The 70,971-nt window shown below is 38.8% G+C and overlaps 1 protein-coding gene and 1 non-coding gene across 2 annotated transcripts; both read right to left on the reverse strand.

The window, feature by feature from the left end:
• Positions 1-4,710: 4,710 nt before the first annotated feature.
• LOC139192044 (beta-glucosidase 26-like) lies at positions 4,711-5,625 on the reverse strand. The gene is made up of 3 exons (XM_070813155.1): positions 5,267-5,625; positions 5,058-5,173; positions 4,711-4,959 (listed from the first exon to the last, which is right to left on the reverse strand). Exons 1-3 carry the CDS (start codon positions 5,384-5,386, stop codon positions 4,800-4,802), a joined length of 396 nt encoding a protein of 131 aa, XP_070669256.1. The 5' UTR covers positions 5,387-5,625; the 3' UTR covers positions 4,711-4,799.
• Positions 5,626-17,427: 11,802 nt separating this feature from the next.
• Positions 17,428-17,501, reverse strand: TRNAN-GUU (transfer RNA asparagine (anticodon GUU)). The gene has a single exon. It is a non-coding gene; the product is annotated as a tRNA-Asn (tRNA).
• Positions 17,502-70,971: the final 53,470 nt, after the last annotated feature.

Raw genomic sequence — 70,971 nt, forward strand, 5'->3', positions numbered from 1 at the left:
TGCCACCCCCAACAAAGGCAAATTCAGGAAAAAGCAGAAATACTCTTGAATGAGCGATTGCGCGATTTCTCGCACAACGAATCAATTGACAAGGCGCTTTGATAAGAGATGACCAACATAAACAAGTCATCTTTCAATGACAAGATCGAGCAGACGGGACTACCCCATATAGATTGCCGGATATAAAGACTTCTTCTGTTCCGACAAAACACATCAGCTCAGTCTAATGGCATGCCGGGGGCAAACGAGTACCAGAAGGACACACCAACCCAATTACCAAGAATCGAGGGCAGGCCTTGTTCTCAACACTCCAGACAATTCCTTCTGTTGTACATAACCTGGCCCAAGCCAGCCCTATCTCTGTTTTCATAACCACGCCTGCCTACTCCACGGCTCTTGGTAACCATTGATTATGCACCATGGCTCCCAGCCATGCCGACTTTGCCATGTGGCTCCTAGCCATGCCGACTTTGCCATGTGGCTCATGCCAACCAAGCCTCAAAAAGGCACATGACGAAACACCTAATGATGGCACAATATTTCTGGGAGCAGCTCACTGCACTTGCACCTTTACGCGAGGTCCACAAGCAGTTCGAAGTCTCAAGCAGATCGCCAAACATGACTTCGCAGGCTAAGGATTATTTTGGTTGTACCAGCAGTCCAGCTTTCCTCAGCTGCATTCACGACAACGACTTCCATGCTCTCCAGTGTGAGAGGATAAACTAATTGCTCTCTAGTGCGAGAGGGTAAACCAATTCTCCGACACCCGTATGGGTCTGCTCTCCAGTGCGAAGGATAAACTAATTGCTCTCTAATGCGAGAGGGTAAACTAATTATTCTCCAACGCGTAAACTAATTGCTCTCCAGTGTGAGAGGGTAAACCAATTTCCCAACACCCATATGGGTATGTTCTCCAGTGTGAGAGGATAAACTAATTGCTCTCCAGTGCGAGAGGGTAAACCAAGTCCCCGACACCCGTATGGCGAGAGGATAAACTAATTGCTCTCTAGTGCGATAGGGTAAACCAATTCCCCGACACCCGTATGGGTCTGCTCTCAAGTGCGAGAGGATAAACTAATTACTCTCCAGTGCGAGAGGGTAAACCAATTCCCCAACACCCATATGGGTTTACTCTTCAGTGCAAGAGGATAAACTAATTGCTCTCCAGTGCGAGAGGATAAACTAATTGCTCTCCAGTGTGATAGGGTAAACCAATTCTCCGACACTAATATGGGTCTACTCTCCAGTGCGAGAGGGTAAACTAATTGCTCTTCAGTGCGAAAGGGTAAACTAATTCCTTGACACCCATCTGGGTAAGCTCTCCAGTGCGAGAATACCATATAGCTTAAAAGATCAAATGCTTGAAGATCAACTAGGCAGTAAATGGTTAGGGGGCAGCAGCCATTTTGCACTTAACAATTCACTCATCCGACACTTCATCTTCAGCAGCTTCGATCTTGGCAGCTTTATCCTTGATTGCTCTATCTACGGCAACTGAGATATCAAACTCAAGCAGTTTCCTCATTTTTGGCGAAGCAACCCAGACATGGCAGCCCAATTCGTTGCCCATGCCACGCAACTTCCTCGGCCCATGCCGAGCAAATCATTGACTTCAATCAAGCCGAGCAGCACAAGCAATGGCCCCTGCCATACCACCTTCTTGGCCCATGACAAGCCGACTCCTGGCCCCTGCCAGCCGACGTGCCGCATCACCCAGATGGCTGCCCCGTGGCAACACCTCCTAAGAAGAAGACAAGGAGAATTAAGTTTTCTTTACATCGGTGCGGCGCAGAGAAGATGAAGAAAACGACGAAAGACGGTCCTTTGCATGGGTAAGTGTAGAAGATTTCTAGAGGAGGGGAAACAAATATCCTCTAAGCTTTCTCTCTCTTGTAGGGTAGAATAAATCACTCTCCAAAGTTGATTTAACAACCTACTTAAGGTGGACTTAAATAGGCTTTCAGAGAAATTTATTTCCTTTTCCTAGAAGGATTTAATTTCATATTAAAGAGGGAATCTACATCAAAATATGAAGCAGTCCTAGAGCAAGAAGATCTCTACACCTGCTTCCCTTTCCTATGAGCAGCCCAGTAGGTGTAGGGGCATTTGTGGAGTCAAAAATAATCAAGAGGCGACACGTGGATTTTTAGGTGAAGAGGACAAAATTACCCTCGAGACACACCGGGTTTCCTATACGTGAGCAGTGGAGAATCATCCATCAACCGAGTCAAAAGTGCCCAAAATAGGTAACAAGTTCAAATTTATCTCATTCATCTTTACTCCATATCTTCTACAAGGAAATCATTCCATAACCTTCAAAACCTTGCATATAAATTAAATTAATTAGGCTAATTAATGGATTAATTCCAAATTAATCCATTAATCATTAAATTAATCACCATTACACCCCCAAAAAACATCCAAGGACCGGCCATGCTCTATAAATAGGACTCCATTTTCTTTGAAAGACTAGGTCCACACTCTTGCAAAACTCCCAAAAACTCTCCAAATACTTTTCTCTCTAAATTCTAACTTTAGCATCGAAGGTTCTTCGGCCAAAGCCCCCCATTCATTGTGGGCACGTGAGACTCTTGGCCTTGACCTAAGGTGTTAATTGTTTTATAGGTGCAATTTTGTCCAAGAAGAAAAAGGCAAAAATTTGCATCCACACTCATCCATTGCTTCTTTAATGGCAGGATGCAAGTTCTTTGCAGTAAGGTGGAGCTTTACATCTTGGACCCACTTTAGGTAGTTCCTTCCAGAGACCTCGAAAGCGACGACGTCGAGTTTGTTCAAATTCGACATGTTCTTATCACAAAATAGATGGACAAGATGTGGTTAGTGTAATGGAGAAAAATCAATCAATTCACATAGGAGTAGAACATCCAGGTTCTAATAGACATGAATTGGTTTAATTTTGCATGAAAGACTTCGGGTTTTCATGGGTGATGTGTTTAAATGAAAACCTTTAGGTTTTCAAACAAGGCATGGTTATAAGAAACTTCAGTTTTCAAAATAATTGTAAACTTCATGTTCATATATTCTTGCAGGCATACACAAATATATACAAACAAATATGCAACAAGAATATGCAAAGAAATAATTTTAAGTTTATAATTATAATTCAATTTTGATTATTTGGACTTTGGGCCAAATTAAAGTGTGGGTGAAAAAATATAAAACCCATTGGGCTTAAAATAATTAGGCGAATAAAACTCGGGGCCCAAAAGAAAAAACTAAGCCACATGTGGCTTAATAAAATCGTGTCGTGCACTCCAGGCCCCAAGAATGGGTTGTATTTGAACTCAGGTGTAGGCTGCAGGCCTACGGGGAGGACGGGACAGCCGGGAGGGGGGGTGGTTGGGTTGTTGCAGGCAAGCCCAGAGAGAGAAAACATAAGGGCTGTTGCAGTGAGCCCAAAACAATTTTTTTTTTTTTTCTTTTCATCAGGCCGAGGAAACAATTTGGGCCAAGACAGGGAGGGCCTAAAAAGGGTTTTTGGGTCACTGCATGGAGCTCAAAGGAAAAATAGGCCAAGAGAAGGAGCCCAATAGGGCTCGGGTTAGGTCCAAAATGGCACCCCAGCGTGTGCGGGGTGCGTTTCACCGGAGAAGAATGCCACGGTCTAGCGTTCGTGATGACTTGGGTTGAGTCATGATGGTCGTTAACGAGGTGAATGGAGATGAAATAATCTCAACGTTATACTAACCAAACCCTAGAAAATTTAAATCAGATTTTCGACAAAATTTCGACGAGATTCAAGTGAATTTCGGTGCAATTTCCGACATTGACGACTTCGGGTCGTCGGCAATATGAACTAAAGGTTCAAGGTAGTGGCTGCAAGCCATGCCATGGTCAGGGACACCATGAAAGGTGTCGGGTTTTTGAGACTCGGAGCTTCTGGCTCCGTGGGTTTTCTGGGGAAGAGGAGAGCTGCAGGCTCTCGGATTGGCGTGAAGACCCCATTTGCAAGATGGTGGTCACGGGTTCGAAAGAACCCTAGGTTTCCCGTTTTAATTTTTCGTTTATTTTTTTCAATTCAATTATATGCATATATAATTCAATTAAAAGACAGATTCCATTTGATGCAATTCAATAGTATGCATATGCAAAAATATATTTGATTCAATTCATAGTAAATATCAAATTCACATAATTGCAACAATTATGATTATGAGGCATACACAATTTATGTAGGATCTAAAATTCATAAAACGTAAAGTTGGGTCATGCATCATGGTGAATGTTCATGCTATCAGGGCTGCAAAAATATCAAGTTAAAAGTCGTTGTTTTGAAAGAACTTGATTGCGTGATGATATGGATGAACTGGTTTGATGTAGAAAAATTCTTCAACATCAGATTCCTAAGCGCAGCGGTATGAGCGTGCTGATAATGTGTTGTGGTATATTTTATCTGACAATATTTAGGGTGGCCAGCGGCAAGGAGAAGAGAGAAAAGAGAGATGTGTTTGTGGAATTGTAGAGGAATATGTGTTGTTATCCCTCCTACATTGTGCCTTTATTTATAGCAGTAGAAGGAGAGAAGATATTCCTTTTTCCCCAAGTAATACAAGTTGTAATAGGAAAGGATAACTAGAATCAAATCTAATTTAGGATTTACACAATCACACTTAAACTAGAAATGTTTACAACACATTATAATTTATTGAGTAATCAAAATAAACCACACATTTATACTATATTGATGACCAGTGGCGGATCCAGGAAATAATGTTTGGGGGGTCAATAAACATAGCGCGCAATTTTTTTTTAACAGAAACGGCATGCATATCGTTATTTCATCGAGTCTTGGTAGGATAGCGCGACCAGCTACTCCAAAATCCTTGTTCAAAGGTCCTGACAAGAGATTTCTCTTCGGCGGAAAATGTGGGCAGCCTTTCCTTCACCAGCTCTCTCATGCTTTGTGGGTAATTTCCAAATACCAACGGTCCCATAAACCTAATGCAAATTTAACAAGAAGCTAATATTAATCAACTGCTAATGAAATTAAATTAATTAATGGACTTCTCAAAGTTATCATTAGTGGTTATACAGACCATCCTAGATAAAAATCAAACAGTCTCTTTGCTGCAGCTTGATCTTCCTGTGAATTAGAATATGGCTTAAAATACTTAGTAGCAAGGACGATTCCGATCTCTCCATTTTGCTCTACCTGCAAGATGACATTCAAAACAAACTTTATCAAGATTCCTTCAATGAGTTTTGAACTTTGAATAGAGATGAAGGTGGTTTCTATAAGTATAACCTGGTATCTCTCTTTATATAGCTTCACAGCAGTGGCGTGAGCAAGGATGATGTGATGGGCAGCAATGTAAGGCTCCGTGGACGAGTTACCACCAAAGTTACAGGGACCGACGGGCACCATACATCGAGGTGGAGATCCCAACACACAAAGTGTGTAAAGGTACTTGGAGCACCGAACCTTGAACTTGACAGCATCCTTGGTTCTTTCAGACCTTTCGTCAAACACTTGGTGTGCAGCCAAGGGGTCTCACCAGCAGCTCCAAGGGGTCGCACCAGTAGCTCTAATGGGTCTCTAAGGTTGTTTCCATGGCTTCCAAGGGGTCGTGCGACCCCATTGACCCCACTGTGGATCCGCCACTGTTGATGACTATCTTATGTGGAAAGTGGACGAGTGTCGTAAACTTCATGGTGTCCAATTGTTGCCTATAGTGATCCATAAGTAGGCCTGGCAATTCCTGACACGACACGATAACCCGACACGACACGACACGAAATTAACAGGTGTTTGGGTCGACACGATAACGAATCGGGTCGTTATCAGGTAACCCGATAAGCACCTGTTAAGATAACGGGTTGATTCGGATATACACGTGGGTAACACGATACACGATAAGCAGAATATTAATTTTATAATTTTATAACCCTAAAAAATACTATAATAATTATATATATATTAATTTAACAATTTTATACCCCTAAAAACTATAATAAATATATATATATATATTAATTATAATAATTATAATAATTATATATACTATAATAATTATACCCCCAAAATATTAACTATAATAATTATATATATATATATATATATATTAAATTTTAAATTAAATTTTATAAAAACTATAATAATTATTAATTAATAAGCATCCATTGATTCCATAATTCCATTCCATTCTTGCCGCACCCTTTGAAGAAAAAAGGAGGGAAAATGAAAATTATAAGAAAAGCTGAAAAGGAAACAAAAAAAGAGAGGGAAAGATGGGTAGGCTGTTGCCCTCTAAAGAAAAAGAAAGGAGGGAAAAATGAAAATTATAAGAAAAGCTGAAAAGGAAACAAAGAAGAGAGGGAAAAATTAAAATTAATAAAAGTGGTGAGAATTTTTTTTTTTTTTAAAGTTATTAACTTTTTATCACACATATGACATATCCCACTATTTTTATAATGACACGTGATGTACTACTCCGTGTACCGGTCAATTATACGTACAAAATAAATATATTTAAATCTACTTAATAAATATAAATATATATATATATATATACCATTTAACTTGATGGGATACAAATTCTACAAAACTAATTTCAACGATCCAACCGTCAAACTTGTTTGTATATGCTTCGAGATCGTATCAGCGAAAAATTGCAAAAAACAAACATTCATAGATCAAGTAACCGACCAAAACTTTTCGATGGTTATAAAATGAAAAATCACGATTTAACGGTTATTTTAACTCTGATTTTGATTATTTTTTATAGCTACACTCCTTGACCCTATATGAATACAATGAATGAATTCGATCTTTAATTTAAAATATTTACACTAGTGGATACCACAAAATCTTATGTTATTCTTAATGAAAGTATGAATAAACTCTTAAGTATTAGTGAATCTATTGTTTTGATGGGATACTCATTCTACGAAACTAGTTGCACTGATCCAACCGTCAAACATGTTTGTATATACTTCGAGATCGCATACGCCAAAAATTACAAAAAACAAACATTCAGAGATAAAGTAACGGGACAAAACATTTCGACGGTTATAAACGAAAAATCACGATTTAACGGTTATTTTAACTCCGCTTTTGATGATTTTTTACAGCTACACTCCTTAACCCTATATGAATACAATGAATGAATTCGATCTTCAATTTAAAATATTTACACTAGTGGATACCACAAAATCTTATGTTATTCTTAATGAAAGTATGAATAAACTCTTAAGTATTAGTGAATCTATTGTTTTGATGGGATACTCATTCTACGAAACTAATTTCAATGATCCAACCGTCAAACATGTTTGTATATACTTCAAGATCGCATATGCCAAAAATTGCAAAAAAAATAAAATTCAGAGATAAAGTAATGAGATAAAACTTTTCGACGGTTATAAACGAAAAATCACGATTTAATGGTTATTTTAACTCTGATTTTGATGATTTTTTACAGCTACACTCCTTGACCCTATATGAATACAATGAATGAATTCGATCTTCAATTTAAAATATTTACATTTGTAGATACCACAAAATCTTATGTTATACTTGATGAAAGTATGAATAAACTCTTAAGTATTAGTGAATCTATTGTTTTGATGGGATACTCATTCTACTAAACTAGTTTCAATGATCCAACCGTCAAACATATTTGTATATTCGAGATCGCATACGCCAAAAATTGCAAAAAACAAACATTCAGAGATAAAGTAACGGGACAAAACATTTCGACGGTTATAAACGAAAAATCACGATTTAACAGTTATTTTAACTCCGATTTTGATGATTTTTTACAGCTACACTCCTTGACCCTATATGAATACAATGAATTAATTCGATCTTCAATTTAAAATATTTACACTAGTGGATACCACAAAATCTTACGTTATACTTAATGAAAGTATGAATAAACTCTTAGGTATTAGTGAATCTATTGTTTTGATGGGATACTCATTCTACGAAACTAGTTTCAATGATCCAACCGTCAAACATGTTTGTATGTACTTCGAGATCGTATACGCCAAAAATTACAAAAAGCAAACATTCAGAGATAAAGTAACGGGAGATCGTATACGCCAAAAATTACAAAAAGCAAACATTCAGAGATAAAGTAACGGGACAAAACATTTCGACGGTTATAAACGAAAAATCACGATTTAACAGTTATTTTAACTCCGATTTTGATGATTTTTTACAGCTACACTCCTTGACCCTATATGAATACAATGAATTAATTCGATCTTCAATTTAAAATATTTACACTAGTGGATACCACAAAATCTTACGTTATACTTAATGAAAGTATGAATAAACTCTTAGGTATTAGTGAATCTATTGTTTTGATGGGATACTCATTCTACGAAACTAGTTTCAATGATCCAACCGTCAAACATGTTTGTATGTACTTCGAGATCGTATACGCCAAAAATTACAAAAAGCAAACATTCAGAGATAAAGTAACGGGACAAAACATTTCGACGGTTATAAACGAAAAATCACGATTTAACGGTTATTTAAACTCCAATTTTGATGATTTTTTACAGCTACACTCCTTGACCCTACATGAATACAATAAATGAATTCGATCTTCAATTTAAAATATTTACCCTAGTGGATACCACAAAATCTTATGTTATACTTGATGAAAGTATGAATAAACTCTTAAGTATTAGTGAATCTATTGTTTTAATGGGATACTCATTCTACGAAACTAGTTTCAATGATCCAACCATCAAACATGTTTATATATACTTCGAGATCGCATACGCCAAAAATTGCAAAAAACAAACATTCAGAGATCAAGGAACGGGATAAAACTTTTCGACGGTTATAAAAAGAAAAATCACGATTTAACGGTCATTTTAACTCCGATTTTGATGATTTTTTGCAGCTATACTCCCTGACCCTATATGAATACAATGATTGAATTCGATCTTCAATTTAAAATATTTACACTAGTGGATAAACTTATGTTATACTTAATGAAAGTATGAATAAACTTTTAAGTGTTAGTGAATATATTGTTTTGATGAGATACACGGATTCTACGAAACTAGTTTCAACGATCCAATTGTCAAACATGTTTGTATATACGTCGAGATCGCATACGCCAAAAATTGCAAAAAACAAACATTCAGAGATAAAGTAATGAGACAAAACTTTTCGACGGTTATAAAACGAAAAATCACGATTTAACGGTTATTTTAACTCCGATTTTGATGATTTTTTACAACTACACTCCTTGACCCTATATGAATACAAAGAATGAATTCGATCTTCAATTTAAAATATTTACACTAGTTAATAAAAGTCTGAATAAACTATAATAATTATATATATTTATTTAACAATTTTATACCCCTAAAAACTATAATAATTATATATATATTAAATTAAATTTAAAAAATTGATGACCATTGGATCGGCTGAGATCAAGCTAAAGTTCCAATACAATTTCATGATGATCGATGTAAATTGATGATTTTGTAAATTGAGGTTTAAACTTTTGAGAAAGACTTCACAACCTTGAAAACAAAAGCTTTTTCATTTTGCATATCCTTGCACATTTAATATTTGTAATAGATTAGTAGTGTATGTATTATTTTTTTATTAGGCACTTATTTTCGAGTGTAGATGTAGTACTTAAACAACAATGTGTTTTAATGTTTTGAAGTAATATTTATGTGGCAATGTGTGGTATGTGCAAATTTAAGAAAAAATAATAATTTTCTTAACGGGTCATAACGGGCGGGTGTGACACGACACGACCCGTTAAGATAACAGGTGTTACACGAAAACGATACGAACACGACATACACGACCCGTTTGCCAGGCTTATCCATAAGGTTGGGGTTGGTTAAGTTTTACTCCTAGGATGAAGATGAAGGGCTACAAACCCTGGTGGTGGAGTTAGTCGCCACTTTGAGGATTCAACAGAAAAAGAAGGGTCATCTACTGGTACAAAATAGTGATCTTCCTAGCATTTTTCAAAAAATTGAGGTTTCGTCTTATAAAACTTGTATTCACATAATAATAATTGTCAATAATCCTAAAATGCAATACTTTTACATATAAAAATTTAAGAAGCAATAAAATATTTCTCGAATAAGCACTTGCTTTAAAATTCAATTTCAGCTCTTGAAAATTGACATGCTCCACTACTAATATTTTTCTATGTGTTAACTCATAGTCCTTTACAACCTCTAGAAACGATGTAGGCCTAATAAAAGGCCCAACTAAGGCCCAGGGAGAAAAGGTAACTCCAAGGCCCAAAGGAAAAAGGGAAGACCAAGACCTCATGAGTTAAGAGGAGACAACTCTTTGGCACATGATAGACTATCTCTGATGTGCTAAGCATCCAGGCAAAGTGTTAGGTATGCAGTGATAGACGAAGTGCTAGGCATCCAGTGCTAGGCGGAGTGCTAGGTATGCAGTGCTAGGCGGACCATGATGCTTTACTAAGACCACAAGACAAGGGCGATTTAATTAGAACACCATACTAGGGTGCTTTAATTAGAATACCAAAGAAAGATGCTCTAGTGAGACCACAAGAGAAGAGTACTCTAATTAGACCACCAGACCAGGGTGCTCTAGTTAGACCACTATACCAGGATGCTTTAACAAGACCACCCGAGAAAGGTGCTCTAATTAGACCACCAGACTAGGCATGCAATCACCTTCTTGAGTGCTTTACAGACAACCACTACATAAAGGCACATTGACCAAGAACATTTGTTGGGTTGATAGAAAGATGTCACTTCACCTCTATTTGAGACCACTCATTTGACCTTTCTTAGGAAAGCGGGGTTTTTGCCTATATAATGAAAGAGAGAGCGAAGAAGAAATAAAGGCTAGTTGGGGTAGAGGGGGCATACTGCCCTTCGGCTTCACCATGCCAATTGAGGGCTTTGGGCCACTGGTCATAATTCTGTTTGTAGATGAACCACTATATATCCCTATGTTTATCTTACTATTGTTGTTTATTATATCCTTTAAGTTAACCTTACGATATGTGAGCGTCAACTCACACTCGTTTGAGTTGACCCGTAAATTTTAAACGTCTTCATAGGCCTGGCAATTCTTAACACGACCCGATAACCCGACACGATATAATACGAAATTAATAGGTGTTCGGGTCGACACGATAACGAATCGGTTCGTTATCAGGTAACCCGATAAGCACCTGTTAAGATAACGGGTTGGTTCGGGTATACACGTGGGTAACACGATACATGATAAGCAAAATATTAATTTTATAATCTTATAACCCTAAAAAAATACTATAATAATTATATATATTAATTTAACAATTGTATACCCTTACAAACTATAATAATTATATATATATATATATATATTATATTAAATATTAAAAATTGGTGACCATTGGATTGCCTTAAATATACATACCATTTAATTTCTTAAGTGTTATATGTACTGTTTGTACCATACTTAGGGCCTCCGTATTTAGATCTCGTACAAATACTCGGGGGACTTAAATGTAATTATGTAATAAATGAATGGGCAAATATGTAATAAGTGAGGAGCCCTTATTCTATAAAAGAACTCCTCACCCTCACAATTGGAAGAGGCCAATTCCTAGGCCTTGAAGCCTCCTCACATCCCATCTCACAATCCTCTCAGAAATACAATATCAGTGTGGACGTAGCCCAAACCTTGGGGTGAACCACGATACATCTTGTGTTATTTACATTTCTTGTAGATTCACGGTCGGATTTACGTTGTTCCAAGACTTCCGGTTTTGTACATCAACATTTGGCGCCGTCTGTGGGAAACGACACAAGAAATCATGTCGGTTCTCTTTCATTTTTTTCATCTCACCACCGTGAAACATCACCATAACATCCACCATGAATCTGCAGAAACCCAAAAACCAAACACCTGCACAGTTACTGCAAAACCCATGCCTTCCGCTCCAGCTCTCCGTCACTGCAACAGTTACGAACAAGCTTCATAATTCTCAGATCTTTCTTTCTCTCTCTCTCTCTCTCTCTCTCAGCAATGGGAGTTTCAAAGACCAAAACTTTACCACATTTTCCATCATTTCGCTTCATTTTTCACTTTTTCCCACACTCTCCAGCACTGTCCTTCCAGCCCATTTCTCCTCAGCTCAGCAACCCATAATGAACCAACAACTGAAGGAGAGAAAAAGATCATGGGCAAAGTTGCACCATGTTGACTTTCTCAATTTGGAGGCCGGAAGGTATCCATGAATGGAAGGCACGACTCACAGGCGGCAGAATGAAATCAGGGAGAGACTTGACGGGGTCGGAGCTTTCGATGGTGGAGAGGGGCTCGAGCCGAAGGTGACCACTATGACCGGAGAACCCGACCCAGAATGAAAGCCCGTTCGTGGCTTTTACGGGATCCATTTTTGGGGCTCTAGGGTTGGAACGTTTCAAGGGTTCAGAAACCTTTCGAACACCCTGGGTTTTTTATTCCGATTCCGAGTGTTTGATCTTCGCGGGTTTTGTTAGATGGTTCGGAAGTTCAAGCTTGGAAAGAAATGGTGGTGATCATGCAGTGACAACAGGCTTGACTCCATTGATATACTGAGATGAAAGTTGAAAAGAGAAACAGAAGGAGGAGAAAGAGAAAGAGAGAGAAAGAGAGAGAAAGAGAGAGAGAGAAATGAAGTGAGGTGTGTGTTAGATTCCGCACTTTTCCATAAACTTGAGGATGCAGAAAAAGAGATCAAAGAGTTGAAAAGATTGAGAATTTGAGGCTGTATTGCAAGGGTTTGTTGAGCAAGGAGATGGTTAGGGATGTCAAATCCGTGGTTGCCGGGGTGGGTGTCGCGATCTGTGACCCAATGGACAATCTGATATTCGAAGTGAGGAAGAATCTGGAGGCGGTGGTTGACGGCGTCGTGCTGAGCAATGAGGCGGCGGAGCTCGAGGCCATCATTGAAGGGCTTAACAATGCTCTCACTCTTGACTTGGAAGCTGTGACCTTTTTTTGTGATGACTACATGATTTACCAATATGACTACCTCCACTCCGGAGACGCCGTCATCCTCCTCCACGTCCGTCCCACCAGCGTCATCTATGGCGCCGACTGAGGCACCACTGACGTCTCTATCCCCGAGGACCAGAAGTCCCAGTAGAAGCTCGAGGACGATAAAAGAAAAAGAGGGACATTTGTGCAGGTGAAAAAGAGAAAGTGCAAAAAGAGAAAAAGAAAAGAGCAAAGCAGAAAGTAAACAAAAGCAAAAGTAGATAATATTAATGGGGTGCATAGTGGGGTGGTGCAGTCCACAACCATGATTATGATGGGCCAACAAGCCAGCTCATTCCAATTCAGATTTGACAGCAGCTGTTACTCCCAATATCTCAAAAACCATCCAAGCCAACGAACGTTACTAACAGAAGCAACCCAGTACGCAGTAGGCGCAGTACGCACCAACGATCTGTAACTATCGAAACCCTTATTTTTGAATGATGTAATTTATTTTCCTTATCTTTCGAAGACATCTGTATAAACCCCATCAGAAGGTGAAAAAAATAAATAAATAAATAAAGGGCAAAGCCCAAAATAAATTGGCTGGAATGTTATGTGGAGGGCGAAGACCCATAAGCCCAAAATAGCACCAACCAGGTGATCAAAAGTATGCCCAGTACTCTAAAATTATTCGGCAACTTGCCACTATTACCACCAACCGGGTGATCAAAAGTACGCCCAGTACTTCAAATTATACATGAGCATTACTCATGTCAATCATACATAAACATTCATAAGCATCACTCATTCAATCATACATAAACATTCATGAGAATAACTCATGTCAACATTCATGAGCATCACTCATGTCAATCAACATAAACATTCATGAGCATCACTCATGTCAACCAGCTTCAAAAGCTTCATTTACAAAAGCTCTAGCTTTAAAAGCTTCATTTACAGAGTTCCAGCTTCAAAAGCTTCATTTATGAAAGCTTTAGCTTTAAAAGTTTCATTTATAGAGCTCTAGCTTCAAAAAGCTTCATTTACAAAAGCTCTAGCTTCAAAAGCTTCATTTACAGAGCTCTAGCTTCAAAAGCTTCATTTACAAAAGCTCTAGCTTCAAAAAGCTTCATTTACAGAGCTCCAACTTCAAGGCTTCACTTGCAAAGCTTCACCTACAAAGCTTCAGTGTAGGGTATACAAATACCGCCTCTGAACAACCGCCACTTCGGCCCATACATAGATTCAATTTGAAGTCTCCAGCCAACAGACTCTATTGACCGAAGACTTGGGGGACTACACTATACACCATATATTGGGCCTCAACTGGGCCTCATGAAAAATACTTAGGGGACTCTAACCCATCATCATGTATTGAGGAGCGAGCCCTTATTCTATAAAAGGGACTCCCTCACCATCATTAGAGAGCATCGCCGCCTACTGAGCAATCACCTCGCCGCGAGAACCAACTCTAGCCCATATTTATGTATTGAGGAGCGATCCCTTATTCTATAAAAGGGACTCCCTCACCTTTAAACACCACAAGCCGAGCCAACCAAGGCAACATAAGGCACAAACAGAGCAGCCTCGCAACATATGCTATTTCTAGTTAAGCATCATTTCAGATTGGGCACCGCCTCATATCGAGTTTTAGTTCTAGACAACATTTAGTTACTTCGGCCCACACATGGACTGAATTTCATGTCTTCAGCCAAAAGACTCTCTTGACTGAAGACTTGGAAGACTACTGTTTGTACCATACTTAGGGCCTCCGTATTTAGATCTCGTACAAATACTCAGGGGACTTAAATGTAATTATGTAGTAAAGGAAGGGGCAAATATGTAATAAGTGAGGAGCCCTTATTCTATAAAATGACTCCTCACCCTTACAATTGGAAGAGGCCAATTCCTAGGCCATCAGAGACCTCACTCTCTCCCTCAAAAGCTCTGAATCTTTCTCCCTCACCCCCCTCACATCTTAGATAAATACATAATCAGTGTGGACGTAGCCTAAACCTTGGGGTGAACCACGATACATCTTGTGTTATTTACATTTCATGCATATTCACGGTCGGATTTACGTTGTTCCAAGACCTCCGGTTTTGTGCATCAACATGTACAAAATAAATAAATTTAAATCTATATAATATATATATATATATATATATACCATTGAACTTGATGGGATACAAATTCTATGAAACTAATTTCAACGATCCAACCGTCAAAGTTGTTTGTATATGCTTCGAGATCGCGTCATCAAAAAACAAACATTGAGAGATCAAGTAACAGGACAACTTTTTGACGGTTATCAACGCAAAATCACGATTTAACGGTTATTTTAACTCCGATTTTGATGATTTTTTACACTACACTCCTTGACCCTATATGAATACAATGAATGAACTCGATCTTCAATTTAAAGTATTTACACTAGTGGATACCACAAAATCTTATGTTATACTTAATGAAAGTTTGAATAAACTCTTAAATATTAGTTAATCTATTGTTTTGATGGGATACGCATTCTACGAAACTAGTTTCAACGATCCAACCGTCAAACATGTTTGTATATACTTTGAGATCGCATACGCCAAAAATTGCAAAACATAAACACTCAGAGATCAAGTAACAGGACACAACTTTTCGACGGTTATAAACAAAAAATCATAATTTAACGGTTATTTTAACTCCGATTTTCATGATGTTTTACAACTACACTCCTTGACCCTATATGAATACAATGAATGAATTCGATCTTCAATTTAAAATATTGATACTAGTGGATACCACAAAATCTTATATTATATTTAATGAAAGTATAAATAAACTCTAAATATTAGTGAATCTATCGTTTTGATGAGATATGCATTCTACGAAACTAAGTTCAAGGATCCAACCGTCACACTTGTTTGTGTATGCTTAAGATCTCATACGCTAAAAATTGCAAAAAATAAACATTCAGAGATCAAGTAACAAGACAAAATATTTCGACGATTATCAACGAAAAATCATGATTTAACAGTTATTTTAACTCTGATTTTGATGATTTTTAACAGCTACACTTCTTGACCCTATACGAATACAATGAATGAACTTGATCTTCAATTTAAAATATTTACACTAGTGGATACCACAAAATCTTATGTTATACTTAATAAAAGTATGAATAAACTCTTAAGTGTTAGTGAATCTATTGTTTTGATGGGATGCGCATTCTACAAAACTAGTTTCAACGATCCAACCGTCAAACATGTTTGTATATACTTCGAGATCGCATACGCCAAAAATTGCAGAAAACAAACATTCAGAGATCAAGTAACGGGACAAAACTTTTCGACGGTTATCAACGAAAAATCATGATTTAACAGTTATTTTAACTCCGATTTTGATGATTTTTTTACAGCTACACTCCTTGACCCTATATGAATACAATGAATGAATTCGATCTTCAATTTAAATTATTGACACTAGTGGATACCACAAAATCTTATATTATATTTAATGAAAGTATGAATAAAGTCTAAAGTGTAGTGAATCTATTGTTTTGATGGGATACACATTCTACGAAACTAGTTTCAACGATCCAACCGTGAAACATGTTTGTATATACTTCAAGATCGCATACGCCAAAAATGGCAAAAAACAAACATTCAGAGATCAAGTAACGGGTCAAACCTTTTTTACAGTTATGAACTAAAAATCACGATTTAACGGTTATTTTAACTCCGATTTTGATGATTTTTTACAGCTACACTCCTTGACTCTATATGAATACAATGAATGAATTTGATCTTCAATTTAAAATATTTACACTAATGGAGACCACAAAATCTATGTCATGATGATTGATGAAAATTGAGGATTTTGTAAAAGGAATAACATGCAAGCTTTGAGTTCCATTGGCAAGGTTTAATTAAACTTTTGAGAAAGGCTTCACAACCTTGAAAGCAAAAACTCTTTCATTTTGCATATTTTGCACATTTAATATTTTGTAATAGACTAGTAGTGTATGCATGTTTGTTTATTAAGCTCTTATTTTCGAGTGTAGATGTATTATTTAAACGACAAATGTGTTTTAATGTTTTGAAGTAATATTTATGTGGCAATGTTTGGTATGTGCAAATTTAAGAAGAAAAAAAAAATTTCTTAACGGATCATAATGGGTCGGGTCACTTTACCCAAGTGACCCGACCTGTTAATGACCCGTTAAGATAACGAGTGTGACACGACACGACTCGTTAAGATAATCGGTGTTACACGAAAACGACATGAACACTACAGACACGACTCGTTTGCCAAGCCTACGTCAACACTACATATTCTTACAACTTTCACTGATGATAATCAAGTCAATTTTATTTATTTATTTTTAACTAAATCTCCACAGGAGAGAATTTGTGGTGAACGTGATGCGGGCTTGGGCTTGACACTTGGTCCAAAACAAGAGAATAAAAGGTTAAGAAACAACAAAAAACCGCTAGAAGGAGGGTTCGAACCTCCGACCTTGTGGTTAACAGCCACACGCTCTAACCAGCTGAGCTATTCCAGCTTGTTAGCATCAACATCCATCTCTTATTTATATTACTGTACAGTTAACTTTACAAATTCTCTGCTAATGAAACAATTGCTATTAGATTCAACCTGTGCATGGGCAACACTGCATGCATTATCGATACTTGTCTGGGTCGTTCTTAACAAGCATGTGCATTTTAGATCTTGGTACAGAATATTTAATTTATTGGCACATAATATTTGATCTTTGACCATTTAGAGTACTTTTAGTAATACTTTTCTTTCAATGTAGATGTCTTAATTTTGGAGTATTCATATATATATATATATATGGTTGATAAGAACTCAAACCTAAGTAATTGTAGTTTTCTGTATGTTACATAAGAAAGGTGGTGATCAAAACCATGATATATAATTCCCACTCAAACTAGTTTTAGTGAGAGAACATAGTCCAAGTTTACATTATGCATGTTTCATAGTTTACACAACCAACGAAATCTTATTTCTGAATAGCTATTTAATAAGTACTTGGGACTGCATTACAATTCACATTGCCTAAGTTTTACAACCTTTTTTTAACCGTACATAAAATTGATAGTACAGAAAATGAATAACTAAGATTGATATAAAAGACCTAATAATTGTAAAAATCACATATATCAATTAAAACATCAGCACAACTCAGATCCTCGTAACCTCAAAACCAAAGCTCAAGTTTTAAGAATAAAAAGGTCGTCGAAGGAGGGAGGGGTTAATTTTTGCGTGGATTCTTTGTGAGAGGGGGTGAGACCAAATGTGAGGCGAGTAAATGTGAAAAAAAAAATCACGAGGGGAGGTGTAGAAGATAAAAGCTGGGACACTGAATCCGAGAGACTGTAGGGTTTGAATATACATATGACATTGTCCTTCGCTAGCTCAGTTTTTATGAGTTTATCTCTTCCCTCACCATCACAGATTAGAGAAACACGACAATTACCAAGTCCCCACAAGGTATTGGCAGCGTGTTGGGTGTGTTTGGCTGGATTGATGTGTGGTTGCACCGAAATCACATGCTTTTATCGAGCAACCAATTTGTTACCTTTTTTATCTTGGAAAAGTCATATACTCATTATATTTGTTATCGTTTTAAATCTCGTTCATTGAGTTTTCATTTTGTCTACCAAATAATCTATTTGTTTGTTTGTGTTTCATTTTGTGTACCTTATGGTTTGACACAATTTTCAAGCTAATATTATAATATATTATACAAAAAAATATATGAGATAACAGAGAATTTGTAAAGAGTCTCATTCTGAAAGAATTTCCTTAACATTTAACTATTTGAAAAGATGTAATTGGTTGACTTTTTTCTTGTAATGTTGTAAACATTTTTCTTATCAATGGGTAATCGCTAATTGTTTCAGGTAAATTTTTTTTATAAAAAGAAACAATATGTGTCAAGTTTTATGGCAATATATATAAGATATGTCGAAGTTATTCGTTTTCCCATATATCTAGGGACGGGCAACGGTTATGGAGGGTAGGTAACCGTGATTATTTACCCATAACCATTTATGCTCATACTTGCATAACCGTTTACCCATTGGGTAATTGCCTAAACGGTTATACTCATACCCATAACCGTTTATAAACGGTTAACCATACCCATAACCGCATACCCATTTAACCGTAACCGTTTAATACCAGTTTACCTATTTACCCTTTTTAACCCGTTTATCTTTTTTTTTACCATTACCCCTTTTTCACCCATCTACATGTTTTTTAACAACTTGAAAATAAAATAAAATTGTCATAATTTTCTATTTTTGACAATTAAACACCGTTATAGGTACATTCATCATACATTTTCGTATTTTAATTTTTTAAGTTCTTATATCATTCCAATAATTGACATAATATACGGACGATATTTTTAACTGTTACCAATGAAGGTAAATATAATATTTGCTAAGTATTATTGGGTTACAAAAATTGTTTAGAAGACATTTATGTCAAAGCATTTCTGTCAATTTCACGGTTACTCGCAAAGAATTTAAATTAATTTGGCAAATTCCTTGATGATGAGAATTATCATTCCTGTAGCAGTGTTATTGAGAGAATGACCGATGAATTCCTTGCTAATTTATTGGGTGCTAAGTATTATTGGATCAAGAACATGGTTTGTGTTAGTTTTACATATATAAAATAAATGGGTACACGGTTACCCATTTATAACCGCGGTTAATACCCATAACCGCCCATTTAAATTTCGCGGGTAAATGGTTATACCCATAACCGTAACCGTTTAATTTAAATGGACGGGTAACCGTGGTTACCCATAACCAATAGGTATTTGCTCATCCCTACGTATATCCAATAAATAAGGATTGTTTCTTTCGGCAAGGTATATACTCAAGTGAATTCAAGTGAATTTTGTTGTTGTTAATAATCCTCAATTTCTGGTAATTGATTAACTGAAAATTAAATTTTCTTGTGATTGAGCATTTATGGTGTAATACACTTTCCTTTCCAATTTTTTAAAGGATGTTTTAGATTTTGGCCCTTACAACTCATGATTCCTAGATAAAAACTCATCTACATATAAACATTCAATAAAAGCCAAAATTTAAAATATGCAGCCACATTGGAACACTATTGACCTATTAATACAATTTATTTACACTCATGCCACTTTCCCAAATCCCTAAATTTATTCCAATTTTAAAGTTGTAGAAAAAATGAAATAAAATATATAAATTGTTGTATTGCATTAATTGTATCCATATCATACCAAAAATTTACCTTTTTGTGATATATATGTTTTGCATTAATTGGGAACTAAATTAATTTGTTCCAATTATTAAAAAAAAAATTATACTAAATTCATATTATATATTTTGAATCAAATAACACTTCTCTAACTTGTAGGTAAATTATTTTTCATGTATTGTTACATATATTAGGCACATTTTATTGTTGTATAAATATAGGTATGACATAATATTTTTCAATATAATATATCAAATTACATTTCTTCTTGTTATGGGTAAATTATTCTCCATGTATTAGTGAAAAAAAAATAATATTATACTACACACCGGGTATAATTTTTTGTAGGTAAATTATTGAAAATTAATTTGTAGGTAGGTAGGTAAATTAATTTGTTCCAATTATATAAAAAATATATATACTATATCTAGATATTATATGTCACATCCTGGCCCGGGTCCACCACATCCCAGGCCGATTCCATCACCGTAGCACGATATTGTTCGCTTTGGACTTACCATTCCCTCACGGTTTTGTTTTTAGGAACTCATGAGCAACTTCCCAGTGAGTCACCCATCTTGGGAGTGCTCTGGCCTTCTTCTCGCTTAACTTCAGAATTCATACAAAACCCAAAGCCAGTGAGCTCCCAAAAGGCCTCGTGCTAAGTAGGGATGAGAATATACATTTAAGGATCACTCCCCTGGGCGATGTGGGATGTCACAATCCACCCCTCTTAGGGGCCCGAAGTCCTCGTCGGCACACTTTCAACCAGGGATTGGCTCTGATACCATTTGTCACATCCCGGCCCGGGTCTACCACATCCCAGGCCAGTTCCACCACTATAGCACGATATTGTCCGCTTTGGGCTTACCATTCCCTCACGGTTTTGTTTTTAGGAACTCACGAGCAACTTCCCAGTGGGTCACCCATCCTGGGAGTGCTCTGGCCTCCTTCTCGCTTAACTTCAGAATTCTTACGGAACCCGAAGCTAGTGAGCTCCCAAAAGGCCTCGTGCTAGGTAGGGATGAGAATATAAATTTAAGGATCACTCCCTGGATGATGTGGGATGTCACATTATATATATATATATATATATTTTTTTTTTTTGTTTGAGAAAACCTAGATTATGTATTTTGAATCAAATAACATTTTTGTACACATGGTAGGTAAATTATTTCATGTATTATTACATATATTAGCCTATTAGGGACGTACTTTTTGGTAAGAATATATAAAGTAATATGTATATGATTGTTTGTAGGTAAAACAATAAAATCAAAAGCATGATCCAATTCCTAAGTTTATAATATTTTGTTGTTCGTATACACTATTTTGCATCATTGGAAATGAACATTTCAAATAGTAGGTAGGTAAATTAATATGGTCTAATGATATAAATACACACACACACATTTTGAATCAAATAATATTTTTGTACATGGTAGGTAAATCACTTTTTTATTATATGTATTATTACATATATTAGGTTTTTTTTAATATATATATATATGTTTGTACCATACTTGACCAATCATGAAACTACTGAGCACCGGTCAACGTTATACCGTCAAGGACCCAGAAGAGTTTCCCTCCAACCAGGAGGCCAATCACAGCGCGACAAGTGTCGACATCAGAAGCCAATCATAGTGCGACACATGTCAACATCAGAAGCCAATCACAACATGACACGTGTCAATGTCAAAATGAAACTAGAAACTCTCTTCTATAAATAGAGATCATTCTCTCACAATATTTCCTAATGTCATTTGTACTAAATCATTTACTTGTACTCACTAAAGGAGAGCTTGAACCTATGTACTTGTGTAAACCTTTCACAATTAATGAAAACTCCTCTACTCCGTGGACGTAGCCAATCTAGGTGAACCACATACATCTTATGTTTGCTTCCCTATCTCTATCAATTTACATACTTATCCATACTAGTGACCGGAGCAATCTAGCGAAGGTCACAAACTTAACACTTTCTGTTGTACCAAAGTCCTTACCGATTTTGTGCATCAACATTTGGCGCCGTATGTGGGAACAACACTTATTCCCACTCTCTTCAGCTTTATCAAGCTGGTTTCCACCATTCGTAAACTCTCTTTTGACCAGGCATCCCTCTCCAACATGGGGAGCGAAGGAAACCATAACACATAGAATGACACCCGTCTTGCACCTAGTGCGAAGCAACGAAAGAAGGAAGGAAAGAGGGTTGCTCTTCAAGCTAAAGTCGATGAGCTAGAAGCTTAAAACAACAAGATAGCAATGAAGAATGAGGTCCTCCAGGAGCAGTATGAGAAGCTTTTTGAGACGCTCCACGAAACTATGCGTACTCAAACACGCGATCTTGTTGCCCCTGTGGACATCAACCATCATCTAGGTGCCCTCCAACATGGAGGGTCACCTTCTTTCGACATGGGTATCCCTGATAAGGAGCGAGCTAATCATCCAAACATTGATCAACATGAGACTTCTCTCAACCCAGCTGCTTCGACCCGAAGCAGGAGAAGTGGAGGAAGACACCTTCTTGCAGAAGGGTTGGAAGGATCGAAAGCTATTTATCGTGACTGCCAATACTTCCTAAAGCAACGTCGAGATAATCCCCTCCACATATGCTCGAAGATCAATGACCCAAAAGTTTCTGAAAGATTCGGTCCCCTCCCACGACCCAGGCCAGTTGCCAATCTAGGGAATGAACGACATGTCTTAGAGGAACATGAAGGTACAGGGGACTCTGAGGTATTCCGACAGACTCGCCCTAGAAGTCAGTACGGCGAGTCCAAGGAAAAATCACACGCCCTTGCTCAAACTTTCCTACTTCCAAGAGGCGATGGAGACTTACAAAAGAAAATCCCAGTGGTACATGACTCCACTCAAGACCTCCTTGTCCAACAGCTCCTTGAGGAAGAAAACAAGTTGAAGGCCGAACGTCAGGCCGAGATACTTAACTGGAACCAACCCAGGCCTGGCTCTCTCACAAGGAGGATCCTTGACACTCATCTTCAAGCAAAGACAAAACAAAAGCTTGGTTTACAACTCTATACTGGAACGGATGATCCAATTGAACACCTTAACCTCTTTGAGTCCACCATGGTATACCGACGAAGAGCGATGTCTCCTCTTCCCCTCCACCCTCTCTGGCGGAGCTCTAAACTGATATTGCCATCTTCCACCTAAGACAGTAGACTCATTTGAGGAACTGAGGAAACTGTTTGTCTCTCAGCACATCTTCCAAACCGATTGCTTGCATTTTGCAGATGACTTGTACACTATTCGCCAGAAGCCGGACGAGTCACTACGAGAGGATGCTGGTCGTTTCAACCATGAGTATTTTCGCTGCATGAGGCAGATGACAAGACCGCCCTTAAGGCCTTCGCGGCAGGCCTACGTGATTGTTTCTTCAAGTACATGATCAATGCCAACACTTGGAAGACTTACTCTGAGGTGATGGCACAAGCTTACAACCATGCCTCGCCGAGGCAAGGACATATCAAGGGAAACCCCCCACAACCACCCCTTATCAGCAAGTAGGGAGTGGAAGCCAGATCCAACCAAATCAGAAGACCTCGACCTTCCAAACGGCAATGGTGTCTCCCCCTGCCTTACTTAATACTTTGCCAAGTCAACATACATATCAATCTTAGGGCAAAAGGAAAGATTTCCATCCTCACCAGTCTTATTTTAGTAAAAGAAGTAAGGGACACTACTGCGATAACCAAAGGTATCGCCATGATAATCCCCAACCCCAGGTAGTCAACACAGTGGGTCAAGCACGTGTTAGGAGGTATGAGGCATACACACCTTTGAACACCACATGCGTGGCCATTTACCCCAGCATAGCACACTTGATACCGAAGCCAAAGCCGAGGCACCCGAATTACAAGCCCACGAAGAACATGGGCACGTTTTACTGCTACCACGAGCATAACGACCATGACGGCGAGAAGTGTATCACCCTTCGTAATCATATTGAAGCTTTGGCACGTGAAGGGAAAATTGATCAATTCCTCATTCATCCTCCAAGGGGTAACCGTAACCAACGCCAGGTAAATGTGATATATTCCATAAGTGGTGGCACACCCATATCTAAATCTTCCAACAGGGCCATGAAAAATAGTGAACGAGCTTTAAGGTCTGGCCACCAAGTGTTTCATGTGGAAGATATCAGGGGAGGTAAGTATTAAAAGCCTAACTGGGATCTAATATGTTTCTACCCTGAAAAAGAAAGAGGTATCATCTACCCTCACAACGACCCACTGATCGTGGAAGCTCACATAGCCAACTTTGAAGTACGACGAATCCTGGTAGACATGGGGGCTTCAGTCAATATCATGTTTATTGAAGCTTTCAGGGCACTTAATGTAGTTGAACGCTTGCTCGACCACTCGATTTCCCCTCTGATAAGCTTCTCCGGTGATATCGTGCAACCTTTGAGGAGCATACACTTACCTTTCACCATTGGTATGGGCCCTTACACAGCTACCATTACCACTAACTTCCTGGTGATTGATTGCCCAACGACATACAATGTCATCTTCGGACGCACATGCATCAATGATCTCAAGGCCATGGTATCTACACATATGTTGTTGATGAAATTTCCAACCCCCTATGGCAATGGTTACATCAGAGGAGATCAACTTTGTACACGATCATGTTACAATACTTCAGTTAAGCAACAACACCTGCCTGTGCCCAAGGAAACCCTTTCTATACATGACCAAGTCATAAAGACTAGCCCAGACGAAGCCAACTTGGATCTTCACGGTGGCAACAGTTAACCCGACGATCCTCGAGATGACTCTTTCACCTAGCAAGTACAACCCGCTGAAGAGTTGAGGAAGGTCTCTATCTCAAAAGATTATCCGGATCGCATGGTAAAGATTGGTACCACTTTGTCACCACCCATTCGGTTGGCATTGATCTCTTTTTTGCAAGAGAACACTGACGTCTTCGCGTGGTCATACGAGGACATGCCAGGCATCTCTCCCGATATAATCTGTCATTACTTAAGTATTAACCCCAAGACCAAGCCAGTGAGACAATGAAGGCAATGAAGGCAAAAGTTGAAAAACTCAAAGGCATAGGCTTCGTCCGCAAAGTCAATTATCCAATGTGGGTAGTAAATGTTGTCATTGTTAAGAAGAATCCAACCAAGGAAAGTCTCTTGCTCCAAAAGGTCTTGTAGAGAATGTGTGTCGATTACACCGACCTAAACAAAGGATGCCCGGATGATAGCTTTCCTCTTCCTCTCATAGACAGACTTATAGACTCTATAGCAGGGTGTGAACTCCTGAGCTTCATGGATGCTTACTCAGGATACAACCAAATCCTCATGAACCATTCGGACCAAGAACACACAGCCTTCACTACTGACAGGGGATTATATTGCTATAAAGTCATGCCCTTCGACCTAAAGAATGCAGGAGCGACTTATCAGAGACTGGTCAATTCAATGTTCGCCGAACAGATTGGGAAGAGCATGGAAGTTGACGTTGATGATATGCTAGTCAAGAGCAAACATGTTGACCAACACATCACCAACCTAACTGAAACTTTCACCATTCTGAAGAGGTATCGAATGAGGTTGAACCCCAACAAATGTGCCTTCGGCGTAGGCTCTAGCAAATTCTTAGGCTTCATGATAAGCCAACGAGGCATTGAGGCTAATCCTGAGAAGATCAAAGCAATCCTCGACATGAATGAACCGGTAACTTCAAAAAACATCTAGAGCCTTACTGGCAAGGTGGCAGCCTTAACTAGGTTCATCTCTAAGGCCACCGACATATGTGCTCTTTTCTTCAAAGCACTTAAGAGAAGTAAGAAGTACATTACATGGACTGATGAATGTGCTGAGGCATTCAAGAACCTTAAAGACTACATGAGTAAAGCCTCTTTGCTCTCCAAACCTGAGGTTGGTGACACTCTCATTATCTATCTGTCGACATCGGCTTCAGCAATAAGTTCCGTTCTCATTCGAAAGGATGGTAATGTCGAACGGCCTGTCTACTACGCTAGTAAGGCCTTACAAGATGCGGAGACACGATACTCCAACATTGAGAAATTGGCTCTAGCATTGGACATGTCTGCTCGAAAACTTCGCCCTTACTTCCAAGCACACTCCATCATCGTGCTTACCAATCATCCTCTTCGACAGATACTCCAAAGTCCTGACACTTCCAAGCGAATGATTAAATGGGCGATAGCATTGGGTGAGTTTAACATCTTTTACCAACTAAAGCCAGCTGAGAAGGGCCAAGCTGAAGGAAAAATTTTGTCCTAGCTAAGAACATGTAAGAACATTTGAATACATATGCAAACTATTAACACTTTAAAGTAGGCATGCATTCAAAAACAATTAAAAAACCCATGACTTTCAAAGCCTAGTATATGGTGAACCAATAAACTCTTTAACAACATTAAAGAGAAGTAAAGATTTAAAGTTTCTTTACCCTTGAAGCTCATCCTTGTTTACACAAGGGATTCACCCAAGTGGAGGGCCTTCAAGTCACCTCTAAGCTCCTTGGATATTGCTTGTGATTTCCTTCTCCTTTTGTGCTCCTTTGGTCCTTGAGGATGTAAGGAAAGGATCTCCAAAAACACCAAAGATTTGGTGTCTCTAAGTCTCCACACCAAGGGTTAAGTGTGAAGATGAAATGGATGACTTAGAGAAGAAAAGATTGCTAGATTAATCTCTCTAAGTGGCCGGCCTCTTTGGAGAAAATGAGAGAAAGTGTTTCACCTCATTTCACCAAGAAAAACCCTAATTAGAAAATAAAGCTATAAAGTTGATTTTATACTTCATTTCAAGTGAGTGGCAAACTTGTAATTAATCCAAGTTTGCTACCCTCACCCTTATGGCCGGCCTTACCTTTGTTATTGGGCTAATTGCCCATTTTGTTTTAGTTGTCATACAACTTAAACATAATGGGCCTTGTGGACCAAAACGCTTTTGAGCCCCGAAGCCCAAAACCAACTTAAAAGCCCAATACGAACCTTTCGTAAAATTAATTAACTAATTAATTAATCTTGACCATTCTCAATTAAACCATTTAATTGCTTATCCATCTCATTTATATTTCTTCACTTTCACCCTTACTCGGTGTACGATCCATTAGGTTCCAATTAGCGAGGCAGTGGGCGATTGTTACTCTTAACGATCGATTGTGAATTGAAACCACATTTCAATTCTCCCTTTGATTAGTGTTGGCTAATCTTCAAGGCTTCCACAAACCATGAGTGACACCTAGCAGTATGTCATGGTTACCCAAGCTAAGTAGAAGTGGTTGGAGAACTTATCCAGTTACAACTACAATGCAATACGGTCCTTCTCTAATACAATACTCTTAATCACATTGTTTAAGTGATAGTTGGTTTCATGTCTACTATCCAATGTGATACTTATCTATATGATTCCCTTGAATATGATTTGGAACAAACTTCCTAAGTCATATTCATATGCTTTGGCCAAAGACTTTAGAATCATATCTTAGAGTATTCTCCTTCCACCATGGAAGGTTAGAGATCCCTTGTTGTGCATTCATATGCCTACACGACTAGATAGCTTGACCCCAACAATGCCGTGGACACTCCGATGGAATGCCGTTGACATGATCAAAGATCAAGGACCTAACCATTAGACATTTATGATGCCTCAGGTCAAATGACTACTTTGCATATTGCAACTTTCGAGTTCTTACATGACATGTATGTTCGAACTCTCTTTTGATCGTTGTTCAGTGTACTCGATTACTCTTTCGAGCACCTATGTGTTTGTCTTAGTGTCCAACACCAAATGACCTGAGACTAGTCATACTCAAGCTTGAGTTGACATAACACATACTAACCTTAGCGGATTGTTAATACCCAATTGGCAATCCTATGGCTAGGAACGTTTTAGGAATGAACATAAGAGAATGGTCTCATTAATCTAACTCACTTAGATCACTTGTCTCTTAGATCAAATACATCCCTAGGATTCCCTTATTGCTTAAACACATGATACAATAAATAGTGATTAACAATAAGCTTTGCCCTTCATTAAACATATAAAAGTTTAATACATTAAGTATTCCAAAAAGCTATTACATCAAATGAGTGGCTTTGTGGGCATACTTCCAACAATCTCCCACTTGCACTCAAAGCCATCCTCCCATGTATCTAATACCCATCTTTTCCATATGACGGTCAAGCTAGATTTGAGACATTGGCTTTGTCAGTGGATCTGCTACGTTATCGGCTGAGGCAACTTTGAGGATGTTGACTTTCCCCTCGGCAGCATATCTTCTAATGATATTAAAGTGCCTGTCAAAATGCTTGTTCTTTTAATGAGCCCTGGGTTCCTTGGCTTAAGCTATCGCCCCACTATTATCACAGTACAAAGTTACTGGTGATGTAATGGTTGGAACCACTCCAAGTTCAGTGATGAACTTCTTCATCCAGAACGCTTCTTTGCCAGCTTCAACTGCAGCGACATATTCAGCCTCTGTTGTGGAATCAGCAATTACACTTTGTTTCTTGCTCTTCCAACTGACAGCCTCACCATTCAGAGTGAATACATATCCGGAGTTGGAACTTCTATCATCGACGTCAAATTGGAAATCTGCGTCTGTATAGGCTTCCACTCGCAACTCTGCCGCTCCTCCATATATGAGGAACATGTCCTTAGTTCTTTTTAAGTACTTAAGGACCGTCTTGACAGCTGCCCAGTGTTCTGGTCCTGGGTAGTAATGCTCACAGCATATGCGATATTAGGCCTTGTGCATATCATGGCATACATGAGACTCCCTATGGTAGAAGCATAAGGAATAATATTCATTTGCCGTATCTCTTCAGGAGTCTTAGGTTCCATGGACTTAGAAAGGTGAATTCCATGTCTAACAGGAAGAAAACCTTTCTTAGATTGTTCCATCTGGAACCTACTTAGCACCTTATCAATGTACATAGATTGGGATAATCCAATTAATTTTCTGGATCTATCACGATAGAGCTTTATCCCAAGTACATAAGATGCATCTCCTAAATCTTTCATGTGGAAGGTTTTGGACAACCACACTTTTACAGAAGAAAGTATTGCAGTGTCATTCCCGAATAGTAATATGTCATCTACATATAACACTAGGAATACTACTGCTTCCCCAACGACCTTTTGATAAACACAATTGTCGTCTTTGTTTTGAGTAAAACCAAATGTTTTGATTTCAGTGTCGAAACGAATGTTCCAGCTCCTGGAGGCTTGCTTAAGTCCATAAATGGACCTTTGAAGCTTGCATACCTTAGTCTTTTCAGACTTGGACACGAAACCTTTGGGTTGAGTCATATAGAGCTCTTCCTCTAAGTAGCCGTTCAGAAAGGCCGTCTTCACGTCCATTTGCCAGATTTCATAATCATGGTACGCAGCTATAGCAAGCAAAATCCGAATGGACTTAATCATGGCTACAGGAGAGAAAGTTTCTTCATAGTCAATCCCTTCTCTTTGCCTGTAACCCTTGGCTACTAGTCTAGCCTTATAAGTCTCCACGTTCCCATCAACGCCTATCTTCCTCTTGAAGACCCATTTGTTTCCAACAGGTACAATACCTTCTAGAGGGTCTACAAGAGTCCAGACCTGATTTTGATACATGGAATCCATCTCGGATTTCATGGCCTCTTGCCATCTCTTTGAATCAATGTCGGACATTGCTTCAATGTAGTCCCTAGGGTCCTCCTTTGTGTCATTGTCACCTAGAAGGTGCAATTCCGCAAAGTCATTGTCTAAGCCATACCTTTTAGGTGGCTTACTAACCCGTTCAGATCTACGTGGAGCTAGGGGTTCAGGAACAGGGTTGTCAACTTGTCGAGTGCTTGTTTGCGGTTCATTATTAATCTCATTAATTTCCATCTCTTTGCTTATAGTTCCTTTGAGAACAAATTCATCCTCTAGAAACTTAGCAGTTCTGGCGACAAAGACTTTCTGGTCGTCTGGATGGTAGAACTCATATCCCATAGTTTCTCTAGGATATCCCACAAAATAGCATCTTACTGATCTCGCTTCGAGCTTAGTAGCTTCAAGCTTCTTGACATATGCTTCACAACCCCAAATCTTAACATGATTAAGACTTGGCTTTCTTCCATGCCATATCTCATAGGGCGTTTGTGAAACTGACTTGGAAGGTACTCTATTAAGCAAGTAAGCTGTTGTATATAGAGCGTATCCCCATAATGTTACTGGTAGATCAGCGGAACTCATCATAGAACGAACCATGTTCATCAAGGTTCGATTTCTCCTTTCAAAAACTCCATTAAGTTGTGGAGTTCCCGGTGGAGTCCACTGTGATATTATTCCACACTCTTTGAGATAATCTAGGAATTCATTACTCAGATATTCACCCCCTCGATCCGATCTTAGGATCTTTATCTGTTTCCCAGTTTGCTTCTCAACTTCATTCTTGAATTCTTTGAACCTTTCAAAGGATTCTGACTTGTACTTCATAAGATACATATAGCCAAACCGAGAGTGATCGTCGGTGAATGTGATATAGTAGGAGAAGCCTCCTCTCGACGTAGTAGACATAGGTCCACATACGTCAGTGTGGATTAACCCTAGAATTTCAGTGGCACGCTCTCATTTTCCAGTAAATGGAGATTTGGTCATTTTCCCTTTCAAGCAACATTCACAAGTACCCATCTGGTCATTACCTAATGGGCGGATATATCCGTCTTTCGACATCTTGTGAATCTTATCAAGGTTCACATGTCCAAGTTTAAGATGCCACATCTTTTCTTGGTTAACTTCTTCTCTAGCCTTTTTGGGTTTTGAGGTATTCCCGCCTGCAATACAGTGCATCCCACTATTCGTCTCTAGGTGAAAAAGTCCCTCTATCATATTACCATGAGAGATAATACGACCGTTCAAGTATAAAGTGCAACTCATTTTGTCAAACAATACTGAGTGCCCATCTCGTAAAAGCTTAGAGATGGAAATCAAATTCTTTATACATGAAGGAAAATATAAACAATTTTTAAGTTCCAGGACTTCCCCAGAGGGTAGGTTAAGCATGTAGGTGCCTATTGCTTTTGCAGAGATTTTAGTGTCGTTCCCAACTTGCACAACCATCTCGCCATTGCACAGTGACTTGCTCCCCGCTAGTCCCTGCATCGTATTACAGATATGTTGACTAGCGCCTGAATCAAATATCTAGGAATTGGAGCTCACTGTAAAAGCACTCTCTATGACAGAAATAGTCTCTTCAAAAGTTCGTGTCATAAGGCTCGCAATGCGCACCCTGTATTTCTTCTTCCAACGTTCATCATTTCCACAATGAAAGCATGTTCCTTTGGATTTCTTTGCCTTCTTCTTATGCAACATTTTCCTTGTATTTGCATTCTCACTCCCACTATCCATTTTGAAACCTTTTTCAAATTTACAGCACATGTCAATCATCTCGTTTAAAGAATGTTCGAATCTATTCACTTTATAGTTTACAATAAACTTAGTGAAATCATCCGAGAGAGATGCAAGGAAAAAGTCTTGGGCCATTTTCCCATCGATGGAAGTTCCTAAACTTTTAAGATCTTTAAATATCTTTTCCATCTTTTGTCTATGTTTATGGACCGATGTCCCCTTTGCCATTTTGGCATTCATTAGACTACAAACATTTGAGAATCGTACATTACTAGTCTCAATGTCATGCATCTTATGCAAACTTTCAACCATGGCACAAGAAGTATCCATGTGCTTATGTAGCTTCATAAGCTCCTCACTAAGTGAAGTGAGGATTAAGCATTTGGCTTGTAGGTCATCCTCATAGTGTCTAACATATTTTTGACACTCCTCATTTGAAGCTAGTTTCGTAGGACGTAAATGAGAAGGGGATTGCTTAAGCACATACAGTATGTCTTTCACCTTTGAGACATTCTCAATGTGGCGATACCAAGCAAGGAAACGTTGGCCCTTAAGGCTCTTTTTGTCAAGTATAATGGTGGGTATAATTTTAGGCATGTCGTTAACTACATAACATAACAGAAATCGTATTAGATTGTTTGTTTTAAAACTATTTGATTGGGTCTTTGAATCAAATAGTACCACCCACTATTTTTGGCAAATTCCACATCCCTCAATAGAATTCGAGAGTTATATTGAACTCTTAGCGGGGTATGGGAGACTCACCATTACCAAGCCCACCTCACGATGATACGATGTTGGTTAGCAAAAATAATGATGAGAGAATAACGCATTATTCATTTACAACCTTTTGTAATTACCCATCCGTTTGGCCTCTAGAGAATGTTGCCTCACGATGATACGATGTCGGCTCCATTGCACTTAGTTTAAGTTATTCCCACCATGCTTAGTTTGTGAAGGGGTTCAAGAATAGCCTCACGATGATACAATGTCGGCTATCCTCGTTGCCTACACTCACCTCATCATATGTTTATGGACTCCTCCTGGATGTAATCACATACTTTGAACTCCCCCATGATAGGGTGAAGCCGGTGCATGAGTCACAAACGATTGGAGCCCACCACGGTGGAAGGCCTACGAAGAGATGTTCAAAACATCTCTCGCTTATCAACTTAATATTCGTTTGTTGAGGGAGTAGTTTTGGGCTACATCAAAATCATTTTAATCTTATTAAAAGAACATGGGCCTATCACAACTATTGGTCCAATTTAATATGAATTTAGTAGTTTATAATACTCCCACTATTTCGAAGAAATAAGTGAGACTATATGGAACTACTAACGAATGCATTGCATCCTCATATGGACTATATAGTCATATTAGGTTTTAGGATGATTATGAACCGTTTGATTTGATCCAACATGAGCCTTGTGTTGGACCTTGGGTTTAAGGTAGATAGTTGTTGATTTTAGTTACGCGTTTAATCCAATTAAACCATTATTTCCTATTGGGCGTTGGACCCAACTATTCCATTTTGCATACATATAAACAAAAGGAATACATGAAATAATAAGAAGGGCTTATGCCCTTTTACAACACAAATGATGGACTTATGTCCATTTACAACAAATTGAATTAATCAAATTACATTCAAATCTACACTACCAAACCCAAACATTCATAATGTAAAGCGGCCAATCACATAGCTCAATTATCGAGGCCTTTGGTTCATAATCACCATTTTCTTAATTAATCACATTAACTAAGAAAGCAACTTAAACAATTGGTTTTTGGATCCATAGAATTGATTTAAATGGAACTAAATGAAATGAAAATCCAATTCTCATTAAAGAGACAAAACAATTTTGTTCTCATTTTATTTGGGCCAAAAGGAAACTATGACCACAACAATTGGGCCACAATGCAAATACACAAACTTTTGGGGTCACTTTGAAAAAACACAAAAGTCCACAACTTCATGTAATTTCAACTAGAACCCAAAATTTTAATAATGTAAAAACATCATTAAAGGATCAAAACAATTCGTCCTTTAGAGTTTTTGGACCTTAACGTAAAAACGTAAACTTTTGGGTCAAAGTGCAAATACACAAAAGTATCAAAACTTTATGTAATTGCATAAAAGGCCCCAAAAGTACCCCCACTAGGGGTGGCCGGTTTTTGGAGTGTGAAAGAGTGTGAAAGGGATTTTATGCAACTTGATTTTGGTGGGTGAGGTAAAGGTGAAATTGATGGTTTGTAAGAAAATGTTTTGTAAAACATTAATGAGTTTTGTCAAACATTAAAGCCAATATTAATGCTTCACCAATAACTATCACCCATCAAAATTAAACCAAAACTTTATGAAAAAACATAAAACTTTTGAATCAAAACTTCAAACCTTTTTGTTCTTGGCAAGAACTTCAAGAACATTGAAGAACACCATGAAAACTCATAATAGCTCCATGAATGTTTTCACTCACCAAAAGTCAATTTTTCACCACTCAAAAGAGGGCTAATATCCTAGGGTACTTAGGGGTTCCAAAAGTCACCTTAAAACCATTTTAACAAGACAAACATGAACCCAAAAAATCACCCTTTGGATTTGGCCGAATTTCCCAAAATACATGGCACCAAATTTTAGTTCCAATATTCATGCTTAAATGAAATACATCTACAACATTTGAGATGCTAAATTTTCTAGCAAAATTTATATATTCAAAAGCAAGAACAAAGCTTGTAACATTTACAACATTTAAATCATAAATCATGAAAATCACAAAACCCAAAAGGATTCACCATAAACTAGGCCTAGGCTCTGATACCACTTGAAGGAAAAATTTTGTCCTAGCTAAGAACAAGTAAGAACATTTGAATACATATGCAAACTATTAACACTTTAAAGTAGGCATGCATTAAAAAACAATTCAAAAACCCATGACTTTCAAAGCCTAGTATATGGTGAACCAATAAACTCTTTAACAACATTAAAGAGAAGTAAAGATTTAGAGTTTCTTTACCCTTGAAGCTCATCCTTGTTTACACAAGGGATTCACCCAAGTGGAGGGCCTTCAAGTCACCTCCAAGCTCCTTGGATATTGCTTGTGATTTCCTTCTCCTTTTGTGCTCCTTTGGTCCTTGAGGATGTAAGGAAAGGATCTCCAAAAACACCAAAGATTTGGTGTCTCTAAGTCTCCACACTAAGGGTTAAGTGTGAAGATGAAATGGATGACTTAGAGAAGAAAAGATTGCTAGATTAATCTCTCTAAGTGGCCGGCCTCTTTGGAGAAAATGAGAGAAAGTGTTTCACCTCATTTCACCAAGAAAAACCCTAATTAGAAAATAAAGCTATAAAGTTGATTTTATACTTCATTTCAAGTGAGTGGCAAACTTGTAATTAATCCAAGTTTGCTACCCTCACCCTTATGGCCGGCCTTACCTTTGTTATTGGGCTAATTGCCCATTTTGTTTTAGTTGTCATACAACTTAAACATAATGGGCCTTGTGGACCAAAACGCTTTTGAGCCCCGAAGCCCAAAACCAACTTAAAAGCCCAATACGAACCTTTCGTAAAATTAATTAACTAATTAATTAATCTTGACCATTCTCAATTAAACCATTTAATTGCTTATCCATCTCATTTATATTTCTTCACTTTCACCCTTACTCGGTGTACGATCCATTAGGTTCCAATTAGCGAGGCAGTGGGCGATTGTTACTCTTAACGATCGATTGTGAATTGAAACCACATTTCAATTCTCCCTTTGATTAGTGTTGGCTAATCTTCAAGGCTTCCACAAACCATGAGTGACACCTAGCAGTATGTCATGGTTACCCAAGCTAAGTAGAAGTGGTTGGAGAACCTATCCAGTTACAACTACAATGCAATACGGTCATTCTCTAATACAATACTCTTAATCACATTGTTTAAGTGATAGTTTGTTTCATGTCTACTATCCAATGTGATACTTATCTATATGATTCCCTTGAATATGATTTGGAACAAACTTCCTAAGTCATATTCATATGCTTTGGCCAAAGACTTTAGAATCATATCTTAGAGTATTCTCCTTCCACCATGGAAGGTTAGAGATCCCTTGTTGTGCATTCATATGCCTACACGACTAGATAGCTTGACCCCAACAATGCCGTGGACACTCCGATGGAATGCCGTTGACATGATCAAAGATCAAGGACCTAACCATTAGACATCTATGATGCCTCAGGTCAAAGGACTACTTTGCATATTGCAACTTTCGAGTTCTTACATGACATGTATGTTCGAACTCTCTTTTGATCGTTGTTCAGTGTACTCGATTACTCTTTCGAGCACCTATGTGTTTGTCTTAGTGTCCAACACCAAATGACTTGAGACTAGTCATACTCAAGCTTGAGTTGACATACTAACCTTAGCGGATTGTCAATACCCAATTGGCAATCCTATGGCTAGGAACGTTTTAGGAATGAACATAAGAGAATGGTCTCGTTAATCTAACTCACTTAGATCACTTGTCTCTTAGATCAAATACATCCCTAGGATTCCCTTATTGCTTAAACACATGATACAATAAATAGTGATTAACAATAAGCTTTGCCCTTCATTAAACATATAAAAGTTTAATACATTAAGTATTCCAAAAAGCTATTACATCAAATGAGTGGCTTTGTGGGCATACTTCCAACACAAGCAGTGGCAAACTTCATCGTCGACTTCACATATCCTGTTGACATTGTTTCTACGCCTAAAGAAGTGGTTTAATTACCCTCGGAAGCTCAGAAAATAGAACCAACAGCCCCAACATAGAGTCTATATGTTGATGGTTCATCCAACGAACAGGGTTGTGGAGCAGGACTAGTCCTTACGACCCTTGACAAAGGGGCGATGGAGTACACTCTTCGTTTCAAATTCAAGGCGTCAAACAATGAGGCTGAATATGAAGCCCTCCTAGCAGGCTTACGTTTGGCCAAACACCTTGGGGTTAAACGAATTGATATCTTTAGTGACTCCCAATCAAGGAAGAAAATATCGGTAATATCGGAAATATCGGTAGTCCGAAAACACGGAAATATCGATGGAAATATCGGGATAATATCGATATCGATAAAAATTACATGCAAACCACGGAAATTGTAAGAAAAACTTGGAAATTTTTAATGAAACTTTGTAGGATGTTTATTTAGTCAATTATCTATTAGTTTATCACAAAAAATTGGAAGGAAATGCATTGCATGATGGATTTAACTGATTTAAGTTGATTATATAGCGAGCTGGCAAACATTGTGAGTGTAGAAAATATGTAGTAATTAATGAAAGAAGTTTAAACACACCATAATCATTTATATATAATTAATTAGTACAATATTTGGAGGTTTTATTTAGGATATTAAAAAAAAAAAGGGAGTGAATAAAATGATGAAGAATAATGTGCCGAATTTGACAATTTAAATTTCTTACACATAAGCATGCGTCTAGGCGTTGAAGTTCCAAATTATAGTATATCAATTAACAATTGAAAATCAATACATTGAATAAGACTAAACTTTAATTTGGATGCCGATTATGTTTTTTCAAGTTGATATAAAGTAAAAGTATTGAATTTTGGAAGCCAGGAGTGTGTCAATTGAATTTTAGGCGGCGTGCAAGGTATCAATCTCTTCGTCTCTTCGAGGGCTACAACTTTCCTTTTTGTTTCACTCAATTTCGTTGCGTATTGAAAAAGTTATACTCATTTGAATCTTACCCAGTTTCCGGCGACCTCAGTAGCTTTCGAGGAAATTTCCGGCCAAACCACAATGAGTCAGATGTCGTGTGAGGTACCATTCTCTTCGTCTCTTCGAGGGCTACAACTTTCCTTTTTGTTTCACTCAATTTCGTTGCGTATTGAAAAAGGTATACTCATTTGAATCTTACCCAGTTTCCGGCGACCTCAGTAGCTTTCGAGGCAATTTCCGGCCAAACCACTGCGAGTTGGCCGGTGTTCAAGGTATCAATCTCTTCGTCTCGTCGAGTAGTACAACTTTCTTTTTTGTTTCACTCAATTTCGTTGAGTATTGAAAAAGTTATACTCATTTGAATCTTACCCAGTTTCCGGCGACCTCAGTGACTTTCGAGGAATTTTCCGGCCAAACCACGACGATTCAGACGTATTGTGAGGTACCATTCTCTTCGTCTCTTCGAGGGCTACAACTTTCGTTTTTGTCTTGCTTGATTTCGTTGAGTTTTGACAAAGTTATGACCGTTTAAAGTGGGTGTAAAATTTCGGCCGAAATTTTGATTTTTTCTCCCATTGGGCGAGTCCCACATCGCCCATGCAAGGAAGTGAGCAAGCCATTTTTCCTATAAAAGCCACACTCCCCTGTTGAGATATCCAAAGCTTGTTTGGTCTTTGGGCCATGATCAAGTGAAGTATGTGTTGAGTTTACTTAACATATTTAAGTATTTTTTTAATAAAATATTGCGATATTATCGATAATTTTGAAAATATCGTGATATTTTCGATATTATCGATAATATCGTGATATTTTAACGAAAATAGGTTGGATAGTTAAAAAAATTTCGGAATTCCAAAAAAACGATAATATCGGCGATATTTTGCCGATATTATCGATTTTTTCTTCCTTGCTCCCAATTAGTGGTTAACCAGGTCACCAACAACTTTGATGCTAAGGATAGCTCAATGGTAGCATATCTGGCACAAACACAATTGTTGCTCAAACACTTCCACTACCAAATCACCCAAATTCCTCGAGCAGCAAATAGTCATGCAGATGCTTTGGCTCGCCTCACCTCAGCGGTGGAAGACAAGATTGGGAGAAAAATTTAGGTCGAATTGTTGGCAGCACCAAGCACCATGGTTGCGAAAGTGTGCAACTTACAACAATGAGATAATTGGATTACCCTGATTTATAGATTCCTTGCTCATGGCACCTTTCCAAATGACAATGTCCAAGCTAAGCAGATTCGATACAAGACTACCCGTTACTTGATCATTAATGACCAACTCTACAAGCGGGGTTTGAACCTACCATACCTAAGATGCCTTATGCCCGCAGAGGCGGAAACTGTCATTCAAGAAATACATGAAGGAGTCTGCGGAGATCATGCTGGATCTCGATCCCTAGCACACAAGGCTTTTCGCCAAGGATATTACTGGCCAACACTCCACCAAGATGCCATCAGAATATACCGCTCATTTGATAAGTGTCAACGCTACGTAACTATTCCTCACTCCCCTCTCGAGTCGCTCACTCCTATGATCAGCCCTTGGCCCTTCGCCCAATGGGGACTTGATTTGATCGGCCCAATACCTGCAGGGAAGGGCAAGGTTCACTATGCAATCGTTACAGTTGACTACTTCACCAAGTGGGCCGAAGTAGAACCCTTGGCAACCATTACTGAGGTAAAAATAGAAGACTTCGTATGGAAGAACATCCTTTGCAGATTCGGCATTCCCAATGCGATAGTCACTGACAACGGGCGACAGTTCGACAACAATAAGTTCAAGATGTTATGCTTTAAGTTCAACATCAACTTATGTTTTGCCTCCCAAGCTCATCCCCAGTTTAATGGACAAGTTGAAGCCATCAACAAAATAATCAAGCGAACTTTGAAAATCAGCTTGGACAAAGCTACAGGTTGTTGGCCAGAATTTGTACCCCAAGTTCTTTGGTCATACCGCACTTCGTATCGGACATCAACAGGAGAAACCCCATTCTCACTTGCCTTTGGTACAGAGACAATTGTCCCTGTTAAGCTTGAGCAAGCAACGTTCCGAGTCTAGAACTATGTGCAAAGTAAAAATGACAAACAACTTACCCTCAACTTAGATCTAGTCGAGGAACACAGAAACCAGGCTCACTTGAGGAATGTCGCCTACAAGCAGCGCATCTCCAACTACTATGACTCAAGGGTCAAACCTCGTTCTTTCAAAGTGGGGGACTGGGTATTGAAGAAAAGATTACTTTGCGATAGAGTCCCGATTGAAGGAACACTTAGTCCAAACTGGGATGGACCGTTTGAAGTTGTTGGCATCAATCGCCCTGGCTCCTACAAGCTTAAAAGCTCCGATGGCAAGACCTTTGGCCATCCATGGAACGCTGATCACTTGAAGTACTATTATAAGTAAACTCACATTGTACAAGTGTTAAGCTTCAGCCGTTCGACATCCTATGTAACGAAGACTATTTGGCATGAATTCAATAAAGAGGTGATTTAGACAACTCAATCCTAATCCTCTTACATTCCTAGTAATGAAACACTCGGGTTCAAAGCTTCAACATGAATGCTTCCAACATGAAACAAAGTCTAAGTATATGTCAGCAAGACTATACAAATAAACGAACAGCTTCATAGTATATTTGTTCAATCATACATTCCAACACATTCATACATAAGCGAACTGTGCTTTGAAAGGGTTCAACATATTTTATGTCATTCGACACTTGCTACAATGTGCCTAGACACCTTGCCCTTATTCTCACCAACCAGGTGATGAAATGTACAACCCGTACTCTCCTTCATGCCACCAACCAGGTGATGAAATGTACAACTTGTACTCTAATATCATTTGGCAACTTGCCACTCATGCCATCAACCAGGTGAAGAAGGAACTCATCTTCATGCCACCAACCAGGTGATGAAATGTACAACCCGTACTCTCCTTCATGCCACCAACCAAGTGATGAAATGTACAACCCGTACTCTAATATCATTTGGCAACTTGCCATTCATGCCATCAACCAGGTGATGAAATGTACAACTCGTACTCTCCTTCATGCCACCAACCAGATGATGAAATGTACAACCCATACTCTAATATCATTTGGCAACTTACCACTCATGCCACCAACCAGGTGAAGAAGGAACTCATCTTTATGCCACCAACCAGGTGATAAAATGTACAACCCGTACTCTCCTTCACCAACCAGGTGATGAAATGTACAACCCGTACTCTCCTTCATGCCACCAACCAGGTGATGAAATGTACAACCCGTACTCTAATATCATTTGGCAACTTGCCACTCATGCCACCAACCAGGTGATGAAATGTATAACCTGTACTCTCCTTCATGTCACCAACCAGGTGATGAAATGTACAACCCGTACTCTAATATCATTTGGCAACTTGCCATTCATGCCACCAATTAGGGGAAGAAGGAACTCACTTTTGTACCACCAACCAAGTGATGAAAGCAACTCATCATTCATTCCACTTACCAGAAGACGAGTGGTACAACTTGTACATGTGAACTCCTAGCATTCACAAATAATCAAAAACCCTCAAGCTTGACAACTCAACTAAGGGAGCACTTATGCCAACAAAGTCTTATTGCAAGCCAACAACAACTTCAATGCATGGCATATGAAGATCAAGCTATTCAACCCTTTTGTATCTGCTTCAAACATTTCCCCTCTGTAACAATGCAAACACTACAACTCGTAAAAAGCTTCACACACTCTTGATCAAGACAGTGTGAAGCAAAACCAATTTATAGTGCCAACAAGAGCTTCATCAATAGAGGGCAACCACAATTCTCAAAAGCTTCACACACTCTTGATCAAGACAGTGTGAAGCAAAATGAATCTATGGTGCCAACAAAAGCTTCACCAAAGGAGTTCAACCATAATTCTCAAAAGCTTCACACACTCTTGATCAAGACAGTGTGAAGCAAAACAAATTTATGGTGCTAACAAAAGCTTCATCAATGTAGGGCAACTACAATTCTTAGACCTTCGAAGCAAATTCAATTTATATGGTTCATCCAAACCTTCGACTACTATAAGGTGTGGCTTGCATCACAATCTCTTGCTCAACAGTGTGGAAGCAAAATTTGTATATGTTGTCTTTCCCACATTTTCAAATTTCTAGTTTCCCAAAAAAAAAAAAAAAAAAAGGAAATTTAACAAAGCTTCATCAATGGAGGGCAACTACAAATTCTCAAAAGCTTCACACTATCTTGATCAAGATAGTGTGAAGCAAAATCAATTCATGGTACCCCACAAAAGCTTCACCTACAAAAGCTTGACCTACAAATGCTTGACCCACAAAAGCTTGACCTACAAAAGCTTGACCCACAAAAGCTTGACCCACAAAAGCTTCATCTACAAAGCTTCAACACAAAAGCTTCACCTACAAAAGCTTCACACTATCTTGATCAAGATACTGTGAAGCAAAATCAATTCATGGTGCCCAACAAAGCTTCAACCTTAAAGCTTCACCTACAAAGTTTCAACACCAAAGCTTCACCTACAAAGCTTAAAATATATATATATATATATGCATTTTTTTTTCGGAAATCCAAAAATTCAAAAAAAAAAAAAAAATTGAAAATTCGAAAATTCGAAGAAAAAAAAAATTGCCTAGGCCTCCTCTTCTTTGGGCCTAACAACTTTCATAACAAATATATATGAAGGAGGAGTTTTGGGCTACCACTTAGAAAGGAAATGCCTCATTCGTCAACTCCCTCGACTGGAGACTTGGGGGACTCCTACCATATGCTACTGCACCTTGATACTGAGAAGTCTCACAACCACTCAATGACTTGGATTTTTCAAGTCTCCAACCAAGAAGCTTTCCTCACTCGGGAAATTAAGGGAGCATTACCTCAACATACATGCTTCACTGTTAAAGCTTCAACATACAAGCTTCAACAAAAGAAAAAATTCAAAGAACTTAATGAATAAGGCCTTGGTGTATTTAACACAATACGTTGAAATGAAGCAAAGCTTGTTTATTGATATCTCTGATAAGTTACAAATATGTACATATACATGAATCAAAATAAACCAACAAGAGGGAGCCTTCATAAAGGTTGCTCAAGAGAAGTCTCAACAGTCGGCAGAGCCCCAGAAAGAGTAGGCACCAGAGGGTGATCATTCGGAGCCTCAGTACTGGGCAGAACCCCAGAAGGAAGAGGCACCGAAGGTTGATCATTTGGAGCTTCATTACGCTGTACGGCCCCAGAAAACGAAGGCAATAAATGCCTTTGGAACAAACCCACAAGCCTCTGATGATCAAACAAAATCTGACCATCAGATTCTTGCAACTGGTCAAGCTTCCTCTTCATGTTTGTAGCATAGTCATATGGAAGCCTATGCAACTATTTATTCTCATGCTTGAGCCCTCTGATCTCCTGTTTGAGACTTATCACTTCAGCCGCCAATGATTCAACTTGGCGGGTTCGAGCAAATAGACGTTGGGCCATATTAGACACAGAACTTGCACACTGAACACTGAGAGCTATAGAATCCTTAACAGCCAACTCATCAGACCGTTTGGAAAGTAGTCTGTTATCTTTGGGAGTGAGAAGGTTCCTAGCCACCACCGCAACTATCATATCATTCTTCATCACAGAGTCCCCAACGGTAAGAGAACCAGTAGGGGATAAGAAGGATGGGCGCCATATGTTGTCTTGAGAAGGCATAGCTGCCTCTTCACCAAAGTTCAAGTCAAAACGACAGTCGGATGGGCCAGACATTCTCAAAAATGATGAAGGAGAAATGAGGTGCAATAAATCTCTGAAGTAAGGGGAAAATTCCTACAAGCAATAACTCTTTGAATGTACTTCTTGCACATAATTGGTGCCCTTATAAAAGAAAGGGCAACATGGCCATTGGTTCAAGAATCGAAGAGGCACCACTTTCCGGATTCCGAAGAGGCACCACTTTCCACACGCAACATCAGCTCATCGGGTACCACAGATAACTTTGCCAAAGATCTCTGACAAAGTTTAGACACATAAATTTTGAAGATCCAGCTACCCTACTATTACTCACAAGGGTAAAGGAACATCACCACTGCTTGATAACTAGAAAGTCCCAATGTGTGTCAACCTCCGTGCTCCATGGCAAGGCAGATTGGCAAAAATGCCCAACCTTTACTCACATTCGAGAAAACACTCCGAACAAGATTGCTTGCTCAAAAATCGAAAAGGCATCACTCTCCGAATCTCGAGAGCCAAACTCCCAACAGGATTACTTTCTCAAAAATTGAAGACACACTGCTCTCCGAATCTCAAGAGTTAGACTCCCAACAGGATTGCTTTCTCAAAAATTGAAGAGGCACCGTTCTCTGAATCTCGAGAGTCAGATCCCTAATAGGATTGCTTGTTCGAAAACCGAAGAGGCACCACTCTTCAACCTTCGAGAGCTAGATTTCCATGGATAAAGCTTGTTTGCAATCTTCATACGCAACATCAGCTTTCCAGATACCACAAACCACTTTTTCAAAGTGCTGTGACAAAGTTAAAACATGTGAAGCTTGCAGCGCCCACTACATTGCTATGACCAAGAAGGGTAAAAGAATAACATTATTACTTGCTCAAAAATCGAAGAGGCATCGCCCTCCGAATCTCGAGAACCAGACTTCCAACAGGATTACTTTCTCAAAAATCGAAGAGGCATCGCTCTTCGAATCTCAAGAGCCAAACTCTTAACAGGATTGTTTTCTCAAAAATCAAAGAGGCACCGTTCTCTGAATCTCAAAAGCCAGATCCCCGACAGGATTGCTTGTTCGAAAATTGAAGAGGTATCACTCTCCGAACTTCGAAAATCAGATTTCCTTAGATAAAGCTCGTCTGTAATCTTCGCATGCAACATCAGCTTTCCAGATACCGCATACCACTTTTTCAAAGTGCTCTGACAAAGTTAAAACACGTGAAGCTTACAGTTCCCACTACATTGCTACGACCAAGAAGGGTAAAGGAATATCATTACTATTTGTTGTTAGAGAGACTCCTATATATGCCGACCTCCATCCTCCACGGACAGGCAGATCTGCAAAAATGCTCAACCCTTCCTCATATCTGAAAGGGCACTCTCGAATTGCTTAATTGAATGAATGGAATTATATTTATGCATGTGACCAATTCAGTCAATTTATTTCTAGGTATGTCTAGTGAGGAAGTTAGTTGTCTGACTAATAGTGCTACCATGCACACCATCTTGCAGGAGCGACACTATTTTACTAACTTAATACCCAAGAAAGCACCTTTGACAACTCTCTCAGGCCCATCCAACCTGATTGAAGGATACGGAAAGGCCCGTATCATGTTGTCTAATGGTACAGTCTTAACCATTAAAAAGACCCTCTATTCTCCACGTTTCGGAAGAATATGGCCAGAAGCATATTCACGAGAAGTTGAAAGGTCTCCCGAGTGGGTTGTACATAACAACCATTCGCAGCATAGAAGCCCATAATGTGGCCGACTCTATGCCTGAGTTCCAAAGCACTTTGCTGTTTTGGCATGACCATTTGGGACATCCCGGACGTGACATGATGTGCCATATTCTCAAATCATCACATGGGCATTGGTTACCTCTCTATGTTGGATTCTCACCATGCAAAGCGTGTTCTTTTAGTTAGTTGAATACTCAACCCTCGATTACAAAGATCATTCACAACCCCCCTAAGTTTCTTCAAAGAATTCAAGGGGATATTTATGGACCTATCCAACCAACATGCATTCAATTTATATACTTTATGATGTTGGTTAATGCATCGACATGATGGTCACATGTTTGCGTATTGTCCACACGCAATACTGCATTTGCGAAACTTCTAACACAAATAATTAAACTAAGGGCTCACCATCCTGATTATCCGATTAAGTTGATTCGACTGGCTAACGCTGGAGAGTTTACGTCACAGACCTTTCACGATTATTGCATGTCAGTAGGGATTGATGTGGAACATCATGTACCCCATGTTCACACCTAAAACGGCCTGACAGAAGATTTCATAAAGGGCTTTCAATTTATAGCTTGGATTTTGGTTATGAGAACCAAATTGCCGGTATCTGCCTGGGGCTATGTAATATTGCACGCAGCTATGCTGGTCCGCCTGAGGCCCATCATTACCCAACCTCATTCACCGTTACAGTTGGTTACTAGATACGAGCTTGACATCTCACATTTACATGTGTTTGGGTGCGCAATTTAGTGCCAATAGCGCCGCCACTACATACCAAAATGGGTCCTCAGAGAAAAATGGGAATCTATGTCGGCTACGATTTGCCATCAATTGTTCACTATTTAGAACCTTTGACATGAGATCTTTTTACCGCATATTTTGCAGATTATCACTTTGATGAGACAGTCTTCCTGTCGTTAGCTGGAGATGAGCATGTTAACGTTCCTGGAAAATGCCGCGAATTGTTGTGGTATGCTCCCACTATGTCTCATTTAGATCCCCACACTGCCCAGTCTGAAACTGAAGTGTGACGAATTATAGATTTTTAGAGCATTGCTCAGAGCATGACATATGCTTTTAATAATCTATCAAAGGTGACAATATCACATACACTCGCTGCAAATGAACCTGCAAGGATAGATGTATCCCACGTACGTCAACATCCCGTCTAGAAAGGTCAGATCATCCCCAAAGGTAGGGAGGCCGCACCTGTTAGTCATCTTACAACTATCAAAGTTAATAGAATCATGGTGGACAACAGCAGCTCAGTCAACATCCGACAACTGTCAATCATTCAAAAGATGGGCCTGGAGAGCACGATCCAACGAAAAACAGAGGTCTTGACCGGATTCAATAGACTCACCTCAACTGCTATTGGCACTATCACACTCAACGTAACTAGCCCCCTGATTGTCTCATCGCAAACCTTCATGATCGTTAGCGACCTATCTCCTCATAACGGGATATTGGGTCGACCTTAGCTAGTAAATATTGGAGCTGTGACCTCGATCAAGTACCAGAAAATCCAATTTCACATCCTAGGAGGAGCAGTCAAAGAGATCAAAGGTGACCAGGCCATGTCCAGGCAATCCACTATACAAGTTCTTAAGGAGGCGAAGAAGAATTTTTTTGGCCTAACAGTAACAGCTGAAGTGCAGAAAGATGATTCTATCTGCATCGAATAACAATCATAGTAGGCAGGTCAGGAAGATAGCGTCAAGGACGACAATGACCTGATAGATGAATTAAGATGAAAACTCGAAAAAGACTATGAGCACATCTTCTTTAACCCTAAGCAGCGATCAGACCACGCCAAATGCGCATCCAAAGAAGATCTAAGCGATCCTGGATATGAAGTCCCCCACCACTCTGAAGAAGATCCAAGGTCTTGACCTGACTAGCAGCTGCACTTAACCGATTCTTCTCGCGACCTACCAGCCAATGCAAGTTTTTTCCAAGATAAAAAGATGTATAGCTAGACAAAGGGAACGACGAAGTGTGAGAAAACATTACAGGACTTGAAGAAGTACATGACATCACCTCCCCTACTATCCAAGCCGAAGGTAACGGATGATCTATGCATCTATATGGCAGTATCTCTAGCAGCAATAAGCTCTACCCTCATACGAGAAGAGCTAGGGGCCACCTGTATTCCACAGTTCAAAAGCTCTCCTCGATGCGGAAGTCAGATACCTAAAAATCAAAACTTTGATTTTGATGCTAATTGTTGCCAACTAAAAGCTCAAGCTGTACCTTTAGACGTACGCAATCATTGTTATGATGCGATATTCTGCACAGCCCAGACGCATGACTTTAAAGGCGTGAAAATTGGCAAACATTCTGACAAGCGCAATAACTCAGCCCAAAAATGCCTCTAGAGGTAGCTAAGCACACCGTAGTCGCACCAGCCATGCCTGCAGGAGATTTTCGATGCTTGCACGTCGACGTATCATCCAACTACCAAGGATCAGCAGTAAGCCTAGTTCTCACTACCCCAGACGATTCAATGCTCGAGTAGACGATCACTCTAAGCTTTAAGACATCAAACATTGAAGCAGAGTACGAAGCCCTACTAGCGGGTCTTCGATTGGGGAAAGACCTAACGGTGAAGAAGCTCACAATCGATTTTGATTCCCAACTGATCACGAACCAAACTTTAGATGAGTACGCAGCAAAGCAACCAAGGATGACCCGATACCTCGATAAGGTACAAAAGCAGCTAAAATGCCCAAGCAGACACACTAGCAAGCCTAGGCTCTGTGTTAGACCATCAGCTCAAGTGCTTCATCCCGGTCGAGGACTTGGAAAAGCCAAGCATAGATAAGGAACCAACAGTAGAGCTGGTGCAAGTCAGCACAACCCGGAGTTGGCAGGATCCCATCATCGACTACATAGTCAATGGAACATTTCCCGCAGACATACTAAAGTCCATGAAACTCTAGATGAAGGCAGCACGCTACTATATGTGGAACGACATGCTCGTTCAAAGATCCTTTTAAGGACCATACCTTCACTGCATATCATTTCCTAACAAACTAAAGATCCTTAGCTCAATCCACAAAGGCGTCTGTGGAAACCACTCAGGAGACCGCTCTCTGGTGCAAAAAGCTTTTAACGCTGGCTATTATTGGCCAACCATGCATCAAGATACCAAAGAGTATGTACAAAGGTGCGATAGCTGCCAGTGCTTCAAGCCCTGCCTGTACTACCTGCCAGCAAACTTCATCCATAGACGAGCCCTTGGCCATTCATGTAGTGGGCAATTGACCTGGTTGGACCAATGTCATTTACTACTGGGGGCAGATGCATGATGATCGTAGTGACTGACTACTTCATAAAATGGGTCGAAGCCAAACCTATGACAATAACTACCTAGATGGACATAGAGCGCTTTATATGGAAGAACATTATTTGCTGCTTCGGTATCCCACAGTCCATTATCACCAACAATAGTCCACAGTTTATGGGCAAGGACTTGGCGAGTTTTTCGAAAAATATAGCATCAAGAGCACATGTCCACACCCCGGTATCTGCAGGGCAATAGGCAGGCCGAGGTGTCCAATAAGACCATCATCGACTGCCTTAAGAAGACCCTCTCAGACAAGAAGGGCAAGTGGCCAGAAGAGCTTCCTGGTGTTCTATCGGCATATCGCACCACCAAAAGATGAGCAACCAACGAAACTCTATTCTCTCTGGTGTATAGTTTTGAGGTGATCATCCCTCTCAATGTCATGGTGCTAAGCATCAGCACTGTACAACTGAATTTTGAGCAAAAAAAAAAGGAGATGACCATCAAATTAAACCTGGCAGAAGAAGAGCGCGAGAAGGTTATCACCCGAATTGCAGCCTATCAACAGCAGCTCTTCTCCAGCTACAACAAGAGGGCAAAAATCTGGCAGTTCCAGCCAAGAGACTTAGTCCTTAGAAAAGCCTTCATCATTGCCTGACAAGAAGGCTCAAAAAAAAAATGGCTCACATCAATGAAAGTGCGTACAAAATCAACTGAGTAAGCGAAAGGGGCAGCTACACCCTCACCACTCTGAACGACAAAGAAATTGACAAGCAACGGAATGCTTACAACCTAAAAAAGTACTACATGTGACCTCCTACCATTCCTTGGACCCCGTTCAAGACGAAAAAGTTTGAAGACTCAAGTAGCTCGATGAATAAGACCTTGCATGCCAAGAATTATCAGTTGTTATGCCATTACTGCCTACGAACAAAGTTAATAAAAGCCTCTATTTTCAATAAAGATTGAAGGAATTATTCACAAGCCTGGGCTAAATGCATAAACAAACTGACCAACCTGATAGGAGCATATTTATGCGACTTAGTTAGCTTGTTCTTGTGCATTTATGTTGTTATTTCTTAGTTGATTTAGTATTTGAAGCCATTTTCATGTGGTTGTAGGTACAAAGGGTTAAAGAGGCAAAGAAGTGCATTTTGGTGCCTTTTGGAGCAGTTTTGGGCATGGAATGGATATCACATGCATGGAGCAAAGTGGTTGGATGAAATTAAAGATCTAAAGAAGCTAGGAATGTGCCAAGGAAAGGAAGAAAATAAATTGAGGACCAAGGAAGACAAGGAAACCATTAAGAATGAGGAAAGACTAGTCAAACTTGCCTAATCCTAAATTACCAAAGATTTAGTCACACGAAGGGTTCCTAAATACTTTGGGACATTTCATCACATATTCTACAAGTCCTAAACCTGCCCTAAAAGTCCAAGCCATACCATCCTTCACCATTTCTCTTCCTTGCAGTGCAAGGGAGCCATTCCTTTCCTATTTTCTGCCATAAATCACTCCATGCCGTGTACATTCATCCATGTTCTCTCCTTGCACTCATTTGCTGCACCATTCCACTTCCTTTCTTTTGTCTACTATGTGCACAATATCCTTTCACCTCAACGGGATTTCAGAGATCGAAGAGGCGAGCTCAGAGATCGAAGAGGCCAATTCAAAAATCGAAGAGGCATGATAGGAGCATATTTATGCGACTTAGTTAACATGTTTTCTTGCATTTACTTAGTTAGTTATTGCTTATAAGAGTGTTTTAAGCTATTTTCGTGTGTTTGTAGGTCCTAATAACAAAGTTGGAAAGAAAGTGCATTTTGGTGCAATTTGGAGCAATTTTGGGCCAAAATGGATTGCATGCATATAGAGCAAGTGGGATGGACGTTTTTGGTGTTTTAAAAAGGGTTTCAACACATGCAAAAATCTGAATAATGAAGTTGAAGTGTGGAAGTGTGCAGATACATACACTTAAGGAACAATTTGAAAGGAAAAGAAGTGAAAGATGCCATTTGTTGGATTGCTTTACAAGATGTATTCACATTTTCAGTAACTACAAACATAATTGCAAGCTGAAATGATGCATAGCATGTGTGTAGAGGTGTAAAGTGGCCGAAAGTTGATGTTTGTAAGATGAAATGATGTAAAACATGTGTGTGAAAGTTGTCTAATAGCTAGTACATGTGGAAAAGGGATGGAATACAAGGAAAATGCATCAGAAATTGAAGAATGAAGGCACATGGACAGCTACAAAGGAGTTGAATTAGCAAAAGAGGAATGATTGCCTTTTGTTAAAGGCAAGACACAATGATAAAAGAGCATGTAAGCTAGCTGTTTTTGCATCATTTTGGTCTTTGTTTGTATTGTTTATTGAAGCCACTTGAGTGATTCTTTGCTTTGGAGCTTCTATAAATAGGGAGTGAAGGGAAGAACACTAGACATTACACTACATCAAAAACACAATCAACCACACCACCCATTCTCCATCCATTCTTTTAGCCAAACCCATCTACACATTCATACACTACGTCACAAACATATTTTTAGCCATCTTTCTCTCTTTTGCCACACCCCCCCCCCATCCATCCTAAACACCACCATACCATCTCCCATCCATTCCTCCATACAAATACCATCCAAACATGTCCCCAAAACCTTGTGCCGCAGCAAAGAGGAAGGAGGAGAAGCCTTGGACGTGCATGCCATTTAAGTTAGGATCGTTGGAGCGTTTAGGTGTTTTCTTTCTTTTAATTTCAATGTTTAAATTCTATACTCTTTGTTTTGTACGTATGAGGAACTAAACCCCCCCTTGGCTAGGGGGTTTCGAAACCATGTTTATGCATGCTATATGATTTGATTACTTTCAATTGCGTTTCATAAGTTGTGAATTCAATTTACTTATCTACATGAATTAAAACTGATTTGTGTGTGTTGGTTGAGAGTGCACGCTTAATTTTCATGCATAAGTTTGATGCTAGGATATAAGGGAATTTCACCTAATCGTTATGAACTTATATTCAAAAGTAGTAAGGGTTGTTGATCACAATCGTGTTAAGTAAATTCTTGGCAGAAGTTTCATGCAATTCATAGTAACGAGTGCCTCGCCAATGCTTATGATTTTCATAAAACTTAATGATCTTTGCTTGTATCTTTGTTATGCAATTCATGCAGGGAACTTGTGAGGAATGCTTTGGGTTGTCGTATGCAATTCATCCAATTCGATAACTTTAGGAAAATCTGAGGGTTAATTAGTGCAATTCACGGTTAATTTGGGGCGTTGGGAATTCATGGTTTATTGAGAAGCAATTGGAAATCGTTTTGTATGCAAATGTGACATGTGTGGAGAAGAACCCCTTAGCTAGCTTTCCATCCATTCACTTTTATCAAATTCGTTTTAGAATCTGTTCAATTTACAAAGTTTGTTCTTGTTTTCAATTTTCGTCAAAACTCAATCCCATTTATTTTGAAGTGTTAGATTAGTTAGAAATCAATTTAGTTTGTGTTTTTAAGTGTCTTGAGTCAACTCATAACCCAATTTCGTCCAATTTAGTGTTAGGTGTTCAAAACTGCCCAGAAAGTGTTTTTAAGGCAGTTTTGAGTGTTTATTTGCTGTTTTTAGTCTTTTGGTTTGTTTTGGTGTTTTATAGTTTAGTTTTGCATTCTTTGAGTCTAGTTTAGTGTTTTAAACTTTGTTTTTACGTTTTGAGTCAGTTTCAAGTGATTTGGCAATCCCTCCTAATCCCCGGCCTAGAACGATCCCTACTTACATACTTTGCTACAATTGATAAAAAGAGGGTTTAATTTGTGTGCTTATATATTTCGCATCAAGGCACTACCTTTCTCAAAAGCTGGGCTTGCTCAGAAACCACAGGCCATCCTCTTTTCTAGATTTGTCCGCACTTGTCACACACAACCTCTGCACTCGACAGAGCTTAAAAATCGAAGAGGCAAGCTCAGAAATCAGAGAGGCATTTGCTTTTCCAGATGTGTCAACATCTGTCACATGCATACTCAGCTTTGCAGAAATCACGGGCAATTTGTCGAAGCGCCGATTTCAGATATCAAAGAGGCACCTGCTTTTCCAGACTTGTCAGCACCTATCACATGCACACTCAGTCTTGCGAAAATTATGGGCAATCTATTGAAGATTTCTGGTGACGTAGAAAGCACATGAAGATTACTGTTCAATCATCCAACGGTTGCCGACAAGAGTGAAAGAATAGTACCAGTTATTAATTTATATAAATGTCGACCTTCACCCTCCATTGCAAGGGAGAATGCCTTCCCAACAAAGCCTCTCGAGTCACTTAGTGTTCCTTATTCCCTGGGATACCTCTGCAAACAACCCATCAAAAGCAAAAGTATTTCATATCATGAAGGTTGAAAGCAAGAGTATCTCATATCATGCTTTCTCCCTGTCCTTCTCCTTGTCGTTGTTTTCACCTGCAGGATAAGAAGAAAGAGAGCAATCAGCCAGCACTTAGTATCAATCTTCCGATCTGGAATCGACTGCCTGGAACCCCTTCCTGATTGGTTACCTAGCCTTGCTTTCGAGTACTCATTTTCAACATCTTATGCTTCCTCAAAAGCTACCACATCTGCCTGGAGAACAGATAAGGGAAGTGAAAATGATACCTCAAATCATGTGGAGACAATGTGCTAATTCATCCTCAGCTAGGGACAAGGAGAAAGAAAGCAAATGGTCGGCACTTGGAAAGATTGAAAAAAGGAAACAGACCATCACCTCTACCTTGTGCCTGCCTGCCGTGCAGAAGAAACAAGTAGAGAAGAATGCAGACTGCACAACCAAGGAACTCTAATATTCCTCGCTCAGAATTCCAAACCAGTTCGAGATCAAAGCTGTGGAAAGTCAACAAGATCATCTACCTTTAAAACCAGATTTACGTTCTTAAACTCTACTCTGTCTGGTTTTTACTTTGCTATACTTGTCATGTTTATTCGTTGTTTGTTTGTTTGCTTGTTTTGTGTGAGTTTATGCTTGAAACATTAAGGACAATGTTTGATTTAAGTGTTGGGGGGGAGGGTAACCAAGTTGTTTTGCATAAAATTCGTAGGAGTTTATCACCCATTACTTTTAGTGTTGTTCCTTGCTGTTTTTAAGTGTTTTAAGCTGTTTTTGGAGTGTTTTAGTGTGTTTTGACATAAAAATCCGAAAATCTCAGAAAAATTTGAAAAATTGTTTTGAAAAACCAAAAAAGAGTTGTTTTTGTGTGTTTATTTGTGTCTTAGGGTGCCTTCCAACACAATGATGAGGATTTGGTTTTTAATTACATGACTGTTAAAAAGAGTTATAAACATGGATGAAAATTTGATTTACTCTTTGGTGTATGCTTGGTTGTGATTATAATTTATGAATTCACATGCAATCATAAAGGAAAAATCAGTTTTTGTAACATGCTTGAAGGAAGGAACTCAAATGAACACTATAACCTTGTGAGACTTGAGCCTAAACGTTTATTTGGAGAGTTAATAATCTGTGCATCATTGTTTTCTAAAGTCGTTGCATGATCTCATTATTCTTTGCTTGGTTGCTACTTAGAAGGCGTTCCATCATTTAGTTCCAAATGCTAGAACTCATGTCTATTTTATTCAAAGCATGCTATTGATTTGCATAACACATATTCAAGATGAAGTTGTGTAGTGACCACCAAAGCGAAATTACCATGCCCCTATTTCATTAAGTGTTTAAGTTTAACCCCGTTGAGCCTTGTTAAGCCTATGTTCTTTGTTAATCCACACTATCCTTACCTAGCCTAGTTTTAGGACCATCCATACCCTTGTTCTTGAAGCATAGTAAAGCATGACTTAAAATGAACTCCTTTTTTATCAATGTATTGTAGAAAGCAAGTGTGGGGGAAGTGATTCTTGTGTGTGTCTGTGTGTGCCAAAGTCCTTAATAAGGCACGGGTAAAAAAGAAAAAAAAAAGAGTGAAAAGAAAAAAAGAATTGAAAAGAGTATGAAAAAGAGCTCTAAAGTGTTGTTTGTTAAAAAAGGGTCCAAAACATTGAATTCGGCCCTAAGTGTTGCATGAATCTTCCCTTTGTATTTAAAAGTTGATTCTGCATTCTAAAGTGAATTCCAAGTGTCTATTTCATTGCTTTGCTTGCTATCGCTTTAAGAACATTTGTGATTCCAACCCTTTCTTTATTAGCCATTACCCCCAAGCCCTGTTACAACCCTTGACTTCAATCTTGAGTGTTGTGTGTTTCAATTTGTGGAGTTCGAAATTGGTATGAGCATATGGTGTCACTGGTTCTCGCATCTAAGTAGTAGCATTCCATTCATGAGATCATATCTAAATATGCTTAATAACTCCAGGAAATTGCTTTCTTTGTTATAACATATGTGAGTCCTAGTCTTTCGTGTTTACATTAATCTTCTCACATATACTAGTGTAGGGTGTGTAGTAAAAAAATGTGTGTGAAAATAGAGAGTATCTTGTAAGAAATTGAGCAAATTCTCTAAGGCATGTTACTACATTCAAAACATCGTTTTAATTGGTTAATTGTGAACTAGTAAGTGGTGACTATGATTAAGTATGTGCTCAAGGGTAAAGATGACCAAAATCTGTGGGAATGATGATTTTTAACATGTCATGTTTCATTAAAAATCCCTGAGGCAAATGTTGGAAGGTCTAGGTTTTGTTTTATTTGTTTTGTTTTGTTTCTTTTGCTTTGCTCGAGGACTAGCAAAAGCTAAGTGTGGGGGAATTTGATAGGAGCATATTTATGCGACTTAGTTAGCTTGTTTTTGTGCATTTATGTTGTTATTTCTTAGTTAATTTAGTATTTCAAGCCATTTTCGTGTGGTTGTAGGTACAAAGGGTTAAAGAGGCAAAGAAGTGCATTTTGGTGCCTTTTGGAGCAGTTTTGGGCATGGAATGGATATCACATGCATGGAGCAAATTGTTTGATCGAAATTAAAGATCTAAAGAAGCTAGGAATGTGCCAAGGAAAGGAAGAAAATAAATTGAGGACCAAGGAAGACAAGGAAACCATTAAGAATGAGGAAAGATTAGTCAAACTTGCCTTATCTTGTCGTTACCTTTCCTAATCCTAAATTACCAAAGATTTAGTCACACGAAGGGTTCCTAAATACTTTGGGACATTTCATCACATATTCTACAAGTCCTAAACCTGCCCTAAAAGTCCAAGCCATACCATCATTCACCATTTCTCTTTCTTGCCGTACAAGGGAGCCATTCCTTTCTTATTTTCTGCCATAAATCACTCCATGCCGTGCGCATTCATCCATGTTCCCTCCTTGCACTCATTTGCTGCACAATTCCACTTCCTTTCCTTTGTCTACCATGTGCACAATATCCTTTCACCTCCTTGCACTCATTGATTCACCACTTACTCGCCTTTTCACCCATGCCATGCATAATCACCCTTGTCCCCTTCATGCACCAGATTTCTTGCACTCATTTCATGCACCATTACACTCATTATCCACCCATGCCGTGCACCACCCTTGTCTCCTTCATTATTTCTGATTTCATGCATAAAAACATTGAATCATTGCACTCAATTGCTGCACATTTCTTGTCCCCTTCACCCATCAGATTTCATACAAATTTTACCTCCACTACATGCACTCATTGATGCACCATCCACAACATTTGGAATCCCATGCCGTGCATCATGAGTCTTGCTGCACCTTTGACTCATTTCTGCACCATTCCACCTCCCTTTCCTTTCTTTACCATGTGCATAATCATTCATGTTCCCTAGCTGCAACACCACTCCATTTTACCCCCCATGCTTTGCATCATTACTTCATTTTCACCCTTGAATCATTGCACACACCACCAATTTCCCTCCATTGCCGTGCACTTCCTCTATAAAAGGAAGTGTGTGTGGCAACCATATAGTTAGTTTTTGCTTGATCATTCATCCCTATTTCAATACAACCTTCATCCAAACACATCCATTCATCTTCACATCCATTCCTGCATACAAACAAACCTTCAAACACTCATCAACACCTTGTGCCGTAACAAAGGAAGGGAAGGAAAGTGCTTGGACGTGCTTGCTGTCCAACTTGGATCGTTGGAGCGTTAAGGTGTTTTCTTTCTTTTGTTTCTAAAGTTTAAATTCATTTCCTTTTGTTTTGTTGTAAATATGAGTGGCTAAACCCGTCTTGGCTAGGGGTGATTTTAAAGCCATGACTATGTGTGCAATATAATTTGATAAATTCCAATTATGAACTCTTGAATCATGAATGCAATTGGCTTAACGATTTAATTGATAACTTATTTGTATTTGTTGATTAAGGGTCGACATTTAATTGGCATGCATAAATCCGATGCTAGAATATAAGAAAGTTTCACATAATCGTAACAAACTTGTATTCATAAGTAGTGGAGGTCGCTTATAAACGATCGCGTTAAGTTCAATTCCTAGCATAAGTGACATGATGTCATAGTTGCAAGTGCTTTGTCAATGCTTATGATTTTCATTAAACATAATGATCTTTGATTGTATCTCTATTATGATGTCATGTAGGGAACTTTTAAAGAATGTTTTGGGTTGTCGAATGATGTCATCCAATCCAATAAAACAAGGAAAATCTAAGAGTTAACTACTGATGTCACGGTTAATTTGGAGCATTGTCATTCATAATTCAATGAAGTAGTAACTGGAAATCGAGTTATTTGCATACATGTCATGTGTGGAGAAAAAGCCTCTAGCTATCCCATCCATCATCTTATTTCTCACATTCATTTTACAATCTGTCTAGTTTTTCATACTTGTTTGTTTGTTACAACTTCATCCAAATCAAAACCCCCCTTTTAGTTTCTTGTTTCAAAGTGTTTCAAATCTATTTTAGTTTGTGTTTTTAAGTGTTTTGATTCAAGTAAAAGCCAATTTTCGTCCAAAGTCATTCCTAGTGTCTAGTTTAAGTTTATTTAGTTGTTTTAAGCTATTTTGAGTATTTTAAGTTTGCTTTGAGTCTTGTGAGTCTTGTTAAGTGTTTTTAAGATTGGTTTTATGTTTTTGAGTCAGTTTAGAGGTTATTAGCAAGCCCTCATAATCCCCAGTCCAGAACGCCCTACTTATACTTATATTACAATTGTCAAAAGAGGGTTAAATTTGTGTGTTAAGTTAATTTTCGCATCACAACCCTATGACAAGCAGCAGACATCTGCTGCCCTGCAGACATAGCGTAAACTCTCCAGCGATAGAGGATAAACTAATCACCCATGTGACAAGCAGAAGATGCCTTTGCCCTGTAGACATGGTGTACTTTTATGACAAGCAGAAGATGACATTTGCCCTGCAGACATGGTGTACCCATGTGATAAGCAGAAGACGCCATCTACCCATTCAAACATGGCGTGTACTCTCCAATACAAGAGGGTAAACTAATTCGGAATATCCAGACATGGATATGTGGTACGACTGCTCAGTTTCCCCTAAATATAGCGTTACTTGAGCCTAACAAGTCCCAAAACTGGCCACGATAATCCTTCTCCTGGAATAGACTTAGCCAACTGAAGGATTCAATTATGCGAGATCCCAGGTGTCTAACCGGAAGAGACGCTAAGTGTAAAACCCCTTCCCATGAAAGAATTCGCGTGACAAGATGGTTTACCCTCGACATGCAAATCTTCATGAAGTGACTTGGTTTTAAAGTGTTACAATACTAGTTAAGCAACCTGCGGAATCAAAGTTATGACTCGGAAAGATATGGCCTCTGAGGCGCGATTTCACCTAAACCTTATGCCTAAAACGCCTCTGAGAGCCAGGGACGATGCCTAAAGTGGTTATGTGGGTCGTCTGCTTTTGTAAGTAAGACGCCCAACCGACTACCCAACTGCTGGCAGCCTAAGGCAATCCATAAGCCAAGACTTACGCCTGTTATGACTATGCAGACTCGCCTTTATACGAAAAGCAAACGTCTGGCAGATGACTCTATAAGTTAAAAATCTCGCAACATGCCCCGGAAAGGTCGAAGCTCAAGAAACCACTTGAAAGTCAGAATACAACCATAGTGGCCACGCGAACTCCTCTGCTTTCTACGCAAAGTACGTGTTCGATTGTTGACCTTATAGGTTAAAAATTTCGCAATACACCTTGGGAAGCTCACGAAGCTATCCAAAGCCGTGATTCACAACTATAGTAGCTACGCGAACTCGCCTGCTTCCTTTGGAGGTAATGAGTTCGGCCGCCAGCTCTATAAGTTAGAAATCTCGCATTTATCCTCTTGTAGGTAAAACTCTATGAGCATCAAAGCCAAAATTGAAGCCTAAAGTGACCACTCGAGTCAACTGCTCCATCAAAGTAGCCAACACGACCGCCCGTCCTGTGGCAAAGTTTTGAAAGTCGCCTTAATCAGGCGAGGCTCATAAAGCCCTGAAGACAAAGCTAAAACCTAAGTGACGATGTGGGATCGGCTGCTTCATTAATGCAGCTCACCCAGCCGATCGTCCTATGATAAAGTTTTGAAAGAAATATGGTGAAATAGAAGGATGAAGCAAAACAAGGAAAGTTGTTTATTAAATTTCTAGCAAATTGATAAACTGGCTCAAAAGCCAACAAGGTTCAAAAAAAGCAAAACAAAAAGGAAAAGAAGAAAATTCCTAAGTTTAAGCAAAACGACTATTTCTTGGCAGCCTGCGTAACCACTGATTCCTCACACCTTCAATAGTCATACCGCTCCCAGCAGCCAAAGCTTCCATCCGCTTATCCTCAGCCACCCTTGCTTAGACTGCCTGATCTCAGCTGCTCCACCAAAGGCAGCCTCAAACAAGAAATCAAGAAGATCATTTGGAGAAATGGAAAAAGTCTCAAAGTCCTTCTCGAAAAACTCATAATCCGACGGCCTGTCCTGAAGATGGTTTACATAGCCAAGCTTGTAGAAATCTGCCTGACAAGAAGCAAGTGCCACTTCGTGACTAGCTCTCTCATTTTTTAGCTGCATATTCTCCTCAACAAGCCAATGTGAGCACCATACAGCTCATCCAATTCCTTTTTCAGGTTCTCGCTAATAGACAGCATACCGTGCAGATCCACTTTCTTGGACTCAAGCTTACTGGCAACCTCCTTAAGACGAGACACTTCAGAATGCATGAAGATAAGCTCATCATCCTTGGCAAAGTAAGTATATCGTAACTTCGAATTGACACGCTCAAGGTCATCGACCAACGGAGAAACACAACTGACTTATTCTCTGTAGCTTCCAACATCGCCTAAGTCGGACTAAGCCTAACATTTAAATGGGTGACCTCCTGATGAGCGATCTCCAACTACAAAGAAGTGGGGGTAGAGACATCAGACCCCTTCAAAACAACGAGTTCAGATTCAAGCTTCTTGATCATTTTAGCAGCCGAGCAAAGCTAAGCCACCAATGCCACTTAGGCCTCCTTAGCATACTTGACAACATCCTGATTAAAGTGCATAGACTCAGCTTCCAGGATCAAAGTCCTATGCATTGTGGCAATCAGGGAAGACCTCATCAAGTAGGCATGACGTTTTGCAAATGAGTCTAAACGGATGACAACTTTCCCAACACTATCAACAAACTTGGCTCATGCATCGACGTTCTTAAGCAGGTCATCCTTCAACAGTGCATAAACTTAAGGAAACTTTTCAGCCTCAGACTCGATGGATCTCTCAAAACTGCCCATGCGAGCAGATTTCCCCTTCTCAGCAGACGAGTCAGTCACGGTAGAATAAGGAACAGGCCTAGACACCACCTTAGCAGTAGAATCCACCTTTCCGCTATTCATAGCAGCGATCCTCTCAGAAGCCAATCCAGACTTAGCTCCCAACGAACACTTCTATACAAACCCAGATACCGAAGGTGTCATTGAACCCTTCCGTTGGGCATGTCTCTCAGCAATGGATGCAGTCACCTTTAGAGCAGTAGGTTTCATAGGCTCAGACTCAATGGTTTTCTTTGCCCCCTTGAGGGAAGTTAATTCAATGACAAGCTTTTCGGCAGCAGACGAGCCATTCATGGTACTCAGCAGGAATGCCTAATGCGACGTGCACTTTCTTCATATCTGCCGAGGTTCTTAGAGTTGAGCCAAAATTCGAATCTACACAAAGTAAGAAAGGAAATCAATAAATTGAAGTCATGGAGCAGCTCAACAACAATTCAAGTAGGGCAAGAATGAAGCAGCTCACTTACCACTAATAAAGGTAGTCGGGACACGCAGCTCAGGAGAAAAGTCAAACTCCCACTCTCAGCTCACCTCCAAGGTATCTCTTGCCCATTTATGGTCACCTTTGCTAGAAGCATCGAGCAGCCTATGGGAAGGCCTCAGCTGAGCCACACCTTCCTTGTGGTCAATCTCAACTAGAACTCATTTATGGTAAACCAAGATCAAAGAACCTGCTCAAGTTTAAGAATCCCACCATTGCATGTACTGCATTTGGGGAACATTGAGCATGCGCGCATTTCATGGAGCAGATCACCTCCTGGAAAAAACGCGGTATGGGAAAAGTAAATCCCAACACAAAATAGTACGAATGGAATTTAATGGCTCTCTTTTTAGTAGTGGTGCCCTCGCCGTATAGTTCATGGCTGTTGTCGTCTTTCACCCGCTTGACACGAACCCCTGACAGAATCGCATGCTTGTGCGTCTCAAGAAAATCCTAAAACAGCTCGTCAAAATTAATCTTGACATGCGCAGCTTTGAAATAGCCCACCTTGTCAAAAAAAACTACCTTGACGGTACAAGGGTGGAAGATATTCGTCACTTTTATGATCGGAGGAAGACATCTCAAAGTCTCTGTGAAAATTACAAGGAAAAATATTTAGAAGGCAGCTAGCGAGAAGATAATAAAAGAAAAGGAAAAAATGAGGACCGCAAGCTCAGTGCCCTCGTGCCAGGCTTCATGGCCCTTATGCTCTCTTTCGCGCCGTGCCTTACACGCGGCCCAAATCGCTAGACCCAACTCGAGATGAGGCCCGAGCCTCCCTCCCATCTCCTTCAAGGGCCAAGAAGCGTAAGCAGGCCTCATGGCCCAGATCAACAAAGAAGGGCGAGTGCCCCGTGCCTCTTTCCTTTTTCCTCCACTCACCAGCGAGGCCCAAGGCCTTTTGGCCCGTATTGTCAACTAAAGAGACCTGGCCTAAGCCAGTCTTTCTCTTTCCCTCACCTTACGCCTACACAGGCCCATGCCCAGCGGCCCCAAGGGCCCAGCCTGTGCCAACCCTTTCGCGCCCCAGCGCTCGTCAACCTAGCACATGCCAGCCTACCCTCGCACCGTACCACTGTGTTGCCCATTCGTGCACAGCAGCCCACGGCTTCCATGCCGTGTGTCACCAACCTTTTTGGCATCCATCGAGTCAATTTCTCAAGTCTCTAGACTCGCAAAAAATTCAAGAAGAAGAAAATTCAATTTTTCTTACCTTGGTGTAGCACGGAGAAGAATAATTACAACGAGAGACGACTCTTTGCAAGGGCAAGAAAAGAAGAACGCTAGGGGAGGGGGAATAAAAATTTCCTCTGGCTTCTCTTCCTTGTTGGAATAATGATTGTTCTCCAAATTTATTTAATCCCCTGCTTAAGGTAGAATTAAATAGGTATTTTGGGCAATTATTTTCCTTTTCCTAGAAGAAGTCTATCTCCAAATCAAGAAAGAAGATCAAGATAAAATTGGGAAGCAAGTCTACAAGCTTAAGCAGCTTGGGATTCCTACACCTACTATCTTTTTCCTACGTGCAACACAGTAGATGTGGGGGCATTTGTGGAGCCTAAAATAATCTAAAAAATTCTAGAGGTGACACGTGGACTTTTATTCAAAGAAGACAAGATTGCCCTCAATAAATGGGTAGGCTTCTTAGATGCTCCCACGCACAGCTTACACCCTTGGAGGTCTCAGCAGCTGAATACGACTGCCCACAACTCACCTGCCCTTGGCAAGGAATTAAAGATAAGGATTAATTACCCAAATCCTATCTTTAATACATTCCCAATTAAAGATTGATTCCAATCAAGTAACTAATCCTAATTTAAATCAATTAGGGATAATTACTCCATTATCTCAAGATATTATTTCCTATTAAATACCTAGGGAATATTTAAAGAATATCTCCCCATTAAACACTATATGGCCAGCCCTAGCCCTATAAATACCCCATATTCTACCAAATTTAGAGTGTTTTTTGCAACCCTAAAAAAGCCCTAAACACTTCACTCTCTAAGAGAAACTAACTTAGGCATCAGAGATCCGTTGACCTAACCCTCCCACCTCGTGGGCGCGTGAGACTGAGGTCTCTGATCAAAGGTGTTGATTGTTTTGCAGGTGCATTTTCATCAAGATTGAAGATGGTGGAAATTTGCATCGACAACAGTGATATCTTAGACTAGACAAACCAACTTCCCGAGAATCGTGTGATTTCGGTCTACTACGCAGTATTGGATGAGGTTTGGAATTGAAATGAGATGATCATCGACGATGCATTTGTGTACACAGTAGCTACTGACATCATGCTTAGCAATGACATTGAACCATGTTCCATAAATGAATGTCAACGTAGAACAGATTGGTCAAACTGGAAACAAACAATCCAGGTCGAACCCGATTCACTTGCGAAATGTAAAGTGTTTGGACCTATTATTCCTACACTACCACGTGTGAAGCCAGTGGGCTACAAATGGGTTTTTATGAGGAAGCGTAATGAGAAGAATGAAACAGTGCGGTACAAAGCATGCCTTGTAGCGCAAGGCTTCTCTCAGCGCCTTGTGATTGATTACGAGGAGACGTATTCCCCCGTAATGGACGTTATAACGTTCCGCTACCTTATTAGTTTGGTAGTTTTCGAAAAACTGAATATGCAGCGTATAAACATGGTAACCACGTATCTCTATGGGGATCCAGATACTGAAATATACATGAAAGTTCCAGAATGACTTCCATTGACTGGTTCAAATAGTTCTAGACCATGGAACACTCTCTTAATTAGATTGAGAAGGTCACTCTACGGATTGAAACAATTCGGACGGATGTGGTATAACCGTCTAAATGAATATTTGACAAGACAGGGTTATGTAAACAACGAATTATGCTCATGCGTGTTCATAAAGAAGTCACATTCCAGATTTGCAATCGTTGCCGTTTATGTCGATAACATGAACCTCATTAGAAATCTCGCAGAGTTGGGGGAAATTGCTACACACTTGAAATCGGAATTTGAGATGAAAAATCTAGGGAAAACTCAATATTGTCTTGCCCTGAAGATCGAGCATTGTTTAGATAGAATCCTAGTATATCAATCGAACTACACCTTAAAGGTGTTGCGATGTTTTAATGAGGATAAAGTAAAGCCTTCAAGTACACTTATGGTCGTTTGGACTCTAGATGCTAAACGAGATCCTTTCCATCCAAGAAGGATGAGGAAGGGATTTTGGAACCAAAAGTTCCATACCTAAGTGCAATTGGGGCTTTATTGTACTTGGCTCAATGCACTAGACCCGACATCTTCTTCGCTGTTAATACTTTGGCTAGATACAACAATGTGCCCACACGCAGATAATGAAATGGTATTAAAGACATTTTTCGCTACCTTAAGGGTACGACGGATTTAGGCTTGTTCTATACCCTATGAATCTTCGAATGTTGCGCCCCCTTTGGTTTTTGGATTGATTCTCGCCTTGTTGGTTACACATATGCTAGATATCTGTCTGACCCATATAAGGCATGTTCTCAAACGGGCTATGTCTTTGCCGTTGGAGACACCGCTATATCTTTGAGGTCTACCAAGCAATCGCTAGTTGCGACTTCTTCGAACCATACTGAGATTCTGGCCTTGCATGAAGCATCGCGTGAGTGCTTTTGGCTGAGAATATTTAGGGGACATATTCAAAGCACTAGTGGTCTTACTTCCATCGTTGACCTTTCTACAACGATCTTTAAAGACAATGTAGCATGTATTGAGCAGTTAAGGGAGGGATACATCAAAGGAGACAACACCAAACATATAGCGCCGAAGTTCTTTTATTCTCACCAGTAACATCATCAAAACATTAAAGTCAAGCAAATCCATTCCCAAGACAACTTGGCCGATCTCTTCACCAAGTCATTGCCCAAGTCTATTTTTCAGAAGCTTGTCCAAGGAATCGATATGCATAAATTATTTGAGTTGAATCGCTTGTAGTTCTCTTATCTGGAAGTTATGTCTAACTCAAGGGGAGTATCTTGAAGCATACTCACTTGATCTTAATGTACTTTTTTTCCTACGATTAGGACCATTTTTCCCACTGGGTTTTTGCTACCTAATGAGGTTTTGATGAGGCATCCATCCTGGGATGATCATACTCCTGAGTTCACTACTTTAGACATTATGCATACTTCTCATTTTTCTTCTTAGTATATGGGTTTTCCCCATGCCTTGGGTTTTACCATAGTGAGTTTTTGTGAGTTTTACTACCAATGCATACTTTCTTTAAATTTGAGACTTGCGTTCACCCGTTGTGCCGATAACTTCATCAACTAGTCTACCTTATCTGCTTAAGATCTGATGTGATGGTTTGTTAAGTATTTACACACTCAAGGGGGAGTATTGCAATCATATTTAGAATAGGAATGTGATTGTGTAAATCCTAGTAGATCTAGGAATATCTCTTATATTCCTATTAGAAGTTGATTACCTATTAAGAGTTGTAATCCTAAAAGGATAAGGTTTTTACCTATCCTATTACTATAAATAAAGGCACAATGAGGGTGATACAACACACACCTCACAATTAAATCTCTCACTTCTCCCTCTTGCTACCACCGGCCCCCTCTCTCTGTCTATATTCCTTAGATAGCTCAGTTAAATAGGCCTACAACACTTTAATCTATATATCATTTTATTTTACAATTTATGTATTTTAAGTATGAATAAACACTTATTTATACAATATCTAATAAATTTATTTAAATCTGCCTAGGGTCCGCCTAGCTGCCTAAGCGCTAAGCCCCAGTCCACCGCCTGACTAGCATCTAGTGTCTTTTAGAACCTTATTAATTAGTGCTTGGTAGAATGCCATAACATTTTACTTAAGTAATTGAACATGTTTTGATTGATTTTATCATCTGTTTTTCTCCTATGGCGTAGGTATATTATTTGAGTCGAAGAGGTATTATGCTTGTTAACATTTGATTTTGACATAGTTTCCATATATTAAAGTTTTTGAATCAATTTGTTTCCATTAAAGTTAAAAATTAAAATTAATTAGGAGCAAGTGATACAATTTTTTTTTTTTGTCAGTGGAGCTAATGATGCATAGATAGGGATTTTAATTTGCTTCCATGATTTACCTCAAGTGATACAACGGACATAGCAATTCGTCAACCTTTTTTTTTTTTTATTTTTATTTTTTTTCACAAATGATATTATCTATATTAAGGGGAAGAGAGGTGGGTTATCCTCACAATAGGTTAGCAATAATATGGTTTAAATTTTCCTTTGGCGATAATTGAACCTAATCAAATCGCATCTTAAGTTTTTAGAAGGTTGTAAGATCCCATTAATTTTGGTATGAACCTTCTTAGCTATGTAAGAGTAATGATAAAATTTCAGTTTTGAAAGAGGGTATGTGAGAATTTCAGTTTACAAGTGGTGGATTGCCTTGGTGATTTTGGGTTGTTATTCAACTTACTACGCCTTGACTCTTGAATCCTGAGTTCAAACGCTTCTCTCCCTCTCTCCTTCATAATGTAAATTAATGTGAAATATCGCTTTTAATAAAAACAACCAAAATCTTTACATACAGAAAAAATATGCTTAAAATAACCAATCAACAAAGCATATTCTAAGAGGGTTGGTGTGAAAATATGCTTTTTGGACATGTGATTTCTGTCTGTATAATCATTTTCAAGCTGAAAACATGTATGAGCCCCACAAAACTGGTGCAACAAGAATATAATTTTACATCCAACATACTTAGTATTATTTAGTATTATTATTGTTACCTTTTATAAAGAGAGATATCAGATAGGTCTCGTCCTCTCCCTCCACTCTCTCTCTCTCTGTGCTCTTCAAAAACCTAACAGTAACAAAAGTCTGTTAGATTTACTTGTGTTTCATTAGGGTTAATGGAGAGAGATGTCATTGATCATCACAGAAAATCTTTTTCCAGGTGGATGATGTCTCCTTCGTGCTTTCCGGTGCAAGAAGAAATGGAGTACGCTCGCATCCGCAGCTGCAGCCAAAGAAAAATAAGCCCTAGATGGCGGAACTTGCTTCGGAGGTTGTTGAGTGATAGGGGCAGAAGCATATGCGGGTCGAAAACTAGGTCGTTTCAGTACGATGCTGTCAGCTACTCGCAGAATTTTGATGACGGCTGTCATTTACATGAAGAACCAAGACGCCATTTGCAGGTTACGCTTCTTGATGTGAGATGGGATGGTTCCACTTGATGAGCAATATATCGGGTCTAGCTATTACAAAGCTAGAAGATGTGTAATTATAGATTATTATTAATCAATTTATTGTAATAGTGCAATTCTGATCTCAGCACATTTTAATGTTATTTTTTGGGGTTTTAGATTTGATGCTCAGTCGTTAAGATGTCCTAAATTCGAATCCTCACACTTTTTTGATAAGAAAATTGTGAGATAAATGTTAATGGTGACGATACAGTATTCGAGCTCCTTCTTTAGAGCAAGTCCAACGGGGGCTCTAGTCCGATGGACCAGCGTCATTTCCTACCCAATAGCCCCAGCTCCTTGCTCCAGCCCATGCGGGTGATTGGCCTGAGTGAGAGGCCCAACTCAAATCGGTGGCCTAAGAGCCTGAGGCCAAATGATGCATGGCTGATGTTAGGATGACATCAACCACATTATAAAATTAATAAAAAAAATGTCAAAAAGCAATAAAAATGTAAAAAATAAAAAAAAATGCAAACAATCAATAATAAATCTGAAAAAAATTAAAAAAAAATTAATTTTTCTATAAATATCGTATCATTATCTTCCACCTTATACCACAATTTTATATTTTCTCAAATACTTTGGGTTGTAATTTCTTATTTAATGAAACATGGTACGACGAGACCCATTAAAAATCATATCCGAAATTTGAAATAAATTTTTTTTTATTATTTTATAAAATAAAAAATACTAATATTTTATTGCATATTGCCATGGCTATTCAGTTTAGGAGTGACTATGCAAAAAGCAAAATACTGTTCATTAAAGACAATTACTGTTTACTGGAGGCTATTCAATAGGAAGTTGCCCTAGGGGGCCTTGATACGCTGGAGTTGCTTTTAATATTCATCCCTCAGTGTGAACTTCAAAGGGGAAAGAGTAATCTTGTTTTCTCTGTTCACCTAGATCTACCTTATACACAAGGATGAGCCCAAGCTATAAAGATTCTCCATTTTGCAAAGGTCGGAGAAGAAGGAGAAGCGTCTATCGTATACAGTCTTACACGTATTATGCAAAAATGTTGTTTTTACGACATCTACCTCATACACAATACACTTTTTATCTTTTATGGAAGACACAATACACAGTTTTCATTAGTAAGTGTTAACAATATAGTTGTGATTAACTAACAAGGTTCCACACAGTGATTGTACATTTAATTAATTCAAATTTATTTTATTTAAACAAAAAACCCCCTCAGAATCTGAAAATTACACTAATCCCAAATTGGACACCCAGGGGTTTTGATTCAAAAGAACGTGTTCATCAAGTTTCCCTTTCTCTCTAACGGCAATTACATACAGTCTACTTTTATTTATTTATTTTTTATAGATACTTTTATTTTGTTAAAAAAACCACAATGGAAGAAGAAATCGATATCGATGATGACTACGAAGATGAGGTATACAATTATTTTCTGTGTTTTTACAAGTTTTAGTTCGAATTTTGGTTTCAGTTTTTTCTAGACTATCAATTCCAATGGTGAAACAGAACCACAACTCAACTTTTAATGCAATTGAAAATAAAATAGGTATGAAATAGTCAAAGTAGCACCCAGGGTATATGCTCAAAACTGAACTGAAGCCTCTTTGCATCAAATAATCGTAGTTAACCGCAATTGAAATTATATTGCTTCATAAATGGATTAGTTTAAGATTAAAGGACATGAAATATATAGATGGAGGACATGGCTGTACAAGAGGTTATTCTTGGAATACCAATAAATTATCTTGGGTGTCGAGAATATTGAGAAAAAAAGGTGTCGATGGAAAACTTGCGAGTGTCCAGAGACAAATTGGTTTTAACAGAATTTCCCTTCCCAATTTCACGATTTAGGCTGAATCCCGGTAGTACCAAACTCGGTTCTATTGGGGAGAGCCATATTACAGGCTCCAACCTTAGGCCTGGTTTGGTAGTGAGATGATTTTTAAAAAAGTGGGTATAAGAAAAAGCTGGGAGTTTTTTTGTGTTTAGTAAACATTTAACTTTAGCTTTTTTTTTCACACTTTTGGGTGAAAAAAAAGCCAAAAGCACAAAGCTGCAAAACCCAGCTTTTAAAAACTGGTTTTTTTTCACATCTGTTTTACATAAAAGTTTACTAAACACTATAATACTGTTTTTTTTTTCTTTTCAAAAGCAATTTTACAAAAAAGTTTACCAAACACTCTGCTGCTTTATTTCACAACTACTTATTCTCATAGCACATCAGAAACAGTTTTTTTTCAAAGTACAGCAATACCAAACTAGCCCTTAACAGTCCAATCCTTAGCACCTTGGACAACACTATTAGGAGAATTGTTTAGTGTGCAGGAAATATAGTCCAGTATACCAAGTGTCATAATACAAATTATTGTAAATTTTATTTATGTATCCAACCACTTACATTATAATAGTTGGTGTACCGTGCTGTGTTCACGACACACTGAAAAATCTTTTTCTTGTAAGGCTCATAACTCCGTGCTAAAAGGAGAGTAACTCTTTAATACACCTAAATGTAACATGCTAAACTCAAGTAATAATTGTATGGGATCCATCACACAATAGTGGGTTCCAACGACACATTAAATCGGGCATATCAAAGACTCAATCCTAGCAAAAGTCTGTATAAGAATTCTCACGAAGCAACCAAAAAGAAAATTATTATGGAGCCAAAAATAATTTAAATTTTTTTGGAGTTGACACGTGAATTTTTACTAGCAAAATACAACAATACCCTTGTTAAATTGGCGAGGCCCACGTTTAATCACACAGAATCTAACATCCCTAGGGCCCTGACTACCATCTCATCAAGTTTCCTCGCATGTTATCATGTTGTTCATATAGGGAACTTGATAAGAATAATTTGATTGTGTCGTTGAGTCCAATTCAATGAAATTAGCAAAATCTGAGAGTTAATTAATGCAGTTCACGATTAATTTGGGGCATTGTCATTCAAAGCTTATAGGAATAATAACTGGAAATCGATTTGTATGCATATGTTTCATGTGTGGAGAAGAATCCTTTATCTAGCATTTCACCCCTTAAGTTACCTTAGTTTCGTACCACCCTCACTTTGTTTCTGCAACCTACCTAGTTTTAGTTAAATTCGTCCAAACAAATCCCCTTTAAAGTCAAAGACATTAAAGATATGATTAATTACTAAATTCTATCTTTATACTTACCCAAATGAAGACCAACTCTATCAAGAATGGAATCACAATCAAATTGGGATTCCACCAGATAAATCCAAGATATTATTTAATAAATAATAGGCTTTTTAGCAAAAATTGTCCATGAGATTTGCATAACACATCACTTTGGTCCCTGAGATTTGAAACCAATAGAAGTGGTCTATGAGATTGTCCACCATCAATCATTTTGGTCATTCCATGCAAAATTATGTTATATAAGGATAAAAATGACAAATATACCCTCAATTTAATAAACAATGAGCCAAAATGATTTGACAAAAATTAAGGGTATTTTGGTCATTTTATTCTTATTTAATGGAGATTTTCACGAAATGACCAAAATGATTTATGGTGGACAAATTTAGGGACCAATTCTATTGATTTCAAATCTCAAGGACCAAGGCGAGGAGTTATGCAAATCTCATGGACCATTTTGGCTAAAAAGCCTAAATAATATCTTGGGATAATTCTTTCCTCATCCATCCTATGGATGACACACCTTGACCAATCAGATGCTAACACATGTTAGGGCAAAACCTTACACATGTGGCTAGCCCTAGCTCTGTAAATTGTGGTTTCTAAAATTTTTGTTCTTTAAGGAACTACACTTGTAATCCTTTGATTCATGGAGCGTCAAAGAGAAATCGAAACATTCAATTGATGAAAGAGAGAGAGAATACCAAAGTGTGAACAAAGGAAAGCTTTATGTTGGAACCAAATTCGTGCACGCTAGTCCCTAGATTGTAAGAACTCGCGTGTCTTGCGGATCAAAATTGTGGTTTCTAAAATTTTTGTTCTTTAAGGAACTACACTTGTAATCCTTTGATTCATGGAGCGTCAAAGAGAAACCGAAACATTCAATCGATGAGAGAGAGAGAATACCAAATTGTGAATAGAGAAAAGCTTTATGTTGGAACCAAATTCGTGCACGCTAGTCCCTAGATTGTAAGAACTCGCGTGTCTTGTGGATCAAAACTGTGGTTTCTAAAATTTTTGTTCTTTAAGGAACTACACTTGTAATCCTTTGATTCATGGAGCGTCAAAGAGAAACCGAAACATTCAATCGATGAGAGAGAGAATACCGAAGTGTGAACAGAAAATGGGCACTAGAGGAAGGAACGAAGAGAGACGAAAGGGCCAACGGTGTACAACAATTTTGCTACAATATGCAGACTGAGTGAGCGCCGACTGCTAATAGTGTATTTCTTTCCTTTTGAGGAGAGATTTTTTAATGTGTCTTTAACACGTTGTGGTACACCATGTGTAATAATGCAATTGCTTGGAAACTTGAAACACAAAATTTCTTACAAATTATATTACTACACTTG

This window comes from Malus domestica, chromosome 15, assembly GCF_042453785.1.
Source record: "Malus domestica chromosome 15, GDT2T_hap1".
Taxonomy (NCBI): Eukaryota; Viridiplantae; Streptophyta; class Magnoliopsida; order Rosales; family Rosaceae; genus Malus; species Malus domestica.

Excerpts from the sequence above, each read along its gene's own strand:
- LOC139192044 (XM_070813155.1), bottom strand. The coding sequence starts at position 5,386 with ATGGTGCCCGTCGGTCCCTGTAACTTTGGTGGTAACTCGTCCACGGAG. Across the intron at positions 5,174-5,266 it reads TATATAAAGAGAGATACCAG|GTAGAGCAAAATGGAGAGAT; the intron begins GTTATACTTATA and ends GTCATCTTGCAG. Across the intron at positions 4,960-5,057 it reads TTTGATTTTTATCTAGGATG|GTTTATGGGACCGTTGGTAT; the intron begins GTCTGTATAACC and ends AATTTGCATTAG.